General features: G+C 28.9%; 4 protein-coding genes, 1 long non-coding RNA gene and 1 pseudogene across 13 annotated transcripts in view; 3 read left to right on the top strand and 3 right to left on the bottom strand.

Annotated features, from left to right (window-relative positions):
* Positions 1 to 6,955: 6,955 nt before the first annotated feature.
* Positions 6,956 to 11,031, top strand: LOC111317926 (serine/threonine-protein kinase AFC2-like). 3 transcript variants are annotated; one of them, XM_089752475.1, is made up of 12 exons: positions 6,956 to 7,111; positions 7,612 to 7,798; positions 8,534 to 8,560; positions 8,668 to 8,821; positions 8,913 to 8,961; positions 9,052 to 9,166; positions 9,477 to 9,565; positions 9,750 to 9,906; positions 9,990 to 10,054; positions 10,138 to 10,235; positions 10,328 to 10,430; positions 10,540 to 11,031. In XM_089752475.1, the coding sequence occupies exons 2-12, from the start codon at positions 7,765 to 7,767 to the stop codon at positions 10,678 to 10,680; spliced, it is 1,032 nt and encodes a 343-aa protein (XP_089608601.1). In that variant the 5' UTR covers positions 6,956 to 7,111; positions 7,612 to 7,764; the 3' UTR covers positions 10,681 to 11,031. The 3 variants fall into 3 exon arrangements, with proteins under 3 accessions (XP_089608601.1, XP_089608603.1, XP_089608607.1); XM_089752477.1 differs by lacking the exon at positions 7,612 to 7,798; XM_089752481.1 differs by lacking the exons at positions 6,956 to 7,111; positions 9,052 to 9,166; positions 9,477 to 9,565.
* A 210-nt stretch (positions 11,032 to 11,241) lies between these two features.
* LOC111317927 (proline-rich receptor-like kinase) lies at positions 11,242 to 14,218 on the bottom strand. The gene is made up of 3 exons (XM_022920459.2): positions 14,192 to 14,218; positions 13,969 to 14,079; positions 11,242 to 12,022 (listed from the first exon to the last, which is right to left on the bottom strand). The coding sequence occupies exons 2-3, from the start codon at positions 13,998 to 14,000 to the stop codon at positions 11,242 to 11,244; spliced, it is 813 nt and encodes a 270-aa protein (XP_022776194.2). The 5' UTR covers positions 14,001 to 14,079; positions 14,192 to 14,218.
* On the top strand, positions 11,798 to 12,410 carry LOC149520143 (uncharacterized). The gene is made up of 2 exons (XR_016332532.1): positions 11,798 to 11,942; positions 12,034 to 12,410. It is a non-coding gene; the product is annotated as an uncharacterized LOC149520143 (long non-coding RNA).
* On the bottom strand, positions 12,975 to 16,874 carry LOC111317924 (uncharacterized). 6 transcript variants are annotated; one of them, XM_089752466.1, is made up of 6 exons: positions 15,319 to 16,874; positions 14,532 to 14,663; positions 14,377 to 14,427; positions 14,192 to 14,248; positions 13,969 to 14,079; positions 12,975 to 13,348 (listed from the first exon to the last, which is right to left on the bottom strand). In XM_089752466.1, exon 1 carries the CDS (start codon positions 16,872 to 16,874, stop codon positions 15,324 to 15,326), a length of 1,551 nt encoding a protein of 516 aa, XP_089608592.1. In that variant the 3' UTR covers positions 12,975 to 13,348; positions 13,969 to 14,079; positions 14,192 to 14,248; positions 14,377 to 14,427; positions 14,532 to 14,663; positions 15,319 to 15,323. The 6 variants fall into 6 exon arrangements, with proteins under 6 accessions (XP_089608592.1, XP_089608582.1, XP_089608590.1 ...); XM_089752456.1 differs by lacking the exon at positions 14,377 to 14,427 and adding an exon at positions 13,601 to 13,680; XM_089752460.1 differs by lacking the exons at positions 12,975 to 13,348; positions 14,377 to 14,427 and adding exons at positions 13,409 to 13,514; positions 13,601 to 13,680.
* Positions 16,875 to 19,707: 2,833 nt separating this feature from the next.
* Positions 19,708 to 20,424, bottom strand: LOC111317449 (short-chain dehydrogenase/reductase 1 pseudogene; annotated as a pseudogene).
* Positions 20,425 to 58,626: 38,202 nt separating this feature from the next.
* The window catches only part of LOC111317923 (uncharacterized), a 4,892-nt gene continuing 2,570 nt past the window's right edge, over positions 58,627 to 60,948 (top strand). For both annotated transcript variants that reach the window (XM_022920454.2, XM_089752427.1), the window contains exon 1: positions 58,627 to 60,948. This exon is cut by the window's right edge and continues 702 nt beyond it. In XM_022920454.2, coding sequence (XP_022776189.2) covers positions 59,137 to 60,948 — 1,812 coding nt within the window. In that variant the 5' untranslated portion in view covers positions 58,627 to 59,136.

The following is a 60,948-nucleotide window of genomic DNA, read 5'->3' as shown; positions in this document are numbered from 1 at the left end:
AAAAACATATATTTTATTATTAATTGTGTTTCATATATGTTATATTAATAAATTAATTATTTGATACTTTAATTTAAAAAAATTAATATTTTAAGCTTAATGTAAGTGTTCATATAGCATTCTCCATGAGCTTTTTTTTTTTTTTTAATTTCTTTACTTTTTCCTTTTCATTTTTTCATTTTTTATCTTTTCACTTTTTTATTTTTTAAAATTAAATAACTTTCATGGAAAAAATAAATAATTTTTTTTGTTATCTTCCACATTTTTTATAACAAAAAATCAATTAAATGAATATAACAAAACAAAAAAATTTTGACCTATGGCAATGCGTGGGTATTTTGCTAGTTTACTATATAAATACTGCAGATTGGGTTGCACTGTTCCTTCTAAATGTCAATTCCTTTTTGTCTTTTTTTTTTTAAATATTTTTATTATATATATATTTATTTATTTTTATAGGCCCATAGCTTTTTTTATTGGTGCGACCCACTTTTTGACCTTTTAAATTTTTTGTACTTTATATATTTAATAAATTTATAATTAATTATAAAAAATTCAAGTGGGAACCACAATTTTTTTTTTGTAGGACCTTTTTTCGGTTTGGTTTTTCCTTTTCTTTTTTTTTTGTTTTTATGTATTTTTTAAAATAGATTTTACTATTTAGTGGAACCCACTTTTAGTTTTTGTCTTTTTTTAATTTTACTTTTTATATATTGTTATTTTTTCTCTATATTTTCTATAAAAAAAATTATTTTTTAAGTAGGATCCACAATTCTTTGTTCATTGTGTGGCCCAATTTTTTGCTTTGTTCTTTTTTTCCGTTCGTCTTTTTTAAATTTTTTATTTTTTATTTCAATGGGACTTATTATTTTTTGAGAAACACTATTTTATTATATTTTCTGCGGGATTCATTTTTTCTTTGTTTTTTTTCCTAATCTTTTAGGGTGGCGTGTTCCTTTTTTATTTATATTTTTAAATGTTTAATATGTATTTCTTAATTTTTTTATCCACTTAATATCAATTTTTTAAAAACAATACTTAATTAAATTTTTTTTATTTTTTATTACACCCACTTGATACAAATGATATGTCATGCATTTTTTTAATTCTACAATTTTCAAATTTTATTTTTGCTTTAGCCTTTTTATTTTTCCCTTATAATTTTTTTCATTTTTTTAATAAAATCTTTTCATTTTTTCAAATGTTCAATCCATTTGATATTATTATTAAAAATATTTTTAGTTATTTTTTTATTTGACAATTTTTTTAAAAAAATAATATTAAAGGAGATGTCAATGTCACATCTTAATTTTATTTTTTTTTGTCTTTTTAGTATTTTTGGTTTTCCTTTTTAAATTCATGATATAAATTTTTCAAAAAAAATTAGTACTTATGTTATGCTCCTCTTTTATAGATTTGATTATTTTTTCAAGCCTTTTTTTTATTTTATGATATAAAGAACATGATATTTTTAATCAATAATATCAAATTAGCTATATGAATAAAAAATCACAATATAAACAAACAAATATTAAATATAAAAAAGAAAAAAAGTAAATTAAAATAAAAAATATAAATTTATAATATAAATTTTGTAAAAAAAGTTCATCATTGCTAACTTGTGTGGCAGCTCAACTTTCTTTCTTTTCTAATTTATTGCTTTTTCATCCTTTTTTATTTTTTTCTTATTTTAATTTTTTAATTAGATATTTAAAAAAAAATTTATATGTACACGGGGCCATCCTATTTTCCTTTTTTTTTTTTTAATTTTTTTAATTAGATAATTGATAACGTGAATTAAGTTTTAAGAAAAAATTTTAACAAAGATATGAATAGTAAAACAACCCACAACTGATAGGTTTCGATTTACTTAAATTTGATAAGGGCATTTTTTTTTATTATTTGGGATCGAATTAAGGTTTTTTCATAAAAAATTAACCTGAGTCAAAGGTGAGCTTATGGTATTTTTTCTTATCTTAACTATATATTAACAATTATAGTTTAAATTATTTCTTTAATTTTATATTTATATATGTATTATAATAATAAAATTATTACTTAATATTTTAATTTAATAAAAAAATTGTATTTATAATTTTGATTCATTTTATTTTTTATTTGCCCTTTTAAGGCTGAACGTTTCATTTTATGTTTCTTTTCTTTTTTTTCTTTTTCTTTTTACTTTTTTTGAATTTTTTATTTAGATAAATTTTGTGAAAAAAAAAATATAGGTGCATGTCCATGTGACACCTTAATTTCCTTTTTTTTCTTTCAACTTTTTAATCAAATAAATTTGACAATAAAATGAGCTTATTCATAGCAATGGCAAAATAATTTATATCTTATAGGTCTCCACTTAATTTGAATATCCACGTAATATCTTAATAAGTTTTTTTTTTAATTTTTTTAATTTTTAACCCCTCTCTCTCTCTCTCTCTCTCTCTCTCTCTCTCTCTCTTTTACAATTTTCACGTGACATCTTATTTGAGTTTTTTTATCTTTCATTTTTTTAATTGTTTTAGTAAGATAATTTTTGCAATATAATGTGCCAATTGATAAACATGTCAATATAATTTGTATCTCACGATTTTTATCCATCTCAATCTAATAAATACATTATTTTTAAAAATCAAGATTGAATTGAGACTTAATAAATTTTTAACGAAAGACGAGATTGGGTTGGAAGCATATTTATAGTGCTTTGTTATGACCTATTTTAAGGTGTATTCAAAAATATATTTTTTTATTTTTTATTTAATTTTATACATATATATGTATTCTATTAATAAATTAATTCCTTTTACCTTAATTTAAGAATTTTTATTTCAAATCAATATAAGATGTCAAAATATTGCCTTCTGTTTGCTTTTTTCTTTTCTTTTTCCAACTCAATTTTACTTTTTTTTTTTCAACTTTTTCATTTACCCTTTTTACTTTTTTTTTCCTGAATTTTTTTAGATTAATTTTACAAGAAAAACGGCCAATTAAGATAAACACGTTTCATCTTTGTTTGGTTTTTTCCTTTTATCTCTTTTTAAATATGATAAATTTTGCAATAATAGCCGATAAATAGATATAGCAAAATAAAAAAAATTTAGCCGATCAGATAATCTAAAATGTGACACAACAATATGATACAAAAACAATATACAAAAACATGAAAGTGACACAAATTGAAATTGTAGTAAAAAAAACATATATAGGTTTAACATAAATAAAAAAAATGTATTTCATCTTTTCTATCGATAATAATTATGTATGTAATTTTGATATAAAACATAATATAAATATATAAATTCTCATTGTTTTACATAATGCAAATACATGAATTGATAAGTTTATCCACGACAACACGTAGGCACCTTTTTAATTGTATATAAATTAATTTTCTGAATTTTCAAGATGAGAAATATTATACTCCTAATGGAATGTATCTAAGGAAATTGATTAAGAGCTATAAATTAAAAAAAAAATTCTAATAGCTTCTAAACAAGTATTATTATATTTAACATCTTTAAACTTTTTATAAGATTTTTGAATTATATTTGGGAAAAATATTTTAAAAAGATCCACTCATAAAATCATTTTTTATATCAATTTAAAAATTTGAAAAATAATCTTGATGTAAATCAATAGTGTTGATTTTTTTAATTCTAAGTAAAACTTTAAGAAAAAGCATTTTTGTAATCATAATAATTAAATGTCTTTATTAATGTTATGGGATTTCTTAGTGCTTTTATGAAATAAATCCTCACCATTTTTTCAAGTCTAACACCCTCAAAATTCTATTTTTGAAAACAATTTATGGAAAATCGATTTATTTTCTAAAAACCTGAATTTTTTTTATTGTTTGGTTGATTTTGTTTTTGTTTTTGTTTTTTTTTCTGCAAAAATTGATTTAAGAAAACATTTTTTGAAAAATATTTACATTTTTTGAAAAAATAAAAAAATTTTATTATTTGGATAAGTTAATGAAAAATATTTTTTGTTATTTGGATGTTTTTTGAAAATCTATTTTTTTTCAAATAATATTAATATAACAATTAAAATATTAAAAATTATTTATTATTAAGGTATATTGAAATTGTTTATTATTAAAATTATTAATATTCAAGAATAATTATATATTAATAATAATATTTAATATTAAAATATTATTTAATATTGAAAAATACTTAAGATAAAACTATTTATTATTCTTTATATTAATATTTTAAAGTATTTAAAATAGTATTACTATTTTTCAACTATGATTTTTATTAATATTTAAATAGTAGTATTTATTATTAAAATATTTATACTATTAAAATATTTATATATTATATTGAAAGTATCTATCTTTAAACCATTACAAATAACTTTTTTTTTATTTATATTTATTATTAAAATAGTAATATAAATACCTTAATAAATAAAATATAAAATTATATATTTTAAACTAAAAAAAGAAATTGTCAAAAGCATTCATATTAAGAAAATAATATTATTATATTATTATATCATTTAACATTAATTATTAAAATAATAAAAATATTATTAAGCATGTTATTATTTACTATTAAAATATAATATAATACTATTTATTATTTAAATATTCAAAATATTTATATTTAACAATATAAAAAATAAAAATATTTAAAATTGAAATATCAAAAGGCTTTTAACACTAATATTTTAATTTTTTAATTAAAATTAAATAAAATATTTTATTAATATAATAATATTTCAAGTCGAATCAAAATTATGTTTAAAGTTTTATTTGAGAATAACTATAAAAATATTTAAAATTAAAATTTTAAAAGATTTTTAATATTGATATTTTAATTTTTTAAAGAAAAGAAAAAAAAAGATTATTTATTAATATAATAATATTTTGGTTTTGATCAAATTAAGTTTGAACTTAAAAAATTATATATAAGGTCCAACTTGAGTAAACTTATACTAAAACATATTGATAAGTAATTTTACTCATAAACAATTTTGTCCCAAAAATTGACTTCCCTTTTAAAAAGGGGAAGACACTTTCCAAAAAAATTATTTTATTTTTCATTTATTAATAAGTTATTTTTCGTTAATAAGTCAGTTTTTTATCAAACAAATACTTAAAAATATATAAATTATTTTTTGAAAATTATTTTCTACGAAACAGATGGAATATAAATTTTTTTTTTTTTTGGTGTTCAAGTATTTTTCTGAAAAATTAATATTTTCATCAAAATAATGTTATTCATATAACTATTTAAATTATTCTTTTACATAATAATAATAATAATAATAATAATAATAATAATCATAAATATAAAATAACAATTAATAATTAACAAATATAACACAATAAAATCATTATAACAAGACCCTACAAACTTAGAATATAATAAAATAATTTATATATTGTTTCTACACAAAAGATAATCTTACAAAAGTTACGAACTATGTCCATGATAATATAAATGATAAGATTTTATCCAAATAAAATAATTTTTAGGTGTACAAAATAATTAATATTGTTGTTAGACATAATAAACCTACAATAACAATAATTAGCCTTCACAAATAAGTGGTTTTCATTCAAATAATATTAACATAACTATTAAAATATTCAAAATTATATATTATTAGAAGTATGATTTATTTTAATAATAATATTTAATATTAAATTATTATCATTTAGATTAATATTTTAAAATATTTAAAATAGCATTGCTTTTCTAGAAATATTATTTCTATTAATGTAATAATTATATATAAATATTTATTATTTACTATTAAAATAATAATATAATACCATTTATTATTGAAATATTAAATATATTTATATTTAATAATATACAAAATGTAAATATTTAAAATTAAAATATTAGAAAACATTAAATTTTAATATTTTAATATTTTGATACTTTTTAATTAAAATCAAATAAACTAATTTTTATTAAATATAATATTATTTAGGATCAGATGAAATTAAGTTCAAACATAAACAATATATCTAAAGTTCGGCTTGATTAAAATTATAAAAATATTTAAAATTAAAATATTAAAAAAAATTTAATATTAATATTTTTATATTTTAATTGAATTTAAATAAAATATTTTTATTAATAAAATAATATTCTGAGATGAGTATAATTAGGCTTGAGCTTAAAAAATTATATTTAAGATATGATTTAAGTTAAACTCTACTCACGAGCTTGGTAAGTGGTGTTACTTATAAATAATTATTTTTTGAAAATTATCTTTTTTTAATGAAAAACGAAAAATAATTTTAAAAATAAATGATCTTAATTTCTATTGACAAATAAATTATTTATCATTAACTAATTAATTTTTTCTTAAATAAATATCAAAATTATCAAAATTATTTATTATTATTATTATTATTATTTTCAAAACAAACTGAGCCTAAATCTTCTTTACATTACATCATTATATAGCCCATGTGGTTTGTAAAATGTTTTTCTACGACATAATTTATTCTTTTCATGTAGTCTTCTGTTTATAAAACCATTATATTTTATTTTCCACTCATAAAATTTGCAAACTAACGTTGAAAAGGTTCCAAGATTATCTATTACTTCAGTAATTGAGTATATATATATATGTAATTTACTAATCCAGCAAAATTGTCGCTGCAAAGGGAAATAGACCTCATTGTTATTTTAATCAAATAAAAACGTTATATTTCCGGATATATTCCCGTATTCCAATTCCTTATTCCCTCAACTGAGAGAGAAAACCGGAGAAAGACTAAACTCAACCGCGGTTAGAACTATAACTATAGTTAATCGGCCATGGTCAAGAGAATAACGACATGACTAAACAAATGAACCGTCCAGATTGATTCTCAGAACAAAATTCAACGGCTCATACAACGGAGATTAAGCTCTATTTCTTTTTCTTTTCTTTTTTTTTTGGCCCTTTTCATACAAAATTAACAAACGCACAAATCGTTCTCCTTAGAGATCCGATTAACTCTAAAAAAAAAAAAAAAAGGGTTGGGGTTCCGATTGAGATGGAGATGGATTATGTTACAGAGTTTCCTCACATTCGCATGGATCGCCGACCCAGGAAGAGGCCTAGATTAGCTTGGGATTTCAATCAACCTCATAAAAAGGTAGCTTTTCTACCTTTTTTTTTTTTTTTCAATTTTTTGGAAGGTTAATTTACTGTCCGCGTCGATAAATTTCCCGGTATTTGCTCTGATTCTTTTGCTGACTTATGCGAGATTTTCTCAGAAATGCTGAATCTTTTATTTTTTGGGAGGTACAAGTATTTTTTAATTGATTTCCTTGTGAATTGATAATCCTTTTCAATTACCCTAGGGGAATTATGATTTTCTTATCTTTATAAGAAAGAAGCATGTTAGAATTGTTGGTAATTTCTTGATAATTTTCATTATATATTGTTAATGTGTTATTTTTAATCTCTATTATGAATTGTGTTGATTGCTTAAAACCTTGTTTTCATTTGGATGATAAAAATCTGTTATTTTGGCCCCGCCGCAATATGTTGCTTATGGTGAGACATTGAAGTGGGAAAATTTGATGGAAGGGGATGATAAGTTTTTGAATTACTGTTTATTTAGTGGCGTGTGAATGGAATGGCTGTGTGTAGGCTCAGTCAGGAATGTAAAATGGGCAAGATGTTGGAAACGTGACGAGCTTTGGGCCTTCGAGGGCACTCCCAGATCATGCTAGTCTTTTCGAAAAGGGATTGGCTCAAAAAGTCTCTCCCCTATGGCGAGATGATGACAAAGATGGGCATTACATGTTTGCACTTGGAGAGAATTTAACTTCTCGCTGTAATTACACTTAATCACCTATTGAAGAGTTTCTTTTCTACAGTTTATTATGTTCCATTTGAATACATAATGATAGACTATAACAGGCTAGATGATATCTGAATAAATTGTAATATTGTCTTTCTCTTTTTGTTTTGTCACTGTCCTTGATTTTTACTACATAAAGTTTATTTATTGCATTGATTTTGCTGGATGATATCTGAATACATTGTAATATTGTCTTTCTCTTTGTTGTTTTGTCACTGTAATTGATTTTTTCTACAAGAAGTTTATTTATTGCATTGATTTTCAAGATCAATCTTGCAAATGAAATTTCAAATCGTCTTTCAGTCCTATTTTCAAGTATGTTTAAATATCTTTTACTTCATTGTATCAGAAAGTTTTGAAGTAGCTGAATTCATTTAGAACCTACCTTCTTAAATTTGGAGAAAAAACAAATTTTTTAACTTTGCTAATTTAGTATTCTTTTTCACTGTAGTATATTTTCCCTCCCATTCTTCCTTTCATTCCACCTCCCTGAAGTAATTTTTTTTTTTTTAAATTATCATCCTGATGGTATTACTCTCACAATCTATCCATTTCTTAGAAACCCAAAATTTTCTCTTACCTTCTACCTTGAAGATAGGTGTTGCATGAGTTGGAATCTTGTATTCAATTTCACTCTTGATGTGCACTACTATTCCCAAAACCAAACCTTTGTTTACAGCTTATGGTTTTCTGCTCTTCTTTTTGCAGACAAGATCTACCGAAAAGTTGGTGAAGGTTAGTTTTTAACTTTGTATCGTATTCCATCTTCATAGAGGTCCATTTTTTGTTGGGACCTATATTCATGTTATCCTTCTGCTGGCTATTCGTCCTTTATTCTACAGGCACCTTTGGTCAGGTTCTGGAGTGCTGGGACAGGGAAACTAAAGAGATGGTTGCTATAAAGGTTGTTCGAAGTATCAAGAAATACCAGGAAGCAGCAATGATGGAACTTGAGGTGCTTCAATTGCTTGGTAAATATGACAGAAACGGCAGCCGGTGAGCGTGATTTCTGAAATGATTATCTCAATTTCGGCTTGGTTTTGATGTTGCTTTTGTCTCAGTTTTTAAATGGATTTATTCTTTGCAGCTGTGTTAAATTACGGAACTGGTTTGACTATCGCAATCATATCTGCATTGTAAGTATACTACGGATTCACAATTTTCTTCTAACATTATGAATATTTTAGGAGTTAAGACTTGTACGTGGATTTAAATGTCCTCAACAGGTATTTGAGATGCTTGGACCAAGCTTATACGATTTTCTTCAAAAAAATAATTATTGCCCCTTTCCGGTTGACCTTGTCTGGGAACTTGGCAGACAATTATTGGAATGTGTAGCATGTGTGTAGATATTACTCCTTCCATTCCTCCCTTTCTTTTCAAAGTTGGTGGCAACAGTTCTCTTGAGTTGCATGGAGAAGCATTTACCACTGGGGAAACAATGGCTCTTTCTGTTTGTCCATTTTAACATTTTGTATTATATATTTATTTATACATTTAGTTGCATGTAGCTTTATTAGTATTTATTACTTATATTGAAATGTTGATTCCCCCAAAGTAAGATACACACTACATAGATTAAGGCTATTTTTTAAAATAGTAATAATTGCTTATATCTGACTCTTATTTGGTTATTTATAACAATATGCAGTTTTGCATGATTTGCGCCTTATTCATACTGACTTGAAGCCTGAGAATATACTCTTTGTTTCTTCAGAATATGTGAAAATACCTGACAAGGTATATTGTATAATCTTTTTGAAAATTTTCTATTTTGTGTTTGTGGATCTTCTTTATGTTCGACAACACAATCTTCATCTTTTTCAATCTACTGCTTCTCATTGCCAGGGATGAGAGGTGTGTGATATTTATCCCTAACGATCTTCTTGTGTGTTTATATACTTTTCTTAATCTATTGCAACAGGTTACATCCCATTCACCAATAGAGGGAACTTGCTACAGGAGGTTGCCAAAATCAAGTGCCATCAAGGTAATTGATTTTGGTAGTACAGCTTATGAACATCAAGATCACAACTACATTGTCTCCACGAGGCACTATCGAGCACCTGAGGTTATTCTTGGTATGCCAATGTTCTCATTTTCTTCTCTATTTTTGTGTTATCCATCTGTGAGTCATACTGTTTGAGCTTATTACTCTTTTCAGGATTAGGATGGAGTTACCCATGTGACATATGGAGTGTTGGTTGCATCTTGGTGGAACTGTGCTCAGTATGTTTATTGTTTTAAAGTCTATCATTGCGAAATTTAAATGCTAGATGGTAAGAAATGGCACAAAATATGGTTGTTTACAGGGAGAAGCTTTGTTTCAAACACATGAGAACCTGGAGCACCTGGCAATGATGGAGAGGGTTTTGGGTCCATTGCCCCATCACATGTTGAAAAGAGTGGAGTATGTAAACTCTTGTGGAATGTGTTTTTCTACTCTTATAGTGTTGCAAAATCTTTTGTTATATTGCTTTTGTTGTTGACTTATTTGTCCAGCCGGCATGCTGATAAGTATGTCAAAAAGGGTAGACTGGATTGGCCAGAGGGTGCCACCTCTAGGGAGAGCATTAAAGCTGTTCTGAAGTTGCCTCGTCTTCAGGTGTGTTGTTGACTTGCTTGCTGTAATAAGAAATTCTTGTGATGATTATCATGAACCTGTATGTATGCTATCATCATTCTGATTCCAAGTATTTATTTTCTTCTGGCAGAATCTGGTGATGCAGCATGTAGATCACTCTGCAGGGGATCTGATTGACCTGTTGCAGGGTCTTCTTAGATTTGATCCTTGCAGTCGATTAACAGCTCGGCAAGCCCTCAGGCATTCATTCTTCACCAAAGATCATTGCTAGAGATTCTAAGATTTTTCTTTCTTTTCTGTTTTCCTCCAACACTTTGATTCTAATATTGCTTGCTCAAGTTCTATGTGTCCAGGATTAGGCAACACTGGTATGTGGTTGGTGATGAATTCTGTTTGGCTCTTAATAGAGAGTAAAAGGCCGACAAGGAATAGGATTCTCGTGTTTCTGTAGGATTTTTTTTTTTTTTTGTAAATTAGCTATTGTTAGGAAAGGCTTTCTCCTCTGATTCTTTTACCCTGGAAATGTGATGTAGAAGTTTCTGTCCAAGAATCAGAAGGTTTACATATATTATATTGTTTTTGGTCGATGAATCAGAAAGAACCAGAAGGCTGTTCTGTCTTAGTTCTACATGAGTTGGGGAACGGAATTCATATAAGGAAAAGAGCTGGAACAATGGTGATGATTTCTCCGTAAATTAGCAAAATCAATTTTGACAGATATGAAATGGTTTCTTCAAAGTGTTTTTGTTTCAAGAGCAAAATGAATATCTGATATGATTATAATGAGTTTTGAACCAAAAGTAAAATAGTATGAAGAATTACATTCGATTCCTCAGTGTTTCGTTCTGCATCTTTTATCTCTCAAGACACCAGTTGGAGGGCTGGACACCATTACGCTACAAAGACCGTGCAACCAATACGAATATTTCAAGACACCTCCGAGATTGGATCGAGCACGAAACAAGCCCTTGAGAGTAAACATGACTCGGTTGTTCTCGATCTGCCTTTGGAGCAGCAGAGTATCTTTCACTGAAAGCCTAACCTGGCTTGTTACCATGTGAATATTTGCAAACATGGACTGACCTCTTGCCGCCGAGAAAGGTTCTATGTTCTGAGTAGCAATCAGGGTGTTCTCGAAGTAAAGATCAAGGTACATGGAACTGAAATCCACGCTCACCTTCTTGTTTGGATTTGTGAAGTTAGCCAGCACACTAATATCAGCATTGAGCAGGTAACCCATGTCGAGATACGCTGCCTTCAAGGTGACGCTATTGACGTCAAAACGTGGACTACGTGGTCGAAAGACGAGATAGACTATGAGAACAACTAAGCCTCCTATTATTACGAGGAGCCAAAATATTATGCAGAAAGCTGCTGCAAACCATGTGTGAGCTTTGGTTCGACGGTCTCGTGGGAAAAAAAGATGAGAGTGGGGGCGATGCTCTTGGGGATGCCTGCCCTGGATCTGTGGTGTCATTACCCCTGGACGTGGCAGGTAACGCTGGTCATCACGCCGTGGCAACAAAGCAGCGGGTAGATAATGACGTTGCTCTGGTGTTGGTCCTTCAGGATCAATAAAATGTGGGTTGGTCTCAACATGCTGATGAGCCATTCTGGTGTGAAGATAGGGCCGGAAATGAAGTAGAGCAAAGGAAATAAGAGGAGTTGATGAGGCTAGATAATAGGTGAAAGATGATGACTTCAAGGAACTTCATGTAGCAGTAGGATTCATGAAAAGGAAAAGAATCAAACATAAGCTGAGTAAGGGAGGCAAGTAATCTTTCGTGATTCCTTTTCTAAATGCTATAATCTTTCGTGATTCCTTTTCTAAATGCTATGTTAAGGTAGGGTAGCCTCGGCTAACTAATCATTTCTATTTTTTTTCCCTTTTTTGCCTACGAGGAAGTAATGGATTCTACCCCGTTTTTGCCTTCTCAAAGGGAGTAATGGTAAACATAATGACTTAATGTATCATATAAAATATTAAAATTTATACATTTATATTATATTTTATATGAAAATTACATATTATAATTTATATCAATATAAAAATATAAAATATATTTTTTTGATTTTATTAAATTTAAATATAATTATTATTAAAATTTTAAATTGTATTATATTTATATCTTATATTTATATCATATTCATGTTACATCGTAAGAAGTTTTAAATTTTCAGATTTACTTTTATGCTGGCTATATTGGATATTCATGGCGACAGCTCCATTATTGGAACCTAAAAACAACCTGCTAAATCTTTCAATTTCTAATTCATCCCAAAGAAGAAAAGAAAAAAAAGCTTTAATTTACGAACTATAAACGTGCTAACTGTGGATTTTTTTTTTTTTAAAAATTTCTAAGTTTCACAGTTCTTTCCAAAACTCGTAGTTAAAACTCGAGACTTTGATTAATATTGACCACCAATTTGCACTCCCATCTCTAGCGCCTAGCAGCTCATTCCTTCATGGATCCCTCTATCCTGGCTTCTAAATTCTCACCTTTTTTTGTCTTTTCAAAGCATCTGCATTTTTTTCTTTCTGTTTTTTCAATATGAAAAGCATAATTAATTAATATCAAGCATTCATTTACTTGTGAAGCTCAGCAGAGTGATATACAAGGATATACAATGTCCAATTTAGATGGTAGAAATAGCACAATAAATCAACTTTTTTCTAGCTCAATCGGAGCCCAGTGCTCTTGAAATAAATAACATGGTGTCATAATCTGCAGTTGGTCCTAAAACTTCAAAGTCCCTCAACTGGCTGAAAACAGTGGGAAATGTTGCAAGTGAACAACCTTTCCGACATGTTTAGTGCATTGAAGACGCAACTTTGATCCATGAATTGTCACAATTCTCTTAAAAAACTTGTGGGTTGTCAGACAGCATCTGACTGAAATATCTAGTCAGTTCCTTTATTATACCATCCTCTTTGAGACCTGGACAAAGATGGTGAAAACTTTAGGTCCAATAGAAGAGTCATTTGATAATTCAGTGTTGGATTATAATATGGTTGTGTTATGTCTTGATTTCAACTAGGGGGGAAAAATCTGAAATCCTGGTAACACTTGATTACTGATCAGCTCTCGATACCTCATTTCACTCCTGTTGCAATTATAGATATAACAAATATTTTATCACATTTGGTTGAACCTAAGGCTTAGCCTAAATGGTTTACCGAGCTTCCTTACGAGGTGGATTCCAATAAGGTTGGGGTTCGATCCCGGCACTTGCAAATCCCCTTCTCCAATTTCCCTTAGGCCTTGGCCTCCTATGTATCAACAAAAAAAAAGATCACATTTGTCTTTTCCTGGATTATGACATGTTGCTCTATATGAGTTGACATCGAGGAAAGGGGAAAAAGAAGGCAAGACCTTTTTTAATCTATATTCAACATTGAAAGGATGTTTTATGTCCAACATGAAATAGGATTATCATATGCTTTCTTAAGCTAAGGATATATATATGTGTATGTGTGAATAATTACAAGATATAAGATGTAACATATCATTCTTTCTTTTCAGAAAGGATAACAGTCAAATAAAGTTAAAGAACTTACAATACAACATGAAGCCTGCTCCACTTATCCATTGGCACAAAACAAGCAACAAATGATTGATGTGTAAATTGGCCAGTGAGACACAGGTTCCAACACAAGTTTCAACAGAAGCTAAGAAGATGGGAAAAGGGGGAAAGGGGAGTATAAATATGTCAAATAAATATCTAAATCATGCAAGGAAAGTATTTATAAACTTAGGAGAGATGTAACATAAAATTTTGACCTCACAGCTTTTGGAAGCATCCAATGCAATTTCAAGGATAGCATAGTAGAGTTTCACCTGCAATGCACAAGTACACAGAAGGATATTGACTGGTTAAATGAACCCATAGAGGAGAGTATCAAAAAGAGAAATTTGTACAATGGCCATAGTCGACACATATATTGATGCTACAACCATGTTCTTACACTTAAATTTATTGATGATCTCTCAAATATAGGGCCCTCCCCAATGGTAGGCTGCATACCACATAAATCTTCTTATTTGTATATAACCAGTAGACACTTGCCTGCTAGTATATTATTCATCTATAAATATATTCAAGAAAGTAAACAGATCAAACCTGAGATTTATTTTTGTGAGAGTCTGCAGGAAAGGCCAAACAGTAGCAAAAATTGAACAGAGGACCAATAGGAGAGTTTTAACCACACAATCCACCCATACGGCTACTCAACACAAATGCTAAATAGTTCACCTGGCAATACACAAAATTTTATAGTAAAAAATGAGGCAGATCAGTTGCTTAAGAAAACATAAGAGCAACGAAAATTGCAAAATAATCCACCTCGCATTAATACTCTGCCAACCAAACACACAATAGTTCATTCTACAAATGCAATAATCATCATTAGGCTGCTCCTTAAACAGATTGGTTAAGTAAACCTTCAAGCCAATGTGCAGGCACTGGATTAGATTGATGCAAATTACCATGCAATGGAACAAACTGTTGAAAAATGGTGGATTATAATAATAATGCCACATGATAAATTGCATTGTATGTATCATACCACTGAAACCGTCATGACTTAGATGTCAATTGAAAATGCTATCAGCAATACAAAATTGAAAGTCTTCTAGCTACTTTATATTAAGTCAATTTTGAGTGAGCCATAGCTAGTTTCTAAATTTACGGAAGTGTGCAAATGAAGTTATAGTAGAATTGGAATCGGCCTCCAGCAGAATTGATGAAAGATGGCATTGCATTGTACTAGTAGTGTCAAAAAAATATCATTAACACCATGTGCTGCTCTTAGAGCCAATCATCAAGTACTTCCATAGCAGCTGAAGAAGAAACCACCCAAAAGATACACATAGAAGGAAATAATGGAATTTGAGATGCAAAATACTACCATATTCATGCAGAGTCTATTGAATGGATAGCATTGATCAGTGTCTCAGAAACAGCTCCATCAAGAGTAAAACCCTTCTCCATCATCTGATCCCATACTTTGCAAGCCTTAGAGAGCTTCTTTTCCCGTATTAGCCCTCCAATTATCAATTTAAAAGTTATCTCATCTGGAGAGAATCCTCTAGTCTGCATTTCCTCATATAGACGTATGGCTTCAATTGCTCTATTAGACTTGCAAAACCCGTTTATGAGGGCATTGTATGAAATGACATCAGGGTTAACTCCCTGCATTATCATGCTATCAAAAATACTACAAGCCATTTCAACTTTCCCTCTCTTGCACAGGTGGTCAATAATTGTAGTATAGAAAATACGATCAGGCAACAGACCCATCCCTGACATCCGATCAAGAAGTGCTTTTGCTATCTCAGAATCACCTTCATTCAGAAAAGCTGTTATAAGAGTTGTGAATGTCACCACATCAGGTGCGATCCCCTTCCTACCCATTTCCTCAAACAGCTTGTAAGCCTTTCCAATAAGACCACCCTTGCAAAATGCTTTGATAATGGTATTATAAGAAACAGCATCAATCAACCCATTCGCCTCCATCTTGTTCACCATCAACAAATATGCTTTATCTGGCCTATTAGCGTTACAAAGCCCCCTAATCATCTGGTTATAGCTATACACATCAGGTCCTATCCCACTCCTCTCCATTTTCTTCACCAACTTCTCCGCCTCCTCTAACATAAGCTCATTACAACAATAATTCAACAATACATTATATGTAGCCAAATCCGGCTCACACCCATTTTTCATCATAAAAACCCTTATTGCCTGTGCCTTATCGATCCTCCTAATTCTACAAAACCCACTAATCAGCGCATTATAGAGCAACGTACTAAACTTGATATTTCCACCCTTAATTACCTCAACAACAAGCTCATACGCTAAATCAACCTTCCGACCTTCACACAACCCAACAACAAGCGCACAACAGGCTTTATTATCAGGACGAAAACCTTTCCCTACCATTTCCTTCCAAAAACCGACAGCATTACCAAACTTCCCGGCTTTACACATTCCATCAATCATTATTGTATATGTTACGACATCTGGGTCTCTCCCTTTCTTAACCATGCTATGAAAAACCTCTAAAGCTAACTCTGTCTTTTTCTCTTTACACAAAAGATTCAAGTAAATATTAAAGGCCCAAATATCAGGAACATAATTCAATTTATCCATGTCATGTAACAGAAGCTCGATAAGATTAAAGTTTTTGACAGAGCACAAAGCGGAGATAAAGCGAGAGTAAGTGAACGGAGTTAGAGAGAAACCCTGAGGGAACATTTGGAAGTAGTAGTGTTCAGCTAAGTCGAAGCGGGAATTTCGCAGGAGAACGCCAATGAAGCGGTTATAATCAATGCCAAAGACACGGCAATCTGATTGGGTCATTTGGTCGAACAGGTTGATGGCTTGGTCGATGAGGCCGGTTTTAACGAGCCTTGAGATGCGGGCACGGTATATTAGGCGGGGCGCGCCCAGAGCGTGATACATATCAGAGACAAAGGCATATCAGATGGATTTAGAGGGATTGGGATCCGACCAGAATCGATGTGAGAGGAGCCTTGAAGGAAAAGAAAAGCAGAGACGGAAGGAGAGGGAAATGGATTTTTTCGGCTAGGGAGGAGAGTATTTCAGCCTTAGGGAGGAAGGAGTGTCGCCTAATTGGGGGCCCAAAGATAATTGGGTTTGTCATTGTATGAAGGCAAGGGTTTTTAGGTTAGGCTTATTTCTTCGTTACTGGTCTTGTCATTGGACTGGACTGGGCCTTTTTTTAGATAACAAAAAATTGACATTAGAAATAAAATTACCGATGCAAATAAATAAATAAATATAAAAAAGATGAATGAAGACTAGTCATAAACCGATCAAGGTCTGCATGGAGACTTGCTGGAATGTTTAGAAAACAAAAAAATTTATATCCGACGATGGAGACTAAAGATGATGCGAGAATTCACCTGCCAATTGCCTTAATTACTCTGTGAATGAAGAGACAAAATCACAAAAATGTTGAAACCATGATTTGAGAGCTGACCCTATCTCCTTTCCTCTTCATCCATTATCCAATTGTCTCAATCCCATTGTCCTAATTGATTCCTCATCTCAACTATAATTTTATTCCACAATAAAAGAACTAATAATTGAAGTTAATTTGTAGTATATGTGAAACTAAAATTAAAAAAGGGCATAGCTGTGCTTAATAGTACTAATTATATTATAGGGAATTTTTGTCTTGTAATAGCAATGGATATTGGTGTTTATTTTGTTGATAAATACTTTTCTATGCATAAATTATTTACAACAGCACTGATTGAATTAAATATTTTTTAAAATTTTAAATTAAATAAAAATATATTGTTGGCCGAGCATTTGAGTTTAGTTAAACAAACAATCTGATCTTTGAAATACTCTGAACAATCATATTTCTGTTGAAGTGGGACTGAGGAGCAATGCCGTGTAAGGTACAAACAACGTTACGTTAGGGCAGTTCCCTTTCAAGTTTCAACCCCCTTTTATGTCACCAAAAACAGTCTTCTCTTTTTTATATTTTCTTATCAAAATTCCCTTCTGTCGCATGCATAAAGTGCGGCCCCCAGCAACATAAAAGCAATATTGTTCTGGTTTCTTTTTCGCCCAACTTGTTTGACCATTTTTTATATCCCTTTCTTTACGTATTTGTACATGGAGGAATGCTAGGGGCAGCCGGCTGCGCCCCTGCTTTTCAATACTTGTCCTGAGCCGCGCATCTCTCATTTAACACATGAAATAGAAAATTTATAATGACGGGTTGTTTATTTCTGTAGTTTTTCTTACTTTTATTTTTCAAACTTAACTACGGAGGGTTGAAGACTCACGTCACTGAGAAAAGTTCCAAAGGTTGGAGCCATCCCCTTAATGTAACTCTCCCCAACTTTCTCCAAAATCTCTCTTCCCAAAAGCTCTTTTAGTAACCCACGAGCGCTTAAACTGTGATCTATCTTCTTCATCTTTTTTCTTAACTGAGAGAACATAAGACTTTTGTTATTGATTGTGCAGGAGTTTGAAGATATATCTTATCCTTTCAGCTAATCCTAAGTTTGAAGATCTTGTGAAGAATATTGGGAGGGTAAAGGAAGAACAGTGCTTGAGGAACACAAAATTTAAAGAGTAATATTGTATATTATTAAAAATTTGAGAGAAAGAGCATATATTAAATTCATCATAAATTTAACAATGAAGAAAAAAATCCTCTCTTCAAAAATAAAAAATAAAAAAGAAAAAAAATACTACTCTTTTTTTAACAGTAATAAAGATAGACAAGAATATATTTTTAAAGGCCTATTTCTCCAGAAAAACCATTATTGCCATAACAGTATTTTAGACAAGGGAAAAAAAATCACCGGTGTCTTTTAGTCTGAGAATGAAAGTATTGGATTGTAAGTTTAACAGTAAATGTAAATCCAGTGTTTGTATACGTCGCTTTGTGAGTGTGCTGAGTGTTGAAAAGTGAGTGTTGGGGTCAACTGCCCCTGGCATGTCACATGCATATATTCACCCAAATGCCTATTTTAAATTCCGGTGACCAAGAATTAATAAACGACCATGTACAACATGCTCAAATGTTTTAAATATACTATAATATGCATCTGTTAATATTCCAGGTGAGCTGCTATTGTATGTGGCTTTAGTGGTCTCTACTGTATAAGATTCAACTTCTGGAGTCTTAAAAGTCTTCCCTTTTAATATTCCAGGTGACCCACTTGCACATGTCTCCCCCCCCCCCCCAAATTAGGTTTCCAGTGTGATCTCTTTGAAACTATGAACAAAACAACATTTTTACACTGCTGCAAATGGGTTTTCAACAGGGACATCAATTGTCCTTTCCCGCGTTGCAATTTCGTTCATTGGCTCATAGTTAAGGAGAGAACTGAGATGACTATTTTGGGTCAAAATTCAACTACAGTCTGCCCAATTAGCTAGGTTGGAAATTTCGAATCAATAGCCTATCAGTCTCAGCCTTGTTTTGTATTACTAACCTAATCGAGGCTTTGTCCTTTACTGCTTTTCCTTGCATGTTTCTAGTTAAATACGTTTTTACTAGTAATAAAGTTTAGTAAGTGGTAAATAAGTAAATTTAGAATTATTAATATTTGATATAATTTTTAAGATTATTACGATGATTTAATTACCGTAATAATAAATTTATTAAAGTGATGTGATCATTAATGATTTTAAATTAATATACTTTATATAATATTATAAATTAATAATGATTTTAAATCATTATATTTGGTATTATATGAAAATATGTATCAAGTACAAAATATATAAAATAGCTATAAAAATTAACCTTAAAAAATATCTAAAAGTAACACCAAACTTGTTTTAAATGAAGCAGTTTCGATAAAAAATATGACTCTTTGATTCAAAAAAAGAAGAGACCAGAAGGACCACCGATAGACAACAAAGCTAATCTCAGAGGACCCTTGGCACCTTCTTCAACAATTAAGATCCCACTATTGTAGTTTATGTCTATTTTGACAAAGCTAGGGCAGACACAATTGATGCAAAAATTGGGATACTTCTTGGCCAAGATCCTTGTATAGGCATTCATGGCTGCTTTAAAGAGTGCATAGGCTGACATAAAATCAGGCCAGCCCTTGGATTCCAATGAACCCTCCTTGAAATCTTTCATATACTCACTCAATACCTCATCCACTTTTTGTTTGTAAGGTTTTCAGCATCAATTTCGTTTAATACATTCTTTAACTTCCCTAGAGAGGAGGAAACATTGACGATTCTCGGTGAATCAGATAGATCGAGAAGGGGAATAAGCGATTCAATCATTCTTTTGGCACCATAATAGTTTGTTTGAAGGCATTCCTCACATAACGCGGGTGTTTGAGTCAATCGCCTACACTTGTTCATTTGTCTCCGGCTTACTCAACTTGCTTTTCTGTTTGTTAATTTTTTTTTCTTTGACACATATCTTGTAAGCTCAGAAAAAGAGTACATAAATGGGATGACTCCATTCTTCCATGACAACTGGACATTTGTTTTAATGTCAAAGACCACTTTTCTTTTAAATTCAAACTTGTATTTATATCACAAAAGCAATATAAAAAGGATTGACCATAGATGAGAGCTATTTATAACTCATGATTAGAGAAGCCAAGATGTGAAACAAAAGGCTTTTCAAAGCAAATGCGCCTTAAGACATGGACTGACCTAATTCTATAATGATCTTGAATTGTTAGGTCATGAACTTTGATCCCTGCTCTGAAATTCACGTCAATTCCAACCTAAATCTTGCCTAGGTACAAGCCGCCCTTCATGCCAAAGCTATAAAATGGTCAGGATACCGGTAGGCATAACCAGGGTTTCTTGCTTTCAAGACATTCACAAAATAAACAGAATCCTTCCCATTGATCTTATCATTTGAACCACAATTGGCTTGTGCAAATTATTTTAGCAAAATCTATTTTTTCTGTTACATCACTATCAACATTAATAATTATATAGAATAAAAAAAGGGGAGAATAAGAAACAAACAGAACAGAAGACTGAAAATGACTTGAAACAGAAGGCATTTTGAAGGTGTACTGGCTGGAATTTCATTGAGGAATATTCACAAACACTAAGCAAAAATTACGTTTTGTACATGGAAACAAAGCTTTTGGAAGCTCGATTAAACACACACACCTGCAGCACACTTAAACACAAGCATAATATTTTTCAAATTCACTAGTGATCTTGTTCTCTACAAATTAAATATATTACACATTTATCTAATGTGATGAACTTGATGGAAAGGAGCAATAGTGGCATGAGTAGGACTATAGCAGAAGAAGGTGATGTCAGTTATTAATATATTGGGGTTGGGGTCAGTTATTAATTTAGTGACTAGTAATATTCTGCAAATTTGTATTTTTTATAGTTTGCATGATAGTTTCACAATAATTTTATTTAAATAATTTATGGCTGTAACTGATCTCTCATAAATGGAAAAGATAATTTCTTCTCTGAATCTTTCTCTATTCTCTTCTTAGTCTCCTCAATTCTTCTCTGATCTCTCCTTAGTCTTTTCAATTCTCTTTTATTCTTTTCTTAATCCTAAAACCCTAACCAAGTCACAATTGAGTCGCGACAAATTGGTATCAGAGCATTAATAGAGATTTCTAAATTACCATTAGCTTGGTCTACTTCATTGTGGATATCTTAACTATTGTCAACTGATTCCCCATCATCTTTCTTTTCTTCTAAAAATTCCTTTACTATGATGGAGTTCAACTGTTTGTTTCTTTCTTTTCTTTTCTTATTCCTTTCTTTCTTTTCTTTTCACCACATTTAAAGCATAGGTTCTGCAATCTTCTTCGCTTCAGGAGAGTTTGCTTCTGTGTTATATTGGGAATGACTTTTTGTGGTTGGGACTAGGGGTTATAAGGGTTCTTGAAAGGAGTATAGGTGTTATTGGTGGAATTGGGTTTAGTAGGTGGTCTATTTCTTTTAGATTTAACTTCAAAGGTTAGCTGGTGTAACTTAGCTTGCCTATAGGTTGCTACCAAAGTCCAAGGCTCACTAGCCTTAACTCTTGGTTTGAAATCTTCTTTTAGGCCACTTATAAAACTAGATACAAAATATAACTCATCCAAATGGGGGTTATTTTGAAGCTTAAATGGCCTAAGCTCTTCAAATTTCTCTTGATATTCCTTCACTGTGCTCTTTTAAGTCAACTTGTAGAATTCATCAATCACATTCGAACAGGTCTTGTCATAAAATTTTTGATAGAGATCATTAGAAAATTTATGCCATGTAAATCTTGGGTTTTACATTAAGTACCCATCAAACTAGATTTCTAATTTACCAGCTAAATACATATAACAACTATCTCCATTTTTTGATGATCTAACACTCTAAAAATGGTAAAATACTTTTGACATTTTCTTAACCATCCTCTAGAATTCTCACCTTTGAATAATGGAAGTTCGATTTTTGGCTAAGGGGTAAAAGCATTTAAGTTTAGAGGGTAGTTGGTTTCAGATGAAGTTTCAATATGTTTGCCTACCATCATGCTATTATGTATATTATTAAGGTTACTTTCATGCTAAAGTTTTGGTAGTAACCTTGGATTATCATTCCTATAGCTAAACTTATTATATTCATCAATAATAGTTATTTCAATAAGATTCTTACCCTCTTTTTTGGTTTGCACCAACGGAACCAAATGAGAACTACCAACATGCTCTTTTTCTTCTGAATCTGGCTAGGTTAGAGATTCCCCTTTTTGCAGTAAGGATTCTAATATATTGGTCAAACTATTATGATTCTCAGCCATCTTAATTTCCAACTCCTTTTTTGGACTTACTAATGCACCTGCAACCTTTCAATCTCTCATGAATGATATATTTGCTTCTTATTTAAGAAAATTTATGCTGGTATTTTTTTATGATATTCTTATTTATAGTTTTAACTTGAAAGAACATACAAATATTTAAACATTTTATTTGCAATACTGAAAAAGAACAAACTATGTGTAAAAAAAAGTAAGTGTTTTTTTGGTCAAAGATAGGTTGAATATTTAGGGCATATCAGATCACCTGAAGGGGTATCTACAGATCCTACTAGATAGAAGCAATGCAAAATTAGCCATAGCCTAAGAGCCTTAAGTCTTTAAGAGGATTTCTTAGATTGACTAGATATTATAAGAAGTTCATAAAAAGCTATGGGAAGATCAGTAAGTCACTGACAGATATGTTTAAAAAGAATGGGTTTAAGTGGACACCTATAGTAATATCAGCTTTTAATCAACTTAAGAAAGCCATGTGTTCTACCCTTGCCCTAGCATTGCCTGATTTCAATAAACCTTTTATATTAGAAACTGATGCTAGCAACAATGGGATTGGAGCTATTTTGTCATAAGATGGAAAGTCAATAGCTTATTTAAGCAATGCTCTAGGTATTAAACACAAAAACCTTTCTATTTATGAAAAGGAGTATCTAGCCATATTAATGGCAATAACAAAATGGGGACACTACTTGGAAGGACAACCATTCATTATCAAGATAGATCATGAAACCTTAAAATATTTGCTTGAGTAAAAGTTGACCAACACCATTAAAAAAAAAAGATTAACCAAATTACTTGGGCTGGATTACTCTATACAGTATAGAAAAGGTAAGATGAATATAGTAGTAGATGCCCTATCTAAGCAGCATGAAGAGAAAGCACAAAGCTATAGCTTACAATCTACTACATTTATACCAAAACGGGAAAAAGAGATCGAGTATAGTTATAATGGTGATACATTGGCATATGAACAAATTAAGGCGTATATCATCCATCATCTTGATAATTTTCACTATTCATTTAGTAATGGAGTTTTAAAATTTAAAGAAAAAATGTATACAGGTAATAGTGGGCAGTTAAGGGAGAAAATTTTACAAGCCTTGCATGATTCACCTTAAGGGGGCATTCAGGAATTCAAGCCACTTACCATAGACTTAAATTGAATTTTTATTAGCCTAGGATGAATAAACAAGTTCGTGAGTATATCTAACAGTGTGATACTTGTCAAAAGAACAAATATGAGCATGTTCCTTATCTTGATCTTTTACAATCAATTCTTATACCACAACAAGCTTGGGATGTAATCAGCATGCATTTTATTATAGGGTTACCTTTATATAAAAAATTTAGTTGTATTATGGTGATAGTGGACAAATTCCCTAAGTATAGTCACTTTTTTTTTTATCTTATGCTTTTACAGCTATGGAAATAGCTCAAATATATCTCAACTAAGTTCATAAACTATGTGGGACTCCTATAATTACTATTTTTGATAGGGATCCAATCTTCACTAGTCTATTTTAGTAGGAGTTGATGAAATTATTAAAAATCATAGTTCATCTGAGTAAAGCTTATCATCCAGAATTTGATGGGCAAATCGAGAGGGTTAATCAGTGTTTGGAATAATATTTACAATGTATGTGTCTTTTCAAGCCTAAAAGTTGGGTTCGATGGCTACCGTTAGTCGAATGGTGGTATAATACAAGTTATCACATTTCTTTGAGAATGTTTCCATTTCAAGCTTTGTATGATTATCAACCACAAACCTTAGCATGAGAAGTAAGTAGTCAAGTAAAAGTGACAAATGTTGAGAAATTACTGAAAGATAAAGAACAAGTCAGTTGGTTGATGGTTGATTAGTTGAATAAAGCTAAACAGAGGATGAAATTGTATGTTGACAGGAAACAAAGTGAAAGAGAGTTTCAGGTGGGAGATGAAGTGTATTTAAAACTCTAGCCCTATAAATAAACCTCTTTGGTGTTTCGAAAGAGTTTAAAACTTTCATCCATATATTATGGTCCTTATCCTATATTAGCCAAAATTGGTTTCATTGCTTATAAATTGCAATTACCTCATACTTCTAAGATTCATCCAGTGTTTGATGTCGGTTTGTTAAAAAAAAATTAGGAAATAAGGTAGTTCCCAACCTAGCTCTATCAGAACCTAATAAGGATGGACAACTGCTTGTATATCCTGCTGCTATGATTGATAAACGAATGGTTAAGAGACACAATAAAGCTATCACCCAACTCCTTATAGTATGGTCAAAATTAGGGCCTAATAACACAACTTAGGAAACTATATAGTATTGAAGTCATAGTTTCTAGATTTTGATCCTTGGGGATAAAAATGTGGTGAAGGAGAAGGTATTGTGATGAACTTGATGGAAAAAAGCAATAGTGGCATAAGCAGGACTATGACAGAAAATGGTGATGTCAGTTATTAATATATTGTGGTTGGGGTCAGTTATTAATCTAGTGGCTAGTAATACTCTATAAAATTTGTATTTTTTATAGTTTGGCTGACAGTTTTACAATAATTTTATTTAAATAATTTATGGCTGTAACTGATCTCTCATGAATGAAAAAGATAATTTTTTCTTTGAATCCTTGTTTATTATCTTTTTAGTCTCTTCAATTCTTCTCTGTTCTCTCAGTTTTTTCAATTCTCTTCAATTCTCTTTTTAATCATAAACCCTAATCAAGCCAAATGTACTGGGACCACTTTTTAGTTAACTTTTTGTCTTTCTTTTTTGAAAATCACTGACATGTCATTTAAATCAAATACAAAAGGACTATATTTTCTCATCTAATCAACTTTAAGCACCATGTCACTATCTCTTAGTGCCAAAACTCTTAGATCATGAGTAAATTTATGCCCCTGCATTATCGATTCAAGCTATTTACATTTGGCTGTGCTATACAATCTCTCACCATTAGCTATAGTTATAGCCAAAGAATTAGTACACATCAACTCCACCCCATCTTTAGCCAATTTGAGAGTCACAAAATTATGAATACTTTTACTGTCTATAAGTATATTCAAAGGTTTCCCCTTCACATTCTTTTATATCCTTAACGTGTTGTACCCAGTGTTACATGTTAAATCATTGTCTGATTTCAATAAACCTTTTATATTAGAAATTGATGCTAGCAACAATGGGATTGGAGCTATTTTGTCCCAAGATGGAAAGCCAATAGCTTACTTAAGCAAAGCTCTAGGTATTAGACATATATACCTTTTTATTTATGAAAAAAAGTATCTAGCCATACTAATGGCAGTAACAAAATAGAGACACTACTTGGAAGGACAATCATTCATTATCAAAATAGATCATGAAGCCTTAAAACATTTGCTTGAGCAGAAGTTGATCACCATTATTAAAAAAAAAGACTAACCAAATTACTTGGCCTGAATTACTTTGTATAGTATAGAAAAGGCAGGATGAATATAACAGCAAATACCCTATCTAGGCAACATGAAGAGGAAGCATAAAGTTATAGCTTGCAATCCACTACATTTATACTAGAAAGGGTGAAGGAGATCGAGTATAGTTATAATGGTAATACACTAACATAGAAGCAAATAAGGCTTCTATCATCCATCTTTTTAATAATTCTCACTATTCATTCGATAATGGAGTTTTAAGATTTAAAAGAAAAGTGTATGTAGGTAATACTGGACAGTTAAGGGAGAAAATTTTGTAAGCCTTGCATGATTCATCTCAAGGGGGCATTCAGGAATTCAAGCCACCTACCACAGACTTAAATTAAATTTTTAGTGGCCTGGAATGAAAAAAAAGTCTGTGAGTATATCCAACAGTGTGATACTTATCAAAAGAATAAAGATGAACATATTCCTTATCCTAGTCTTCTACAGCCAATTCTTATACCACAGCAAGCTTGGGATGTAATCAACTTGAATTTTATTGTAGGGTTGCCCTTATTTTAAAAATTTAGCTATATTATAGTGATAGTGGATAAATTCACTAAGTATAGTCACTTTCTTCCTTTGTCCCATCCTTTTACAACTATGAAAATAGCTTAATATATCTCAACCAAGTTCATAAACTACATGGGACTCCTAGAATTGCTATTTCTGATAGGGATCCAGTCTTTACTAGTCTATTTTGGTAGAAGTTGATGAAATTATTGAGAACTATAGTTCATTTAAGTACAGCTTATTATCTAGAATCTGATGGGCAAATCGAAAGGGTTAATCAGTGTTTGAAGCAATATTTATGGTGTATGTGTTTTCTCAAGCCTAAAAATTGGGTTTGATGGCTACTGTTAGTTGAATGATGGTATAATACAAGCTATCATACTTCTTTGTGAATGTCTCCATTTCAGGCTTTGTATGGTTATAAACCACTAACCTTAGCATGTGATGCAAGTAGTCAAGCAAAAGTGGTAAATGTAAAAGAATTACTGAATGATAAAGAATAAGTCAATAAGTTGATGGTTGATCAGTTAAATAAAGCTTACAGAGGATGAAATTGTATGTTGATAGGAAAAGAAGTAAAAAAAAGTTTCAAGTGAGAGATGAAATGTATTTAAAACTCCTATCGTATAAACAAACCTCTTTGGCACTTTAAAAAAGTTTAAAACTTTCATCCATATATTATGGTCCTTATCCTATATTAGCCAAAATTGGTTCAATTGCTTATAAATTGCAATTACCTCTTACTTTTAAGATTCATCTAGTGTTTGATATCAATTTGTTAACAAAAAAATTTAGGAAACAAGGTAGTTCCCAACCTAGCTCTACTAGAAACTAATAAGGATCGATGACCGCTTGTATATTCTACTACTGTGATTGATAAACGAATGGTTAAAAGGCATAATAAAGCTATCACCTAAATCCTTATGGTATGGTCAAATTTATGGCCTAATAATGAACTTGGGAAGACTATACAGTATTGAAGTCACAGTTTCCAGATTTTGATCCTTAGGGATAAGGATGTGGTGAAGGGGAATGTATTGTGATGAACTTGATGGAAAAGAGCAATAGTGGCATGAGCAGGACTATGGTAGAAGATGGTGGTGCCAATTATTAATATATTACGGTTAGGGTCAGTTATTAATCTAGTGGTTAGAATACTCTGCGAATTTGTATTTTTTACAGTTTGCATGATAGTTTCACAATAACTTTATTTAAATAATTTATGCCTATAACTGATCTCTCATGAATGAAAAAAATAATTTCTTCTCTGAATCCCTCTTTATTCTTTTCTTAGTCTCCTTAATTTTTCTCTATTCTCTCTTTAGTCTTTTCAATTCTTCTTTATTCTCTTCTTAATCCTAAAACACTAACCAAGTCACAATTGAGTTGTGACATCTAAGTAGTATAATGTGTTTTGGTCATGATAAAATGGTATGCATAAAATAATGTTAAACAAAAAACAAATGATATCAAGTTTAAATTATGCTTATTAGATCATTTCCTCCACACTTGGCTTAACTCTCCTTTCTATCCTTTAAAAATAGATTTGTTTTTTACTTTCCAAAGATTACAGCCAACAACATCAACAAAACCACTAAATAAAAATTTAACTAAAAAGTGCTTCAAATCCAAATATTTATTCAAAGTCCCAAGATGAAAGCAAAAAGTTCTTGCTTTCACATTGTAAAAACAAAAACCTACATCATATTTATTCAATACCTAAGATAAACAAAAGTTTTTAAGTTCACATCTTAAGAACAAGATCGTATATCCTAATTCATCTTTAGTCAAACTTTTAAAAAAGTAAAAGGTCTTAAGTGTCTTAAGAACAAGATACTAAATCATAGTATAAATTATTAATGTCTTAAGAACAAGATACTAAATCATAGCATAAATTAAGTATCAAAACCAAATGATGGCTTGTATCCACATTCAGGGGGTGTTCTTAAGGAGCTTCGTGACAAACTTTTTTTTCAATTATAGAGGAAGTGAGAACAACAAATCAATTTTTGACTTATCTTTCATCAAAATCTCACTTACAGTTAACATGTCTTTTTCATTTAAGTTATCAATGTTCACAATCTTGTTGAATAAAGCCATATGCCTCTCATCTCCTTGAGCTTTCCTTTCAAAAAGGCTTGTAATTAGCTTGAACTCCTTCTTAGCCTCTTTAAATGACTTGCCAATCTTTCCAAGTTCAGACACTAAGTTTTCCATTATAACATCACCATGCTTTCTTCTTTTGCTTCTATTCCCTTCAGCTTTCTTACTTGTCTTTGTAATATATGTAGAAGCTAAAGTAGGTTTACAAATAGATGATAGTGAGTTAGCATTATCAAGTGTGATCTTTCCATTGATTTCAATTTTAGCATATTCTTTAGTACCCTTTGTTTCTTTTTCCTTGTCTATCTTTTTGCATGCATTAAATAAATCATTTGCAACATTTTCATTAGCTTTATTTTTTCCAAAAATCTCCATTAAGTCAAAGTAATATGGGAATGGCTTGTTTCTAATGCCACATAGTAGGGTGGCTCTGCAAATTGCATAAAAAAAAGAATCCACACTTGTAAAACAATATAGAATAGAAAAATAAAATACAATCAACATTTTTAAAATGAGTAACTTTACCCAAAGATTAAAAACCTATTTATCTGCCACCACACATGTCTTTATCATTCTATCCAAAATCAGAACCATGTCCAACCATTTCAACGATGGAACAATATATTTTTTTTAATGTCATACATTTATTTTCAATATGAGGATTTGCACCACAACCTGTTACCATTTTCTCAATCATTTTGTCTAATTGTTAGTAAAATCCTACTTTGAATATCCCATTACCAACTTTCCAATTTGTAGCATTAATTATTTCACTTATACATTCAACTAACTTGGCATCTTTAAGCTTCATCCAAACTTTATGGCCAAATGATTCAACTGAATCTTTTTTTTTTCTCAAAGTCTCACATTTTTTAGAATTAATAGTTTTCTTCCCATTGTCAACTACTCTTTGTTCACTCTCTATCCTATTTTTTTGTAATATTACATGCCAAAGTAAATGTAAGCAAGGCACAATATGCTTAAAAGTATAACACATTGTAAAGAAACAAATTTATTGTTCTAATGAAATAATAATCAACATTTTTCATAAAATAAACAAGAAAACCCCATAATTAAAAGCAGACCATGTTTAAATTGTCAAAAACATAAATGAACACTTTAAGCTAACATAGTGGTTGTTTTAAAAGCATGACAAACTACACATTTGTTGCATTTATCTAATGATTAAATATTTCATTTGCTAAGTTTTCTCTAAAACCAAACCAAGCATAATTATTCTCAATATAGGTTATCCTATCACCCAACTTAATTTGTTAAGATCTATCTAAATCATCACTAATATCAAACTTTTTAGGATCAATGGCTATTTCTTGTCTGATGTAATTATAAAGAAGACAATAAGCAGTAATGATCTTGTATTGAGTTTTCACAAGCTAAAAGGACTTATTTCTTAAAATTGTCCATCTTGTTTGAGCAAGCCAAAACACCTCTCTATGACATTTCTAGCTCTAGAATGCTTTATGTTAAAAAACTCATGAGCAATAGTGGGTTGATGCCCTTACCTTTATTCATTCAATTGATACCTTTGCCCTATATAAGAAATCAAAAGCCTTTATCCATTTATGTAACCAATATCACATAAGTATTAATATCCTATAACATAATTGATTTAATTAATTTTAATACAATTAAATTGTGTCTTTATATGATATGAAAAAGTTCAATTTACTTTATATGAATTTTTGCATACCTTGTGGTATTTTTAAGCCTTTTTTTTTTTTGAAAATGGTATTTCAAAGCACTCTAAAATCATTAGTTGAGCCCTCCCAACCAGGCAAGACATATGTAAATTACATGTCTTAGGTTCAAACACCGAATACATTAGTAGCAATCTCATTTTTGCACTTTTGATACCTAGGTTTGTCAATCTCATTTACATGGACTTTTATATATGTCCCATCAAGTGCACCAAGACAATTCTGCATAAAAAATCAACTTGATTTAAGACAATATTAAAACATAAGATGTAACAATAAAATAAAAACTTTTTCTCTATCAACATATACCTTGAACAATTTAATTTATCATCATTGCAATCCTCTATCATTGGTTAAGGTTTCCTTAACAACATGGAATGGAGACGTAACAAAAAGTTGAGAATAACATGAAACTATCGACTAATGGTTTCACCAGAATGAGCAATTTGTCTTTTCATAACTCTATTCTTAATATCATGTGCAATTACATGTAGGAAAATAGCTACCATTTCCTTTACATCTATATTCTTAGTTCGTTTGAGTTTACCAATTGTTCTTAATAAGTGACATAACTTTTGAATGCTTTCCTATCCATTCTTATGTTCTCTCAGCACCCTAGATAAGTATCAAACACAAATTTACCAATATTCAATGATCTAATATGATGTCTACATGAAGCATCTTCATTTTATCTGATTGCTGTTTTTTTATAGCTTACAAATATACAGATCAAGTAATAAAAAAAGTATTTCAGTATCATCTCCTCACAAATTATGGATTGTAATATTGGGTAGTTTTTCAAGTACCAATAGTGAGATTTTAGAATCTTATAAATAAACAAATAAAAACTTGGATTTGGTTGGAAAGTAAATGAAAAGAAAGATTGAGAAGCAGTATAGGCTTGAATCTTGTTTTCATGAACTATCACTTGAAAAGTAAAAGAATGTAGCCAAAGCTTAAAGAAACCAACTTGAAAAATAAGAGAACTTAATGAAGGCCGAATGCTTGTAAAAAACTTGAAATAAAGATGGCATAAAAACTAAACTTGTAGAATATGAAAGAATGGTGGTCGAAACTTATAGAGAAAGAAAACATGCTTGAATCATACTTAAAAAATCAAAAGAATGCTTGCCAGATTTAAGAAAGTAAAAGAAAGATTTAAAACTTAGAACAATAAAAGAAAAGATCTAAAAAAATACTCTTTGATTGAAATAAAAAAATTTTTAAAAAATAAAGTTTTATTATTGGTAAATCTATCACCTAAGCTAATAACTAAACTAAAAAGAAAAGAATTAAATTAAAGAAAAAAAAAAGAAGAATGAGATAATAAATATTAGAATAGGGTGTATGGCCTTCCTATTTATAGTGAGGGATTCAACTAAGGGAGATAAGTTTACAATATGTTGATTCAAATTTAAATACTAATGGATGAAAGCTATCTTGATCTTCAAATAAGGCATGATTGAATGAGACTTCTCTCTATTGAGAATGCTTGGCTGAATGGGGTCTTAAAGATGTAATCTTGGCCTTTGATTAATGCTTAATGAAACCTTGATAAGTCTTCTCTTTGGGTTCTATTAAGATGATTTTCAAGAGTAAGGTTTTGAATTTCATCCAACTCTTAAAAAGATAAAGTCTTCTTCCAAGCAAAACTCTTTAAGGCTAAGTAAAGGATTCATGGTGAGCTTTAAACTCCTTTTGGCCATATCTAGTCTCCATTTTGGAGAAAAGACCTTTTTGAATTTGGTTTTGGCCGACTGTGATAAGGATTGGAAAGTTCTTTGCAAACTAAGCTTTATCATGGCTGAATGGACAGAATTCTTCTTAGATGAAAATGCCTTTAGCCAATCATGCAAGAGTCCATAGTAGTTTCAAATATCACATGTATGCTTGATCTCTTTTTAGAAATGAGCTAGTTAAATGCAGTGTAGAGTCTTTATGCAAGCAAAATTTCTTTGTGGCTAAGTAAAAGAATCACTCTTGAAATAAATCTCTTTGGTTAAATACGAGGGAGAATCTATGTGCAAGTAAAACTTTTCCTTTGTTGCATGGTTGAAGGAATTACACCAATGAGGTTTGGCGAACCTTTGGTCTTACATGGCCAAATATGCCTTTGCATGCATGGATTGCATGTTTTTTTCATCCAGGAGCTTAAAACCCTAAAAATCATAAAATGGGCATTAATGCACTAAAAATCAACAAAAATTTAAAATTTAGCACCAAATTTGATATGCAAATGCTATATGTTTAAGTGCTATCACTATCCTAATGAATTATAAGTGTCTTTCTTTTGAAGTATAAGGCTCTATTTATTTTGTTGAAATTGATTTTCAAAAATTGTTTTATGAAAAATGTTTATATTTTTTGAAAAAGTAAAAATTTTTTGTTGTTTGGATGGGTTAATGAAAAATATTTTCTGTTGTTTGGTTTTTTTTAAAAAACATGTTTTTTTTTTCAAATAATATTAATATAACTATTAAAATATTAAAAATTATTTATTATGAAAGTATTGAAATTATTTATTATTTAAATTATTAATATTCAAAAATAATTATATATTTAATAATAATATTTAATATTATAGTATTATATCAATATAAAATACTTAAAATAAAACTATTTATTATTCTTTATATTAATATTTTAAAATATTTAAAATCGTATTACTATTTTTAAAATATGATTTTTATTAATATTAACATAGTAATATTTATTATTAAAATATTTGTATTTTATATTGAAAGTTTCTATTATCAAATCATAAAAAAAAAATTTTATTTATAGTTATTTTTAGAATAGTAATATAAATACCTTAAAAAATAAAAAATAAAAAAATATATTTTAAATTAAAAATAATGAGAAATTTATTAAAAATATTCATATTAAGAAAAACCTATTATTATATTATTTAACATTAATTATTAAAATAATAAAATATTATTATATATGTTACTATTTATTATTAAAATAATAGTATAATACTATTTATCATTGACATATTAAAAATATTTATGTTTAATAACATACAAAATAAAAATATTTAAAATTGAAATATCAAAAAACTTTTAATGTTAATATTTTAATATTTTAATTAAAATTAAATAAAATTTTTTATTAATATAATAATATTTTAAGTTGAATCAAATCAAGTTCAAGAGTAAAATATTATGTTTAAAGTCTTACTGAGTAAAACTAAATATTAAAAGACTTTTACTATTAATATTTTAATTTTTTAAGTAAAATTAAATAAAAATGTTATTTATTAATATAGTAATATTTTTTGTTAGGTCAAATTAAGTTTGAACTTAAAAAATCATATACAATGTTTGATTTGAATAAAATTATGCTCAAACACATTGATAGATAGTTATACTCATATACAGTTCTTTTTTGAAAATTGTCTTGCTCTTTTCAAAAGGGTAAAATAATTTCCAAAAAAATAACCTTATTTTCTATTGATGAGTAAGTCATTTTTTGTTAACCAGTCAATTTTCTGTCAAACAAATACTTGAAAATACAAAAATCATTTTCTGCCAAACAAATGAAGCCTAAGCATTATTATAAATAATAGGATTGAATATAATTTTTCAAATAGCTTTATTTGTATAGTAACGACAATGAGATTTTGCAAAAGCGTAAACCTTGGAAATCGAGTCATTGCTGTGTATAATATTTCCAAAAGAAATGTATGTTATAAAATGGTATGACTTGAAAAAAAACAATTTTTGGATAATTGAAGATATAAAAAGCTAATAAAGTCATAACAACTAAAACAACCATAAACTCAAAAAAAAAATAAAAAATCAACCACTAATTTTAAAGAGATTGATGATTAATAGTATATGAGGAGACGGTTGCTCTTACCTAGAAACTTCAAAAACAATGCTTCAAACTCTACAAACACCTGTTGGAAAAAGAATGAAAAAACTTTAAAAAATGACTAATATAAACAATGGAAAAACGTAATGAAAATTAGAAAAAATATTGGGGAAAAGTTGCAAATCATACCCAGAGTCGACAAGAATGGTTGATTTCTCCTCTTCTTATAAAGAATAAATTTGGAGAGAATCCTATTTTCATTCCCACCATAAGTAGGGTAAATTAGTTTTTTTTTTTTTTAAAGGTAGAGATTACTTTCCCATACTAATCAAACTTTCCTAACCTTTTAGATGGGGATTAGGTTTTTTTAAGATAGTGATCTTGTCACCTTAGTGTTTTAACATCATTATCGCCTAGGATTCTTAAATTGCTAACAAACAAGATAATGTAATTCCTTAATATAGATTACTGTGATTTTTAAAGTCATCATTTCATACCAAATACATACTAAAAGGTCATTTGGTTTATGGATTTTTTTGAAAGAGATATATGTAATAATATTAAATAAATATATTTTAGATTTTATATGTAATAATATTAAGTAAAAATATTTTATATTTTATTTTAATTTTATTATAAGTAGTAACAAGGATTATGTTTTATATTAAAATAAGATTTTTTGTTAAAATTTAAGAATTTCAAAAATAAACTTTTAACATCCACTATATTTTTTATCTTAAAAACGTGATGTTTATTAAAATTTTCAAAATTTAAAAAATTAAGTTTCAACATCTACTACATTTTTTATTGGGTTAATAGCAACAATAGTGCTTAAATTTTAACTTAAATTCTATTTTGGTCTCTAATTTTTAAAAAGTTCTAATTGAATATTCAATTACCCACAGTTGCTATATTTTGGTCATTTCATTTATAAACCATTTAAATTGAAGGTAAATGCCAACTAACACTACGATGATATCAACTGGCATCTCACATGATAGAGGAGGCTAAAATAAAATTCTTTCAAAATTTAAAGACCAAAGATGAAAGAAACTATATCAAAATTTTATATATTTCACATTTTTTTAAATATTAAATTTAAAGTTATATTTTTATATTTTTTTGTAATATATTTTGTTAGTTATATTTTATTTATAATACAAAATATATTTTTAAAAATTATAATTAAGTTAAAGATTAAATTCTTTTTTTAAAAATTCAATATCATTTTAAAAATAAAAAATTATTTTAAATTAAGAATACTATTTTTCTTAGAAATCATAATAAAAATATTATTTTCTATACAAAAATGTTTTTTTAAAAAATATTCAATATTTTTTGTTTTTTTTTTCAAATTTATTTTATAAAAATAAAAAAAGGAAAAATAAAAATAATTAAAGAAAAAATTCATTTTTATATATTTGAAATATATTTTATATAAATTCTATTTTTAAATATTTTTTCATTTTATTTTGATATGATTTATCAATAAAATAATATTTTAATAGAAAATAAATTTTTGAAAAATCAAAATTAAAATTTTAAAAAATTTTAAATTATATATTATTTTCAAAAATTAAGTAAAAATTTCTATATCAATTTAAGAAATTAATAAAAAATTCATTTCGTTTTAAATTATTATATAAAATTTTTATATCATTATCAAAAATAGATTTATTAATCTATTCAAAAATTTGTTTTTTACCCAAATTTTTAATTTGAATATATTTTTATTAAAAACTTTATATTCATATAAATAAAAAATATAATTTAAAACATTTTTACTTTTTACTTTTTTTACAATGTATTTTGTAAAATATATTTAAAAAGAAAAAATAAAAGATATTTAATATTTTAAAAAATAATTTTTTTGGATAGAAAATAAATTTTTTTATTATGTTTTATAAGTAAAATAATATTATTAATAGAAAATTTTTTTTGCTTTTAAAATGTATTATTAAAAATTTTAACCTAATTTTAAGTTTTGAATATCCATTTTTTATTTAGAAATCTAAGTAATAAGTTATGTTACAACAAAAATATAAAAAATAATTTTAAATTTAATATTTTTATAAGATATGTATGAAAGATAAAAAATTTTGAAATAGTATCATCCGTGGTTCCTAAACTTTAAGAGAATTCTCTTTTAATCCTTTTTTCGTGCTTGTCGTCATAAATGCTAATTGACATTGTCACATGGTGTCAATTGACATTTATTATCAATTTAGAGGTTTTTGTAGACGAAAAGATCAAAATAAGATAATTTTGGATACTTAGAGATTTAATTAAAATTTTTTAAAGATTAGGAACCAAAATAAAATTTGGATCAAAATTTATGGATTACAAGTGCTATTAACCCTTTGTGTCTTAAAAACAAGATTTTTGTTAAGATTCCAAATTTTCAAAAATAAAGTGTTAACATCCAATATTTTTTTTTTATCTTAAAAACATGGTTTATGTTAAAATTTCATAATTTGAAAAATATAGTTTCAACATCTACTTTTTTTTATCTTAAAAATGCCTTTTTTTAATTCCAAAATTTTGAAAATAAAATTTTAACATCCATTACATTTTGAAAATAAAATTTTAAGATCCATTAAATTTTAACGCAGTTTTTGTTAAATTTTCAAATTTTCAAAAACATAATTTTAACATTCACTATTTTTTTATCTTAAAAATATGATTTTTGTTAAAAACAAAGTTTCAACATCTACTATGTTTTTTATGAATTTCAAAAATAAAGTTTTAACATCCATTACATTTTTTTTATCTTAAAAACGTGATTTTTGTTAAAATTACAAAATTTCAAAAATATAGTTTCAACATCCACTATATTTTTTTTATCTTAAAAATGTGATTTTTGTTAGAATTATAGAATTTCAACAATATAGTTTCAACATGCACTATTTTTTATCTTAAAAACTTGATATTTTTTAAAATTTTAAAAATATAGTTTTAACATGCAATATGTTTTTATCTTTAAAACGTAGTGTTGAGATTATAAATAACAAAAATTGCATTTACTCTGTAATTGTAAAATACTAGAAAGAATAATGTAGTCTATAAATATATTTAGGGTAAACGAGACAAAATTTTCACTTTCTTTTAAAAATCTAAAGAAACTTAAGTAGATGAGAGTTTTTTATTCTCCCTTTTTCTCTTTTTTAATACTATAAAAAATCTTTAAAAATCTCAAGAATCACGTTCTATGAACCAGACCAAGGAATCAAATTACGAATAATAAAATTTTGACCCTGAATTTGCCTTTTACTTTAAAAATCTAAATGAGTGTTTAGTTGAGGAATTTTAACTTTTATTCTTGAAATTTGTCTTTTCGTAATGTGATATTTTTGGTATTTGGTACTCTTCATGGCATCCAAGAAATTGATAATTTTTATAGTACAGAACAAGAAAAAATAGGAGAATATGAAAGGCTCCTCTCCTTGAGGTTTCTTAATATTTTGTTCGAAATTCAAATTTAATCCCTCTTTTGCCTTGAATATATGGTTTTTGTGGTCTAATTTAGCATTTCACATCAAAGTAATTATATGATAAGTTGAGACCAAATCTGAGCTACAAAAAGGCATTCTAAACATCAATATTTGACACCTAACATTATATGTTTAATTAAATTTTATTTGAAGGTTTATAATTAAACTATTATTTTAATTTATTAAAAATTTAATTTTCAAAATTCTAAACTGAGAAAAATACTAAATTGGCCAAATAAAAACTAAGAAAAATATTATGGTTTTAAGATGAAAAATGAAGTTTATATTGAAAATATATAATTTTAATAAGATATTATTTTTTCAAATATCTATAGAAAATCTTTTATCTTTGTTGAAAATATACTACAAAAAATTATTTTTAAAAATTTTATAGTTTCAATAAAGACAACATTTTTAAGATTAAAAATGTGATCTTTGTTGAATATTAAAAAAGATATTTTTGAGAAACGTTTTTAAGATTTAAAATGCAATCTTCATTTAAACTATATTATTAAAAATTTTATTTTTTAGAATTCCAAGTTTCAACAAATTAAAAATGTTATCTTTCTTGAAAATATACTATAAAAAATTATTTTCAAAATTTTATATTTTCTGCAAAGACAATTTTTTTTTAAGATTAGTCTTTATTGCAACTATATTATGAAAAAGTTATTTTTTAGAATTTTAAGTTTCAACATAGATAGCGTTTTCACAATTAAAAATGTGATTTTTGTTGAAAATATATTAGGAAAAAATTATATTTTTGAATTCTATAATTTCAACAAAGATTATATTATTAATTTTAAGAAAATTGTCTTTATTGAAAATATATTATGAAAAAAAAAATTGTTTTTGAAGATGCTATTAAAGGATTTCGGTTTAATCAACATAGGTCACATGTTTATGATAATAAACATAGTCTATTATGAAAATATATTATAAAAATAATTATAATATAGTTTCATAATTTACATTTTAAATATATTATATGTGTAATAAAACTTAAAATATATTTACTTAATATTATTACATATAAAATTTGTAATAAAAAAAGTCAATCCACGTGTTTTTTTTTTTTTTTTGCATAAGGACAATCAATATTAGAATACTAATTAGACTTCATGCAACTTAACAATATATATATATATATATATAGATATATACAATATTTTGAAAATCTTTTTTTACATAAGCGTTATTTGACATATCTATAAATAATTTTTGTAACTTATATTTTTTTTATTAATTTCACAAAATATTAGATAAATAATTTAAACCTAAATAAATAAACATTTAATATGTTAAATAAATAAATAAGTAATTTAAATATAATTATATGTTAATGTTATTTCTATATTTTTGTGTCTGTTACATGCTATTCACATGTAATCAATCAATATAGTAAAAGATTTCATTAGATAATCTTACATTACTCATACTAAACATAGAAATCTTACATTCCTATAAGGTTAACAAAATGCAAGAATCACTCATTCCTTCTAATCCACAAGTTTCTCAAGAATCACTTTCTCTTCCAAAATTTTAAAATTCACAAACCAAATGCCTTTATTTGGTAAGGAGTAATCTTGTTCAAGGGTAAGATTACTTGAATAAAAATATTGTTTGACATTTGAGAAGTTTTTGATAAAAATAAAAACCCTAAAAAAAGGCTTGGACAATGAAATTAAATATGTTTAAAAATGAATTAAACGTTGGCTTTAACATTCAATGTCAAATTTAATTCAATTATTTTTTTAAAATTTACATTATTTTTATATTTATATATATTACAAAATTTATATCATATAAAAAATAAATATATAATATTGTATTGGTGATATTACAAGAGATGTGAGACCATTGCTTAGATGCCATCAATGTTTATAATAAAAATTAAATTTTCATTATTGAAAAAAATCCATTTGATTCATTCAATTATTTTTATAAAAATAAAATTCAAACACAATAAGTATAGGATTTAAATATGAGTTGTTATACTTACTTACTCAATCAACAAGATCAATCTCCATGATCACCAAGTTAGTACACGTCCGATTGCTACATCATCACAAGAAAGGATCGACATCCATACTTCTCACTACAAAGTGGGCTCACCTTCGCTAACGAGGGACTCGCTCAACTATCTATACTAATGTCCCTTTAAGGTATCACTTCATAATAAATCAACCTATTTCCAACTTACTTGGGATTATTAAATGCAACTTACATTGGTATGAGATCATTAAATGCAACTCACACTCACTCATGTGGCCTTTCTTCAGGCTTTATGTAGACATCCCATTTCATCCAAGGCTTACGTTTGAATTCTTAGTTTCAACTTTTATCGGAAGGATTGGGTTTTTGAAACATTTGTCGGGTCTTTTGGGCCTTGAATATATTTATCCAATTAATGTTTGGACTTTAAGTCCAATAAATGGTTTGCCTCTATTTGAGCCTGGTGAACATTTTGTTGGAAATTGATTTTCCCCACCTAGGTAGAGGCTTTGGCCTAGTAACATTTTTTTGTTTGTTAATAATTTGTTATTGTAATAAGAATTAAAAAAAATGAAAAGAAAATAAAAAATTTTCTGGAGATTTCGATCCAAAAATCATGACTTATCAAAATTAGAAATTAAAATTAGAATATCATTGACCACAATTAAATGGGATTAAAGCAAGGATTTAAGCACAAGAATCAAGCCATGATTTGGATTGAATCTTGCATATTCAATCTTTTATAATCAATGAGAAATTCTTAAAATTTTTGATAAAAAAAATCTATAAGTCGTGCTCAAACCCATACAAGAACACAAGAAGATAAGAGGGAAATTTTGACAAAAAGTTTAGTGGTTTTTTATGTGAACCGTTTTTTGTTTTTCTGGGATTCTTGTTTTGGAGAACGTTTGTTTTGAATTTGGAATTTTGGTAGTTTTGGGTTAAATCTTTAAAGGTTATTTAATTTCTGGAATAAGTTTTTTTTTTTTTAAATTTTTGGGTAGTTTTTTTTTTTTTTTGGGTTTTCGAGTTTTTTTGGAAAACCTTTGAATTTCTCGATGATTGCTTGAAGCTTTCGATAGCCGATGATCGGTTTCTATAAATTGGCTTGAACTTTTCTATGCATTTGTAGAGAGAGGGACAAAGAAAACATGGGTAGTGAAAGAGGGGGGTAAGCTATTCTGAAAAAAAATAGAAAAAATTATGGCTTTTATACAAAGAAGGAACGATGCCGTTTTGAATCCCATAACCCATTTTAGATTTGTGCATTTTGCTTGACCTGACCCGATCTCTTGTGTGACCCGATTCACAACCCGATTCTAATATCCTCAGCTAAGCCAAGTTGAGCCCCGAGCCAAGCTTTCTTGAGTCGTCCTCTATCTTAATAATTGAGTCCTATTCCAACCGAGCCATGTTTAAATTTTGGAAAATTTTTTATTCAAATTTTTTTATTTATTATTTTCCTTGTTATTATATTTATCTTAGAAAATGAAAAATATTTTCAAAATAAATTCATGAATCTTGCCAAACTATTAGAAGATTTTTCATGGATTTAAATTTTTATGAATTTTACCAAACTATTAGAGAATTTCATAAATCAATTTTTATAAAAAATTTTTTTTTATTTTAATCTTACTAAACTATTGAAGGATTTGAATCTTAAATTAAAATTTAGCAAACTATTAGAAGGTTTAATAAATTTTTTGAAAATATATTCATAATGAAATCTCACCAAACTATTGAAAAATCTACATCAAAGTAAATTTTACCAAACTACTGAAAGATTTTACTAATTATTTTTTTTGAATAAAATATGTTAATGAATTTAACAATAGAGCCTCTTCAGAGTGAGACACTATCTCTATGAATACTCATGAGGTGAGAAAATTATCTTAAATTGCTAGCAAACTATTAGAGTAAATTTAGGATCAATTTTCATTAATTAAATTATTTAGTTAAATTATAAAAATATTTTAAGGCTTGGATAATTTGAAATCAAACTGGTATCATCCTTTGGATAGGCGCTATAAAGGTGTTATAACATTTCTCATGTGTAATTAATCTCTCAAACTTAAAATCTGATTTCACAGATTAGAATCTACTATTTAAAAATACCTAAGTTAATTTTAGAACTTCTCTTTAAATGGAATAGATTCAGTTAAGTGGCCAATTACACATCCACAAAAACAATTGGTTATGACTCCTAAATCTATGCCTAGTGATAACTCCATGATCTATACGTTATAATAGTTTGGTGACTCCACTAAGGATAAAGAGAGTCAGGCCAGTAAATAATTTCTTATTATCCAAGCCTCCCTAATAAATTTAAGAGTTTTTTTCATATATTTCATTTATTTATTTTTTTATCATACTTGTCATTCACTTGCATATGCATAACATGAACTCTACACCCAAATTCTATCCCTTATGAAGTAGTAAAGTGCTTACACTTTCATAAGATTTCATATCTCCGGATGGGTTAGTGAAATACTCTCACTTAAATTGAACCATTTTTGTTTATAACCTATCATGAGTGAGAATTGGGTTCTCTTACTAGTCTATAATGGACAATGATGTAAAAAATAATTTGAGAACCTTTTAGAAGTGATCAAAGCTACATATAGTTAACCTTATGAGCTTAATCTATAGGTAGAGCCATATTCCCTTTATCTTTTAGAGTTAATATGAAATTTAGAGTCTTGTTGTTATATTATATTGTATTTGTTTTATTAATATATGTTTATTTTTAATTTTATATTGAGATAATTAACTAATTTTTTTGTTTGTTTTTCTTTTCTTGTATATTCATAGACATGCATATAGATTGTATATTATTCCTACCTCAAAGATATCTTCAACAAAAGCTTTTATTAAATGCATGAAATATCTAGTTTGCACTTCGTTTGTATTTTTCAAGTGTAAGTCACCTATTGCTATGAAGGTAAAGTAAAAAAAGAGACAGTGAGAAGAAGGAGATTGTTTACCATCTAGCTATGTTTATACCTTGCCTAAGGAAGTTCGATTGCTCTTTAAACAAAATGATGTGAACAACCTATCAAACATATGGAATAACATGATTCATTCAAGACAACAAGCTTTTTGTAAGAAGTTTGGGCATATTGCTCATCTTTTATGAGTGAAGGTTGCAAATTCACTCATTAAGATAATGGTATATTTTTGGGATGCCTCATATCATTGTTTTATCTTTAATGAAGTTGATTTGATGCCAATCATAGAGGAGTATTCGATTTTGGTAGGTATATGCATCTCCAGATCTATATAAGGTTTATGTAAATAAGCAAAAGCCAAGATATCGTAAAAAGTTAGCCCATATTTTAGGGATAGAAAAAGAGCTTATAGATTCAAAAGAAAAAAGAGGGTATAAAAGTATTCCATGGGAATTATTTTGAGATTTCATTGTTAAACATGCTAATGATAACCAAGGAATGAATGTGGTTGCCCTAGCAATATATAAAATGTTGATATTTCTTAAAGTTTTAGGCTATATGAAGATAGAAGTGGTGGATTTGTTTAAGTAGATTGAAAGATGATGTAATCTTTCACTAGTAATAGTCACAAAAACCATCAGATCATTGAATTATTATAAACAGAATGATAGAGCATGCTTCTTGGGTTGCACACCACTATTACATCTGTGGATGAAGAGCCATTTCAAAAGCAAAAATGATGTTTTCTCCAAACTCTATCTTTACAATCAAAATCTAGTCAATGAGTTTTGTTAAAGCAAATAACCAATAACGAAGTCCAAGAAAAAATAGGAATACTTACTATAGAAGCTCACAACTTGTTAGGTGAAATAGTTAGTTCTATGGATGAATCAAGAGCCCATGCTGTAGTAATATAGAGATGAAACAGGGGTTCCACTTTTAGGCTTATGGGGTTCAATAGGTTATGCACCGTTGATGGTGAAAAGACATTATAGAGCTAAATATTTTATTCCCATGACACAGACTCAACTAATTTGATCATTTATACAATAAGCCTAAAATATTTTCAAATATTGATAGCATAATCAAAGCCTGGAAGAAACCTAAAAGAGTGAGTCCTAGGTCATTTACTAATAAAGTTACCCATGGATATTTGGTGTGGAGAGCCAAGAGGGGTAAGGAGGTTATGTTTACTTCTAAAGATTATTGCCAACCCACGAACTAGGAATTAAATGAGATACCTTTAAAGTTAGAATTTACAAGTAAGGAATTTGAAGTTGAGAAAGACAAGTTGAAGCAAAAGATTTAAAAGCTTCAAGAAGAGATGAAGTAATGAAAAGATAAAGTAGAAAAGTTAGAGGTAATAGTCCATAAGATTTTTAAGGAAAGTGATATAATAGTTAATGATTTGGCTAAACTTTATCAATAACATAAAAAGTCAGAAGCTAAGTGTAAAGCCCAAAAAGTTGTTAGGGAATGGGACAATGCTTTTAAGGAGTTGATGGAATTACGACAAGACCATAAGAGGCTACATTTCCAAATGAAAGCTAAAGAAATAAATATCATTGATTTGACTTATGAAAATAAAAAATTAAAAAGAAAATGTTCCCAAATGTAAAATGATTGTGTTGAAGCATAAAAATAAAATGAGATGTTTAGAAGATATATTTAAACATTAAAGCAAAAATTGAATGAACAAAGGGAATCATATCATGGCATTCACAAATGAGTGTATGAAGTTATTTTACCAAGTATGGTTTAGCAAAAGAGAAAGTTTGGGAAGGTAAAGGTACATAAAGCATTTTGCAACCTAAATAAGCAAAACAATGATCAAGGTAAAAGAAATACTGAAAGAAGCTAAGGCACTAAGAACATTGGTTACATCAGCAAGAGATCACAAACAACAGTTATTGAACTTCATTAAAGAAGTAAAAGATTAGCATGAGCAAATTAAACATTTTTACAAGTGAAGAATAATAGACTTGAAGTAAAACATACTTTTATGGAATAAATAAAAGTTTATTTTTGTTGAAAATCTTTAAAAAGGCAAGTATTTTTCTTTCTTTTTCATGCACTGCATTCATTCATAATTAATTTTTAATCATGTTAGTCAATAAAAAGATCATTAATTTAATATTGTGGTACACAAGGTTCAAGAATAGCTCAACATCGTATAACACCTAGGCTAAAGCTAGAAGAATGGAGCAAGATAATGCAAGCCATGTTGAGAAATTAAAAAAGGCTCAAGTGAAAATTAAGAGAGAGCTAAGCAAAATCCTATAGGCATTGGGCAAGTTGAATAAGGAAAATGTGGTCGAAGAAGATGTTTTACATGATATTGCTGACCTTTTGTACCTTTCGGGTATGGCCCATATCAAACCCAATCCACTCCAAACTTTTCATCACAACAGGTTATATTTCCAACAGGCTATACTTACTTGACAATGCCACCTACACCCAGCTAAAAGAATGTCCAGAGTTACAAAAACCCTACCCCTACTAAAAAGGTAGTTAAACCAATCCAAGTTTCCAATTTGGACAACCCAAAAGAGAAGTTAAAAATGGTTGAGGCTTTAGAAGACTTAAAAGTTGATCAAAAGATGAGCATACTTGAAGAAAAATTAAGAACTATAGAAAGTATTAATTTTTATGACTCCATTGGTGTCACTTGGCTTTGCCTGGTTTTGATTGTGGTTATATCTCTAAAATTAAGGTATCGATATTTGAAAAATATGATAGTATGAAATGTTTCATTATATATATCACCATGTAGTGTTATGAGATGATAACTTACACTAGTATGAAAAATTACTCATGCACATATTTTAAGGTAGTTTGATTTGATCTACTGTAAGATAAGACATCTAGTTGGATAAAACCTTTACCCACTCATGGAAAGAGTTAACTCACTATTTTATTAACTAGTACCAGCATATCATAAATATGGCTTCTAATCACTTCTTTTTTTTGTAAAGTATGAAAAAAAAGACGACTAAGTCATTTAAGGTTTACGCCCAGAGATGGAAGGACATAGTTGCTCAAGTCTAACCACCTTTAACTGAAAAAGAGCCACGATTTTATTTGTGAGTACTCTAAAGTTACCTGATTATGAGAAGATGATAGAAAATGTAACTAAAAATTTTTTTGATACGATAATTTTAGGTGAGATCATTGAAAATGCTATTAAGAATGGCAGGCTTGAAGAAGGAAAGCCTTATGTTACCAAAAGAATGCCCAAAAAAAAAAAAGTAAAGTTCAAGCTATAAGTTTCAAAAGGTAACAATTCAAGAATTACATTCCTCATCCATAACCCATTTACTCGACATCTTACCCCACCATAAATAATGCTGCAGTTTTCTTATACCAACCAACTCTATGACCTTTTATCCACCCACTTATCTATTGACATTTAGAACTTCTACCAATACATACAACCTTAACACTTCAATAGCTATAAGATTCTCTATGCATCCAACCAACCCAACAAGTGATCTATAAGAATCACGAAATAACTGAAAAAGCCTACATTTGATCTTATTCCTTGACCTATACATAATTGTATTAAGAACTTTACAAAAATTATTTAATCGCTACTGTCCTTGTAAAATTACTTGAACTTTCTTATCCCAAGTGGTATGATTTTACTATTCATTATAATTATCATTACGAAATTACTTACCATTTCACTGAAAATTTATCACTTTGAAGCATAAGGTGTAAAATTTGATTAAAAAGTTGATTAATTTTGATACTAGTGAGAGAGTAACACCCAATGTTTGTGGCAATCCATTACTTAATCATGTAGTAAATGCTTTGAATGAAGATAAAAAGCATTGCATGAAGAATAGAGTAAAGGAAATTAAAACCCATTCAATCAATTGTTTGATACTTTATATAGAGTTAGTATGATACAGCCAATAGACCTACACACCTATCATGAAATATGTGTTCCAAATCAAAGGTGTAAATACCATAATGGGGCTCTAAACCACTCTATTGAAACCTGTAAACAATTCTATGATGAGATGTAAAAATTACTAAACTCTTATCAAATTGAGTTCTATGAAGAAAGGGAAACTTCAAGGAAGGCTAAAGTTTTTATAACTGATAAGTCTTCAAAATGGATGCCAAAATTGATAACCATTTATTACAGTGAAAAACCAAAGTCAATTATAGACAAGCTCATCCCAAAGCCAATAACTCTCAAAGTTTCGAGCCTATTTCCTTATAAGGATGAGAAAACTATCCCATAGAGGTATGGCTATAAAGTGACAGTTTAAAGATAGAAAGAAACTATACCTAAGCTAGACTTTGCCAACATAACTGGTGTAAGTGGCATAATCAGAAGTAGAAGGTACTACACTCCAGAGATGCTAGAAAAGGTAAAAAAAGAGAAAGCAACAGTGATAAAAAAATAGGTTAAGCCAAAGCTAACTCTAAACAACGATAATCCAAAGCCTATATCTGAAAAAGAAGCTTACGAGTTCTTAAAGCTGATAAAACATAATGAATATTCTGTGGTTAAGTAGTTAAATAAGATGATAGAATCTTTTTATTATCATTGCTATTGAACTCAAAACCATACTATAACATTTTGTTGAAGGTGTAAATCAGGTTTATGTGGCATATAATGTGTCTGTAGAATATGTGAACCATTTGAATAAGAATTTAGTGGTGCTACATTATATAGCCTTCAGTGTGATGAGATACCACTTGAAGGAAAATAAAGCACAAAGGCTCTGCATATCCTGCTAAATGCAAGAGTCATGCATAGCCAAGATACTTATTGACAATGGCTCTGCTATTAATGTAATGCATATGTCTACTTTAGCAAAGCTGCCAATCGATATGTCTCACATAAAAAGTAGTCATATTTCTGAACATTTGATGGGACTAGGTGTAAGGTATTGGAAGATGTTGAAATGCCTTTGCAAATCAAACCCTATACCTTTAATGTAAAGTTTTGGGTTATTGATATATCCCCATCTTATAGCTATTTACTAGGTAAGCTATGGATTCACATGACAGGTGTTATTCTTTCTTATTACACTAGAAGGTTAAGTTCAATGTAGAAGGTTAACTTGTGATTGTGACTGAAAAAAATGACTTGTTAGTGACTTAGCCTATGAATGCTTCTTATATAGAAGCTGCAAAAAAAAAATCATTAAAGTGTTTTTATCGATTCTTTGAACTTATCAATATTATGGATAAGAGGTTTAAATTATACCAGTAAGATTTTACTAAGATCATGATTAGTCAAATTCATAATAAAGGTTGGTATCTTAAAGTTAGGCTGGGTAAAAATCTACAAGGAATAAGAGAACCTTAAAAATAATAGACAATAGTGATAGATTAAGCCTAGGGTATGAAGTTAAAGAATAAGAGATAAAGAGGATATGGATAATTGAAGAGGAATAATGATAGCAAGGAATATACTGATGGTCATATTGCATTTGTATGAAACTTTTAGACTAAGATGATAAATATATTAGGGTCAAAAGAAGATGATGGGGAAAAATTGAGCATAAAAGAAGCTTTCATCAAGTTGTCCATCCAGATGATAGATGAAGAAAATATAAAAGTCTATGAGGAGAAGGTGTTAGTTCGTCCATGTCCATTAGGCTTTGAATTGAAAAATTAGAGTGCCATCGAGAGACCTACTGTCCTTAATACCTTCCCAATGTAATTATAACTCCAAATTGCTTATGCCTTAAAGTATTGTGATAGTCTTTTATATATAGGCCTCTAATCATTTATTATCTCAATAAAAAATAAAAGTATGCATTTTCATTGATTTTTTCTATTCAATTTTCATTTTCCTTCCAGCCAAAGTATTTTGCTAATACTTTCTAATTCATTTAATTTCAAGTCCTTAAATGAATATGAAAATAATCATGATAATAGTTAGGGATTTAATTTTAAAATTTTAATTAATGATGATGAACTTGAATTGAAAAGCATTTTGAAGAATATACTTTACCTTCAGATCTAATAAAATTGATTAAATAGAAGAATAAATCTATTAACCCACATTAATAAATCATTGAGATGATAAATTTAAGAGATGATGAGAACAATAAGAAAGTTAAAGTTGGCACATCATTTTCATCTATTGATAGTTAAAGGTTAAAAGATTTGTTTCGAGAGTTTGTGAATGTGTTTTCTTGGTTTTATCAAGATATACCCAAGTTTAGTACTGAAATAGTAGAGCATAGGTTACTTCTGAAGCTTGAATGTATGTCAGTTTAACAAAAATTGAGAAGAATGAAGTCTAAAATACTATTAAAGATTAAATAAGTAAAAAAATAATTTAATGTAAGCTTTCTACAAGTGGTCAAATATCCTAAGTGGGTCATTAATATAGTACGTGTTTTTAAGAAAGATAGAAAGGTATGAATATGTGTAGATTATTGTGATTTGAATAAGGTTAGCTGAAAAGATAATTTTTCTTTGCCTCATATTGACACATTGATGATAACACAACCCAACATTCTATATTCTCTTTTATAGATGGATTCTCAACTTATAATCAGATAAAGATGGCCTAGGATGATATGAAGAAAACTACTTTTATAACTATATAGGGTACTTTTTTTTACAAGATTATGCCTTTTATATTAAAAAATATCAGGATAACTTACCAAAGGGCTATGGTGACACTCTTTCATAACATGATACATAAGGAGATTGAGGTGTATGTGGATGATATGATCATAAAATCTCATGAAAAAGAAGACCATATAGCTAACCTCATAAAGTTATTTGAAAGGTTAAAAAAGTTTCAGCTCAAGCTAAATCCATCTAAATGCATATTTAGAGCTAAGTTAGAAAAATTATTAGGCTTTGTGGTTAGTGAAAGAGGAATTAAAGTTAACTCAGACAAGATACAAGCCATCTAGAACCTATATCCTCTAAGCATGTCGAAGGAAGTTTGAAAATTTTTAGGTAGATTGAATTACATCTCTCGATTTATTTCTTAACTTACCTTCAAATGTGATCCCATCTTTGAACAAAATGAGTCCGATAGAAAGGAAAAGGTTATTTATTTCTTGAGCAAGAAGTTCACAAAATACAAGTCCAAGTATTCATGATTAGATAAAATATGTTATGCTTTGGCTTGAATAGCTAAAAGATTTAGGTAGTACTTGCTTTACCATACCACTTAGCTTATAGCCAAATTAAATCCAATCAAGTACATTTTCAAGAAATTGTCATTGTCTGAAAAGATTGTAATATGACAAGTAATGCTCTTGGAGTATGACATTATATACGTAAGCTAAAAAGTAATCATAAGAAGTGTCATAATGGAATTTCTTATAGATCGTGCTACTGAAAACTATGAGCTAAAGAAACTTGATTTTTCAGACAAAAAATTAATGATCGTTTATGAGTCAGAAGAAGAAGATGATAATGAGAAATCCTGAAAAATGTACTTCAATTAGGCTATTAATGCCTTAAAACATAGAATAGGGCAATTTTGATATCTCCTTAGGGATATTGTTATCCTGTTATGACAAGGTTAAACTTCAATTGCACTAATAATGTGACAGAATATGAGGCTTGTGTCATGGGCTTACAAGCTACTTTGGATAAAAAAAATTAAGGTATTAAAGGTGTTTGAGGATTCAGCTTTGGTTATTTATAAATTGAAAAGAGAATGAGAGACAAGAGATTTAAAGCTTATCCTATATTATTAGTATATCCCAAAGTTATGCAAATAGTTTGAGAAAGTCCAATTTGAACATTTATTCGGTGAAAAAAATTAGATGTGGATGCCTTGGCTACTCTGGTTACAATGATTCAAGTTGACAATATTACTGAGATTTAGCATATTAAGTTAAATGTCAAAGATATGCTGAAACATTACACTAATGTAGAGGAGGAGAAAGATGGAAAGCCCTATTATTTTGATATCCTATAATACTTAAAGAATTATTAATACCCAAATCAAGCAACAGAGAATAATAAGATAGTTTTAAAAAGATTGGCTATGGGATTCTTCTTAAATAGATAGATTGTTTATAAGAGAAACAGAGATCAAAGGTTATTACGATGTGTAAATGAAATTAAGGCAAAGAATATTATAGAGGATGTGCATGACAGGGTATGTGGGGCACATGCCAATGGACACATGATGGCAAGATAGATTATGAAAGCTAGATACTACTAGTTAACAATAAAGAATGATTGCATTTATTATGCTCGAAAGTGCCATAAGTATCAAATTTATGCTGATAAGATCCATACTTCGCCTACTGTTTTACATGTTTTGACACCACTTTGACCATTTTCTATGCGAGGCATCGATGTTATTCATCACATTACTCCTAAAGAGAATAGATTCATTTTTGTAATGATCGATTACTTCACAAAATGGGTTAAGGTAGTTTTTATACAAATATAATGAGATTAGTGGTATGTAAATATATAAAAACAAAAATAATCTGTAGATATAAGCTCATAGAGATGATGTGCTCATTTTAAAATTAAGTATCATAACTCAGTACTGTATCTCTAAAAGATGAATGGGGTAGTAGAGGCTAAAAATAAGAATATCAAAAGGATTATAGAGAAAATGATTACGACTTATAGAGATTGGCATAAGAAATTACCTTTTGCTTTACATGCCTATCAAATGTTAATACGCATCTTTACTAAGGCAACATCATTTTTCTTGATTTATAAAATAAATGTTGTATTGCCAGTAGAAATAGAAATCCCATTTTTGAAAGTCTTAAAGGAAATGGGATTAAAAGAAATGGGATTAAAAGAAATGGGATTATAGGAAACTAAATGGATTCAAAAGCACTATGAGCAACTAAACTTCATTGAAAAAAAAAAGATGCTAGTGCTATGTTATAGTCAATTATATCAAAGAAAGATGATAAAAGCTCATAACAAAAAAAATATAATCTCGTCAATTTCAAGAAAAAAAGTTGATGTTGAAATGAATTCTTCCAAATTAGCATGATAATAGAGGAAAGTAACCCCGAAGTGAGAAAAGCCATATGTTGTAAAAGGGGCTTTTCAGGTGGAGTATTGATCTTAACAAAATGGATAGAGATAATCTTTTCAATCTTATAAATTTTGATGATGTTAAGAAGTATTTTGCTTAAAAAAATCATAGTTTAGATCAAAAACCTAGAATGGTGCTTTGAACGAAAAGGGGATTTATCCAAGTTAAAAATCTACAAAGGTGACTGGGATAAAAAGAATATAGCATCATTTGGAAAGTTTACCAACATAAAAGCTGGTATATTTTGAAAAGCTCTGAAGTGTTGAATGTATTTTATGGTTGAGTTTTTGAAAAGAATCCAAGATATGTTGCCATGATTATTTGATTGTTTATCTTAGGTCATTGTTATCACTAATAGCCATCTTTGTATGCCTTTATCTTGTCCAGTTGTAAAAATTTTTTTATCCCAAATAGCCATCGTTTGTAATCTACCTTCTTTTCCAAATAAAAGATATTCATTTCATTTTATTATCTATATCTCAATTTCAACCCTTGCCTTTTCTTTTCTATTTAAATGCTTTGCAATGAATAAAATAAATGTATAATTTGCCTCTTATATATCTTGAAATTGGGATAATGATTGATAATTGAATAATGTCATAATAAATTGTATATTGCTTTAGGAAAGTTGAAAAAGATAATGGTAAAAGATGAAACCCTTCAAGCTTGGTAAGGAAATTGGTTCTAAAGAGAAAAGAAAGAAAATTCCCTTAAAAAAGAAGGTGAGTACCCATTTTGAATAATGAAGAATGAAAGTGATTTTTTTCCCCTTGCTAGAAATTTGAAGAGTTTGGAATTAAAAAAAAAAAAAAGAGTCTTGAGAACTTTATTACCACAATTGGAATTTCATGGCATTGCATTGGCATAATCTGGCATTTGCACCTTGTAGCAAATATTTGAATTATTGTTTAAGACATTGTTCGCATCATTTAGGGAGAATATGGATTTGTTACATTTGCATCATTCATATTATCATATAAATTTTTTAACTTTGATGAAAAATTCTTAACTTGTGATTCCTTAGATGAAGAGAATATTTTTCATATTGTGAAAGCCTTTATTTTAGAGGATCTTTCTCTTAAAGACCTCTTAAAATGATCTATAAGACTTTTGAGTGTGATCTTTAAAGATTTATGGTTGTTATCTTTAAGATCATTTAATCTCATATTTCAATTTAGAGTCAGACCTAGTTATTTTTTTTATCTCTACTCAATCCAGATTATTTATTTTTTTAACTTATGGTTCAGTCTTGGTCATTTATTTTTGGCCTGGGCTCAGTCCAAGTCATTTATTTTTTTGACTTGTGATTTAATCCAGATCATTTATTTTCGATCTCAGCTCAGTCCAGATTATTTATTTTTCTAATTTATAATTCAGTTCTAGTTACTTATTTTTTATCCCAGCTCAATCCAGATCATTTATTGTTAGCCTTGAATTGATCATTATTTTGAAATGACAAAACATTAAAGATAAATAAACTTGATCAAAATTTTAAAAAATATTTATTTAGTACATGTTCTTAAGTTTTATATTTTGGTACTAAATAAATAATATGATTTTCAAAGTTTAAACAAACCTTTCTTGGTTTCATATTTCTCAAACCAAATCTATCTTTAAAGATTATTTATTTGAGCTTAAATGAAAGTCCAATTGTTGTTTTTAAAGTGAATTTATTTATTTTGGACTTAATACAATTTTGATAATATTGGTTTTGAGAAAAAGATTAACTTAAGAAAGTTGTTTTACAATAACAAAGTTTTTCAACATTGAATTTATTTTATTTTTCTATATTAATTCACAAAGTCTTAATATTTGAATTTTATATGGTCGAAAATTTATTTGAGCCCACTTTCTAATGGATTAAACAAAATCTAAATCTAAATTTTCTAAAAAAAGATTTTGATTTTTACTAGACATTCTGCAGTTGTCAGAAAAATTGCACTAGGGGTAAATTTGAAAATTCACTATAATTCGTACTCAATGAATTAGGTGATAATTTTATATGGATAGAAAGCCCATTAAGTATAGTTTTTGAATCTTCAAACGGTTTGTAATTTGGATTTGTATAACTCAAGATATGATTAAATTAGTAAGTAGAGTGCAAAATAAGAGACTACCACCCAACATAGACAGGATCAATTCCCTCTAGATAGGATCGATTGTTTTTTCAAACAGAATGCTCTCATGACTAAAAATCCAGAAAAGGGATCAATCCCCCCACATAAGGGATCGATCACCCCATTGACCAATCGATCCCTTACAAAAAGGGCTCGATCAGTTAGGCTATTTTCAAGTGAAAAATGGTTCAAAACATGAACCAATCGATCCCCTCAAGCAAGGGATCAATCAATTATGGGTGCAAGCACACCAACGACTACTTTTTCATTATTCCAATGGGCATTTCTTTACTCCAAGCTTCCCCAATGGCTACTTCTTTAATTTCTCTATAAATTAAGCACTCCAACACACCAAAAGCAAGAGCCAATAAGTCATATTTTTATTTTCTCAAAGAATTAAGAGTTTTTAGAGCTTCAAAATCTATATCTTTGTGTGTATTGTATCCAAATTATATTTGTTGTTCATTCATCATTTTTTTTTACTTAAACTTAGTAAACACTTAGCCTTAGAGAGATTGTTCTATTGTTTGCAAAATTACCTTTGATATACAAGGGTGAAAGAGAACAAGAGGTGATGTATCCTCTTGAGAGCTTTGTAGTGAGATTGGGTAAAATACTACAAAGGGTAGAAGTTTCTATCTTAATTCTTAGAAAGAAAAAGATAGGTTGTATTTTCATTTCAAGAATAGTGGATTGAAGCCTTGGTGTTGACAACTAAGAAGAGATGACGTAGGTGCCTTGTAGAAAATGATCGAACCTCTATAAATCATTGTGTTTGATTTCTCTATTCCTATCTCCTTATAATTTATTATTGTTTATATTTAATTTTAGGTTCATTAATTGTTATTGTTTGCATTATATTTCCATCAAAAGTGCTTATTGTTTTAATTTTCATTCAACTATATTGAAATCATTGTTTGGGAAAAATTTAAAGAGATCCAATTCACCCCCTCTTGGATAACCATCTCACTTAAAAAGCTAACATTGATTTTTTTGACTTGTGATTCAATCTCAGTCTATCATTTTCGACCTTGGCTTGGTCCAGGTCATTTATTTTTTAGACTTGCGATTCAATCCCGGTAACTCATTTTCGACCTTGGCTCAGTCCAAGCCATTTAATTTTTTTTATTTACTTCTCAGTCCTGGTCATCTTCATTTTTTTTTTTTTGGCATAACTCAATCACTTTCAACTTTAACTTAGTCTGGTCATTTTCACATTTTTGTTTTAAAGAACGTTTGTTTTGAATATGGAATTTTGGTAGTTTTTGGGTTAAATCTTTAAAGGTTATTAAATTTCTAGAATAAGGTTTTTTTAGGATTTTAGGATTTTTTTTTTTACGTTTTTTAGTTTTTCTAGAAAACCTTTGAATTTCTCGACGATTGCTTGAAGTTTCCAATACTGGTGATCGGTTTCTACAAATTGGCTTGAATTTTTTGATGTATTTATAGAGAAAAGGACATGGAAAATGTGGGTAGTGAAAAGGGGGGATAGGTTATTCTTAGGAAAACAAAAAAACTTATGGCTTTTATACAAGGAAAGAACGATGTCATTTTGAATCCCATAACCCACTTTAGATCCACACGTTTTACTTTACCTGACCTAATCTCTTGTGTCACTCGGTTCACAACCTGGTTCTAATATCCTTAACTAAGCTAAGTCAAGCGCCAAGCCGAGCCTTCTTGAGCCATCCTTTATCTCAACAATTGAGTCTTATTCTAGCCAAGTCGAGCTGGGTTTAAATTTTGATAAATTTTTTATTCAAATTCTGTTATTTATTATTGTCTTTATTATTATATTTATCTTAGAAAATGAAAAATATTTTCAAAATAAATTTATAAATCCTACCAAATTATTGGAGGATTTTTTATGAATTTATATTTTTATGAATTCTATCAAACTATTAGAGAATTTCATAAATCAATTTTTAAAAAAAATTATTTGTTTTAATCCTATCAAACTATTAGAGGATTTGAATCTTAAATTAAATCTTACTAAACTATTAGAATGTTTAATGAACTTTCTAAAAATAAATTTACAATAAAGTCTTACCAAACTATTAGAAGATCTGCATCAAAGTAAATCTTACCAAACTGTTGGAAGATTTTACTAATTACTAATTATTTTTCTAAATAAAATATGTTAATGAATTCGATGACGGCACCTCTTTAGATTAGGACACTAGTCTCCATGAATATTTTTGGGGTGAAAAAATTATCATAAATTACTACCAAACTGTCGGAGTAAATTTAGGATTAATTTTTAATAATTAAATTATTTGATAAAATTATAAAAATATCTTAAACCTTGAATATTTGAAATCAAACCGGTACGATCCTTTGAATGGGTGCTATGAGAATACTGTAACTTTTCTCATACGTAATTGCACTTCGAACCTAAAATCTAGAGTCGTAGATTAGAATTTATTATTTAAAGATACTTAAGTTAATTTTGAGACTTTTCTTTAAATGAGATTGATTCAATTAGGTGGTCAATCACATTTAAATAAAAAATATTGATAGTGACTTATAAATCTATATCTAACGATAGGTCTACGGATTTATACGTTATAACTCCACATAAACTTATCATCAATTGTAAACTGTCAAAGTCACATTACCACCATTTTTCTCATATATAGGATAAAAAAGAGATGCAAGGATAGTATGAACTAAGAATTCTTCTCCTTTAAGCTTTTTGAATAATCTTGACAGTTTACCTTCTTTCTCACCAAAATTCTAAATAATTGACTAAGAGCATTAAAAGCATTTCCCTAAAAACCAACTTCAACACTCTCTAATTGTGCTTTCCGTTCAACTCATCCTTCGCACGACCCTTAGATCACTTCTCATCCTACCAACACCCAAAACACCATCAACATGAGTATTTATAATTTTTTTTATTATCAAACTACGGTATTTTTGTACTAAAAAAATACATACTAGATAAATTATTGATATTTTAAAGAAAATATTAATAATTTTTAGTATATTTAAATACAAAAAAAAATTACTTACTACTATTATTAAGGAAAAAAATGTGTAATTCAAATATGCAATGGAGAGCAAGTAGGCTTTTCTGGGTACGTTATCCACAATTCTATATATAAAAGATAAGGGGAATGCTAGGGACAGTCGGCCCACAAACGTTTTAGCAGAGTTAAGCATATAAAACGCCACGATTTCTGAAGTCGAGACTGAAATCTCTAATAGCAAGTCGTCTGACATTTCAAGTTTTATTATTTTTTCAATAAAATATTGTTTAAAAATTTTCGACTCACGACATTGTAAAATAACCAGATGGGGCAAACTCTTTGGTAGCCTTAGAGCTTTTTGAAGGGTTTCCAGTATGAAGATTGAATTTTTTATCCTCCCTCTACTCTTGCTCTTCTCTGTTGAGCGTGATGCCCAGTCCCCCATTTATTTTCTTTTTTTTTTTTTTTTCCTTTCTTGTTATTATAAGTTTATTTTTTTTCTGTCAATGATGGTTTAAAGAAAGAGAAATAATCTCTACAGAGTACAGGCTCAAATATTTTCTTTTCATTTGATACTAAAACCCCAATTTGAACATCAAATAGGCCAAAGCAGGAAGAACTTGAATAACCGGTTATTGAAAGGTATCGATCTCTATTTTGAAACTTGAGACAATATGGCAGTTTAAATGCTCGAGCGACTAAAGTAGAATTTGGTATTTTTGACAAAATTATTATTATAATATAATTATTAAAATGATTATATTATTAAAATAATAATATCATTCGTGAATTAAAATTATTTTAATTGATTAATAATTACTAATATTAAATAATTGTAGATCATTATATTTTGTATTATTAAAAATAAAATATTATCACTTTTAAAAGTATATAAATAATTATGCATATTATAATAATTATATAAATTAATGATTTAATGTTATTTGATAATAAAATATAGTTAAATTAATAAATATATTTATTGGTAGATAAATTAATTTTTATAATAAAAGTTAGATAAAAAATTTGAAATAAAAAAATAAATTTAACCTATTAAATCCATAATAAACGAAAAAATTACATTACATATAAAATATTTATTAAAAAATTATGTTTGAATTTATTATGATGAATATTAATTTAAAAATATAAAATTATATAATATAAAATAATTATAATTCTTACAAAAAATAAAATTTTAATTTACTTATTAAATAAATAATATTAATTATTATTAATTTTACATGTATTTTTATTTTCATAATAAAAATTTTTTATTTTTAAAATAAAAATAAAATCATCTTGTAACATAAACAAATCACTTTTGATGATTCAAATTTATTATTATATAAAATTATTAAATATTCATCAAATATAATAATTTAACCATCGTATATAAATCATTATAACTTTTAAAATAACCATCTCGTACTATACACCGTCTGAAAATATTCGCAAGGACGAGTGTGTCTCGCGTTCAAAAAAATGAAATGGAAAGAATTATAAAAAAGAAAGATTTCTAAGAATTGTAAAAAGGAATCTTGCTTTTGTCTCCCAAAAAAAAAAATCTTCCTAACAATAGCATAAATGACATCACAAGACTTGACATGCACGATTAATTACAACCTCCATACCATGATGACGTGTCACGTTGACCCGTTCTCTTCTTTCTTTTCATTCTCAGCATTCCAACAAACTGCTCTCCCATTGGCTAGGCTATTACTGAGTCCCCATAACTCGTTCCCTCCAACTCACTTTGTATCTCTGTTTTGATTTCGTACTCTTTTTCTCTCTTGTTGAATGGTTTCTGCTGTATCCTCTTTTCGAATTCACAGTTTCTCCAAAATTCCGCTGTCTAAAGTTGAGTTTCCAAATGACTGATAATTTCTTCTGTTTCTTTTTTTCCTTTCAAGGTTGACTTCATGTAAGTCTCTCTTCAAAAATCTCAGCTTTATTAAAATAAATAAACAAGTGCTTTTTTTTTTTTCTTTTTTCTCCCTCTTTTGTCTATCACAGTTGTATTTCCATTAGTCTCATATCTAAGCTAGAAGTTTTACTGGGTCATATTCGTATTTGATTTTTCTTCTTCTTTCTTTGTCTAAGCTTTTGTACATTTACATAGAAATTCAAAGAAAGAGAGAGAAGAGTCAAGGGGTTTAGGTAGAAAATTGGGTTTTTTATTTATTATCAAAAAGACCATAAAATTTCCATTTTGAAGGGCCTTTCCTGGAAGAATCCTTTAATGAGTATCAATTAAGTTGTTCGAATTTTGGTTAGAATTCTTTTTTTTTTTTTGTTTTAATTTGAGATGTTAGGTCAAGAAGAAAAAGACCGGGATGCCGGGTCTGCTGCTGCTGCTGCTGGCCGGAAGCCATATATACGGTCAGTATCTTGGACTGACCGTTCACCAACTGAGCCTAATCCCAAACCGCCGCAAAACACAAAGGGGAGGTCTTGTTTGCCTCCCCTTTCTATAACAAGAAGGCCTGTGGAAGAGTGGCCAAAAGCTGGTTCTGATGATCTTGGTGTTTGGCCTAATCCCCAGACGCCTAGATGCTCTGTTAAGCCCCTTGAGAGTCCGGGTTCCAATAGGGAGTTTCAGTTGAGGAGAGATAAGCTAGCTTTCTACGATAAGGAGTGTTCCAGGATTGCTGATCATATTTATTTAGGGAGTGAAGCTGTGGCTAAGAATAGGGAAATTTTGAGAAAAAATGGGATTACTCATGTATTGAACTGCGTTGGTTTTGTCTGTCCTGAGTATTTCAAGAATGATCTTGTTTACAAGACACTTTGGTTACAAGATAGCCCCTCTGAGGATATTACTAGTATCCTGTATGATGTGTTTGATTACTTTGAAGATGTTAGAGAACAAGGCGGGAGGGTTCTGGTGCACTGCTGCCAGGGAGTGTCAAGATCAACTTCCCTGGTTATTGCCTATCTCATGTGGAGGGAAGGCCAGAGCTTTGAGGATGCGTTTCAGTATGTGAAGGCAGCTCGAGGGGTGACTAATCCAAATACAGGATTTGCGTTCCAACTTCTGCAGTGCCAAAAGAGGGTGCATGCTGTGCCTGCGAGCCCGAATTCTGTGCTTAGGGTGTATAGAATGGCTCCGCACTCCTCGTATGATCCTCTTCATCTTGTACCAAAAATGTTAAATCATCCAGGAAAAAAAGGACTTGACTCACGTGGGGCGTTCATTGTGCATGTACCTTCTGCTATGTATGTTTGGATTGGAAAGAAATGCAACTATGTAATGTCAAATAGTGCTGGATTGGCTGCCAATCAGGTTATTCGATATGAACGGGCGCAGGGTCCTATTTTAACCGTGAGGGAAGGGGAAGAGCCTTTGGAATTCTGGAATGCCCTTGCTATTGGACAGCTCTCAGCAGATAGTTGTGACAGAGCAGAGGTCAGGAAGGTAGATAGTTTGGCTTCTGAGAATGATGAGATGGCTGCAGCAACCAAAAATTGTGTCGATGAAAGGAAGGTAGATGATTATGATTTGGATTTTGAACTTTTTCATAAGGCACTTGCTGGTGGAGTTGTTCCGCCTTTTTCAGTGTCAACTTCTCAATCAGAAACTTGCCTTCCTGCCAGAGAAAATGGATGGGGTAGACTAAGGCAGAAGTTTGCTAATGGAATTATGAAGGAATTTGTGAATTCATCCAAACTGGGTTGTAACTTGACTCCAGTCAGTGATAGATCGGATATGGTTATAGACATTCATAGAGATTCAGAAGATAATATTTCACTCTCTACACCATCATCGCCATCAATCTTTCCATGTGGTTCACCAGACTCCTTTGACTGTTTCCCAGATGGTAGCCCAATTCAGAGTAAAGATCCTTGTGAAGAAGTAGAACTGTCAGTTACTTCTTTGGATTCTCCATTGGCACCAAGGTCTCCTTGTGGTTCACCAAATTCTTTTTCTTGTTTTGCGGCTAGCAGCCCAAAATTCAGTTCCAAGTCTCCTACAATTTCACCTTCAACATCTGACTATGCTAGTTCATTTACCTTTTCACCCTCATCCTCTAATTGGTCGGACTTGTCATATTGGTCTTCTCGGCAGCCTTCACCTTCTGGCCTCGAAGCTACTGAACTGTTTTCAATCAAGAATGTC

This window comes from Durio zibethinus, chromosome 2 (genome assembly GCF_047325235.1).
Source record: "Durio zibethinus cultivar Kanyao isolate XHJ-2024 chromosome 2, ASM4732523v1, whole genome shotgun sequence".
Taxonomy (NCBI): domain Eukaryota; kingdom Viridiplantae; phylum Streptophyta; class Magnoliopsida; order Malvales; family Malvaceae; genus Durio; species Durio zibethinus.
Note: the sequence above shows the minus strand (reverse complement) of the source record. Positions and strands in the feature narration are given on the sequence as shown.

What these genes read in the sequence shown, in the direction of transcription:
- LOC111317926 (XM_089752475.1), top strand. Translation starts at nt 7,765, where the DNA reads ATGTTTGCACTTGGAGAGAATTTAACTTCTCGCT. An exon ending in AGAGAATTTAACTTCTCGCT is followed by an intron (nt 7,799 to 8,533) that starts GTAATTACACTT and finishes TTCTTTTTGCAG; the next exon opens with ACAAGATCTACCGAAAAGTT. An exon ending in TGAAGTTGCCTCGTCTTCAG is followed by an intron (nt 10,431 to 10,539) that starts GTGTGTTGTTGA and finishes TTCTTCTGGCAG; the next exon opens with AATCTGGTGATGCAGCATGT.
- LOC111317927 (XM_022920459.2), bottom strand. Translation starts at nt 14,000, where the DNA reads ATGGATAAGTGGAGCAGGCTTCATGTTGTATT. An exon ending in AGCAGGCTTCATGTTGTATT is followed by an intron (nt 12,023 to 13,968) that starts GTAAGTTCTTTA and finishes TCTTCACACCAG; the next exon opens with AATGGCTCATCAGCATGTTG.
- LOC111317924 (XM_089752464.1), bottom strand. Translation starts at nt 16,874, where the DNA reads ATGTATCACGCTCTGGGCGCGCCCCGCCTAATATACCGTGCCCGCATC.